We start from the raw sequence: 72,089 nt of genomic DNA on the forward strand, positions 1-72,089 counted from the left end.
AAAAAATGAAGATCAGAGCTTTCCATTGTGTTTGCAACTATGTGCACTTTGTGTGGCTACCAAACCTTGCCTCTTCAAAGTAAGTGCAAGCAAGTCAAATGTACGTAGGAATGGAAAAAAAGAGGTTGTTTCTTCGTTGTCTGGTGGGAACAACTGCTATAAGTGGGTACACCTTATCATGCATACACCCCTTGCAAGATTAGCTTGTCTTCCTAAAGGGGAAAATGTAGGGCATAAGTTTATGCATATGGTTAAGTACAATTTGGCATTAATCCTTTAATCCCCTATTCAATGGTTTTCAAATAAGAAGAGTTCTCTTTTTATAGGTGAAGGGAACCCCCAAGGGTTACAAAAGAAAGAGAGGAGACATTGTCACCAGGAGCTGGCAAAGTTTTAAATTATATATTCCTTCATTACATGGGTGGACTGGGGTCCACTGTTTTGAACATATCTACTCAATATAGCTCTAAAAAAAAGTGAAAGTAGGTTGAGAAAGCTAAGATCATGGGCTATGTCCTCCATGTATCATATTTGTTTCAAATTGGATGGGAACTATGTGTAAAGAGGTCATCAAAATAGGGTATCTTTTTGGAAAAAAAAGCCTACTTGTGGTTCCCTTAGCCTAAGCTTCCATTTGATTACAATGGATACCTCATACAATATAATAGCATGACATTGCTCCTTGACAAAGTTTTGAAAGAATCCTTTCAATATTGGATTAGAATAGGTTCATATATTTGAAAATCATGCAAGCTAGTGTCCCACTAGGATTTGATAGCTTCCTAGTAGATATCAAAAATGAATATGAGAAAGATATGGAAAACATAGAAAATATTATACTGGAAATCACACTAGCTATAGGATCTAGCTAGAGTATGAGATGATAATGGGATATTAGAAATAAAGCACCAATGCTTTTTGTCCCCCATTTGAAAGAGGCACAGTAGTTGATGCTTTTTCCCACAATACTAAATTTATAATGGTAAAGTAAAAATATGTTGCCCTTGAGATCAAATGCTTATCCTTATGCTTACATATGCATATTTTTATTTTTGGAAAATACACTCATGCATTTAAAATGTCACAAAATAAATCTCTTAGCATTCATTCCCACTATGTACATGCCACAGCATGACAATGCTCTCTAGCATTATAGAGAGTGACACAGGGAGATAGGTTACAGATTTCCATTCGTAGCAGTTCCATGCATTTTTTAGAGAAATTTTAGATTTCCATACGCATTTGTCCATGATGTAATTCACACAGACACTTGTGCTCATCTTGAAAATCCTTATGCATATTGAGTTATGTGAATTTGTAAGCTTTTCCCAATGAAACAAGCAACAATTCTGTCTGTCCTCCATAACATTGTTGGGCCCTCCATTAGATATCGTGCAAATTGCTTTCCAGTTTGTTCCTGTCCCATTGGACATGAATCCTCTAAAATTAGTTGGACGATGTTCGCTATCAAGCAAGATGCCATTCATCATTTTCCAAAACATGATTTGTGCTTGTGTTTTTTCTTCTTTCATCTCACATACAACAATGGTTTGCATTTATTAAAATCTATGTAGATACATGGTTGTTAAATGGATCTATTGAAAGAAAAAGATTAAAGGCTTACTCAGGATTACTTACAAAGGATTGTACACATGTACTACCATTGTTGTCCAGCTAACAACCTTGCATACGTGGTCAAAGCAAACCTAGCTCCTTTGTAAGTCTCCATTATCGTCTTGTCTCATATTATTGACTAGCTCAACACCTAACCCGATATAGCTAGTTGACATTTTGAACATGCAACCTCTTTTGTTTGGATCTGTGCACTATCCTGAAAACAACATACCATGAAAATACCTATATTTGCATGTGTTCTTCAACCAAAGCAACTACGACTCCAATCCAACTCCAATCCTTGTAGCAATGCTTCTTTCATCATATGCTTAAATCTGACAATGCAGACTGATTGAATGTCAGTTTGCATGAAAATTGACTCTTTTCTCATAGAAGAGTTGATACATTACCATTGTGTATAGATCAATGGTTGCATATCTTCCAAGATCAAGAGAAGATCATTGATATTGAGTTGTTCTTTGTTTTCATGCACAACTGCTCCCATTACCATTTTGTTTGCAAGATTCAATTGCAAATGCCTAGGACCAGTCGTAAGTGTTTTGGACCCCAAATGGGAAGCAAGATCTCTCATCCACTGTATTACTGATTGCAATACACCTTTTGCAATTGGGTGACTTTCAAGATGGATGAACAAATGGGTCTAGTTGCTCACAATGAGCATGTAATAAACAGTGCAAGGGAATTCCCAAAGTAGAACCAGACTTTGCCTGCAATGAAGCACTTTAGAGTTTTGTTTGTCCAGCTTAACATTTCCACAAACAAAATTGGCATCAACATATATTTGATCCATGATGTCTCATTCGGGCATCCATATTGCTCATATGGGGCATATAATGTTGTTGCAGATAAGATATTCACCACATTTACTTCATCGTGGATACTTCACTCTTGATTGTCCAAGCTTCATCTAGCAATGGGCATCATACTTTTATTTCATTCCAACCATTTTGGAAACACCATCTAGTACAACTACCATTATATTCTTGTGACACTTCAACCACCCTTTTCCTAATTGAGCACCTTGAAATGATTCTATTCAACTTGGGGTATTGGTGGCTATTTAGCATTATGTAATGTAGAGTACTCTGTATTTTCTAGCTCTTGTGGAAATTTGTAAGAATGTTACTATCTTTGTTTTCTTCTTTGCATTAGGAAAAATATGGACTTTGCATGGGCCTCGTAAGGAACCCTAATTTTTAAGGATTAAAGCTAATGTTGTGTAGGGTTAAGGAGACAAGGAAAAAATAGTCTTTTCTAGCCTTTTTTTAGGCACGTGTAGGATGTGGACTTAGAAGGTCCTTTTCTCTCTCTAGCTTTTTGAAATCGAAAGGAGTAGAGGAATGTGGCCACATCAGCAAAAACATGCATAACTAAGGGCCAAAAATTGACTTTTTCAAAAAAATCACTTTTACTTATTTTTTACTGAAAACTCCCCACGACATATATGCATATCCAAAAAATCATTTTTTGACCCACAAGCACTAAAAGTCCACTTTTTCAAAAATCTCTCCCTCCCGAAAAAAGAAAAATTCTCCTCCTCCTCCCTCCTCCTCCCTCCCTGTCCCCTTCTCTCCTCCTCCTCCCCTCTCCCTCCTTCTCCCTCTCTCCCTCTCTCTTTTCATCCTTTGCTTCCTCATGCATCATCTACTATGGTGCTCACAGACATCACAAATTGTGTTCCTTCACCACCACCTACTCCGCACACCAAAAGTGTATATATTTGCTTTCCCACAGAGTTTGCACCAAAGCCCATATAGGAGGGTGAGTCAAGGTCATCACAGGAACATTGTGTCGTTGGTGAGATGAATGTCTACATCTGGGTGGATGACCATTTTTACCCCTATGATCATATGAGCCGCTTACATCCATCATTTGATAGCCTCTTGTCAATATCTTGGGAAGGGAATTTCAAGCTCTTCAACTCAAGACATTGGCATTACAAGAAAGTATTACGTCTTTGAAGAGGGAGTTTGCAACTCTCCAGCAAGAAATGCAGGAAAAGGATCCTGTCATGATGAAACTTGGCAACACTATCACACATTTGAAAGAAACACCCCTTAGTACAAGAGAACTCAAGCGTGCATTTTCATCCATTGAAACACTTGCACATACGGGTGGAGCACGCAAACAACGAGTGACAGCCAGAAGGTGATTTGTTTTTCACTTTCAAGAAAATGCAGAAAAAGGATCCCCTCATGATGAAACTTGGCAACACTATCACATATTTGAAAGAAACACCCCTTGGTACAAGAGAACTCAAGCGTGCATTTTCATCCATTGAAACACTTGCAACAAATGCAGGAAAAGGATCCCCTCATGATGAAACTTGGCAACACTATCACACATTTGAAAGAAACACTCCTTGGTACAAGAGAACTCAAGCGTGCATATTCATCCATTGAAACACTTGCACATACGGGTGGAGCACGCAAACAATGAGTAACAGCCACAAGGTGATTTGTTGTTCACTTTCAAGAGACATTTCTACTTCACATATTCACTAACATTTATCTTGTTGGTTTTCAAAAACTTTATGCATGAGGCATGCGGTGGAACAAGCCAAGAAAACCAAGTCAACTTTCTCACTAGTTGTCTCAATACCCATGATGTTCTTTTTATCTTATATTCACTTGGAGGGAAGCACATTAGGGATGCAGTCACCAAGGAGCTTATGCACAAATTGGCAAATGTGGTTAATGAAGATGGCATACAACAAGCTTGTGATGAGGTTGGGATCAGCATTAAAGCCTACAAGGCTATTTTTCAACTCCTAAAGGATTCCTTGCAAGAGTGTGGCATCATGAAGAAATTGTTTCCCCTTTTACACAAGGTCAACCTTGCAAAGATGTCCCACAAAAAAAGATGTGTTCTTTTGCATTGGTGCATACCTACACATTGAGGACACAATGACATCTTCACTTTATGCTTCATGCACACCAAATGCAAGGGAAAAAGGTAGGTAAATCTCCATAAGATCTTTGGAACAATATTTTTGTCGACTTCAGAAGGCTTCAACAAGCTATGCTTAGATAGTACAAGTTACCTCAAGAAGGTGCCAATATACTTCTTACTTTTGGTTGTATTCTTCTTATCATAGACTTTGAAGTCTAAGGTCTTGCCTCTACTTGTTTTGCTATGCTTAGCACAAAGTTCTCTTTTGTGTTGAAACTTGATGAGTGTCAAATAGTAAAAGGTCAAAGGTTAGAGAGGTTTAGTGTCACTATACTAAATGAAGCCCTATTGAAAACCAATAGAAGGTATTGAATCGAGCCATCTCCCACCGTGTCTTTTAGTGTGCAATCAAAGAAAGTCATTTGGAGGCTAGGTGTTATTGTTTGGTGGCTAGGTGCTATTGAGGTACCCAAAGAGACCAATGGATTACTTTCATGGATTTTTGAGAGAACTCCATGGATTACAAAGTAGTACACTCCCAACTTTCAGATGAGAAGTTGCAGGTTGAGGGTTTTGGTAGCTTTGATGTGGAGTGGCACCTGGGCAAGGACTTAAAGACCATAAACTATTTGCTTGGCTGCAAACAAGGGGCTTCTTCAATCTATCCTTGTCCATTTTGCATTGAGGGGTACAAACCTAACAAGCAAAAAGCAAAAAGAACCTCTCAAAGGGTGGTTTAATGCTTCCATGGCAAGAGGATGGAGACAAAGCATTGAATAATTTTGATGTAGGAGATGAAGGTAGGGAATGGGAAGCCTCAATTTTGAGATGCCCCATGCTCAATGCCCTGGATTGTGCATTAAAGAACAAGCCTTGGAATAATATTTCCATTTTCTATATCTAATGTACATTTTTGTACATTACACGCATTCATGCGCATTTTTTATAGGCTATTGAAGCTCCACATTGTCTATATTTTCACAACAATGAAGCCATTGCAAAAGTCCCAAGAGGTAATTAAAAGGGTGGAGGCACTTCTCAATTCCATTGGCTATCACGATGGAAATGTGTCAATTGTTGCTACTACAAGGAAAACAGGGGAGGCCCATAATATCACCCAACAAGTTTCAAAAACCCATGTCGGCATGACACTCAAAATAGATCCAACCACAAGGCACGTAAACTTTGGGAACTCTGAAAGGAACTAAGCAAAGCCACTATTGACAATGACTCAAATGGCTAGCTTGCAAACAAGCATAAGAAATTTTGGGCAACCATTGATAGAATGGTCAAGCTTATGGGTCTTGCCACCACAACAAAGGAGCAATGCCAATCATTTCAAGAAGTGTTGGAGAATTTCACCACGGTCTTTACCCTTGCTTGAGGTGAAAACAACATCACACATTACATGGTAAGCCATGTCACATAATGAAATTATTAAAAGAGATTATTTTCATTTATAATTTGCATCATTTTCTTGCGTGAACAGCACATCTTCTTTGCACATGGAGCATTTTGAATGCACAAATATGGTTTGCCCTAGATTATTAGCAATCAAGGAATGCAGAAGTCTCATTATCAAGCTAGGGGGGTATTCTTTGAAAATACTTGACATGGTGGTGGTATGGTACAATCTAATTATTTGGAAGAGATGTTTAATTGGTTCTTTTGCATGACATTTTCTTGTAAGCTCACCATGGAGCGTGCACAACAATCTAAGATTGCAAGGGAAGTGCACAAATTGAGTTCTCAAGAACACAGCAACAAAAGTGGCAAATTTCACAAGGCCCCGCCAAGCATGGCACGGTGCACCAATGCAGGGTCTGACAAGGGTCGAGGTGGATTTAGTGCTAGTGACTACATCCCAACATAGGTTCCAACAAGGGTTGAGGTGGATTCAGTGCTAATAACTACTCTTCTTTACATTTGGAGCGAGTTTGGTGAAGGGAGCTTTGGAACAAGCTTGTTCCCCCCGCACCCTTGCTGCTCACTACCAAAGTTATATGGTGCTCATTGCCTCCTCCACCATTGGTGATAAGTGTCCCTTTCTTTGAACCATCACACCCCCTCTTGCTCCTACACATTGCACCACCAACTTCTAACCCACCTCCTTTCTCAACCTCCAACGCTCCCCCCCCCTCGGCCCCCTTCCATCTCTTACACAATCCCTATTTTCTTTTCCCTCTTTTTTCACAATGCCTCTCTCTCTCTCTCTCTCTCTCTCTCTCTCTCTCTCTCTCTCTCTCTCTCTCTCTCTCTCTCTCTCTCTCTCTCTCTCTCTCTCTCTCTCTCTCTCTCTCTCTCTCTCTCTCTCTCTCTCTCTCTCTCACACACACACACACACACACACACACATGCACGCACACACACTATCTCTCTTGATTTCTCTTCCCTCTCTCTTCTTTCTTGTTTCCTCTATCACCTCCTCTCTCTCTCATCCTCCCCCCCACACACACACTCTCAATCCACCTCCTCTCTCTTGTTGGGTCAAGCCCTCATTCAATTTTGGTATCAACCCGTGGGAAACCCCCTTGAAGCATGCAGATGAAGCTTCAGTTGCTTTTACGAGTTTGCATTGCATCTTTTGTTATATATATGTAAGGCTTCTTTTGGGTTAATACAAGGCAAAAAAATAGAATATCGTGTTTTTTTTTGTTTCTTGGTATTGGATTCTCTCTTCTCTCTCTCCGCCCCCATCTTGTTCATCTCTTTTGCACCTTCTTTCTCTCATCATGGTCTACCCAAGGTGGCACCCACCATAGCCTTGCCACCTAACACTAGTATCAGGGAATGTATGCGTTGTTGGGACAACCTCTCAAGACATTGTGGGCAGGGGCATCACCAACACAAGCGGACGTTGCAAGCAAAGGTGTCGGCAGGTGGGGAGCTTCAGTATTGCATCTCAAAACGCCACGGAACTTGGTGGCTTTCCATAGCACTGGAGAAAATCGGCTAGGGCGCAGTTGAGAAGACATGTGGGCCTTGTGCGGTGACTACCCTATCAACCTCTCAGACGTAGCATATCCAGCAACATCTCAAAACGCTATTATATGAGCATGCAATTGGCAGGGACTATACAAGCCTCTCAAAACCCTACCTTTGCTGCACAGAAGAGCCTATCAAAAGGGTACCTAAATTTGCACCTACAAACACTCCTTGGCAGAGTTGGGCAATTGTTCACATAACATAGCTTTTCAAAAAGCACTGTAAGGCAATTTTGTTGAGCTTGGCAATCTCACAGCTTTCTAAAATGCTATCTTGTATAAGACAAGGCATTGATGGTGCTAGCATATCAAAAGGCATCAATTGAGCTTGTTAATAGGGCAACTTTGCACAATACAGCATCTCAAAAATCAACAAGTAAAGGAGCAGTTTTTTGGCAATATTTGTAGCATCTCAAAAAGGCGGCAATACTCAGGAAGTGAAAGCATCTTGAAGCCGGTTCAAGAGCATCTTGTGGCACTTCCATCAGCTTGACAACGGTAATTGTGCCCGATAAAAGTGATGTCAAAGAAGAGCAACAAGGCTTACCCAAAAATCATAGCTCACATGATAAGCAAGTCACCTATGATTTTTTCATCACTTTGCTTCGAGTTTCGGTACATCAACAAGTGCTACACAGGAAGATCTGCTTCGAGATTGTAGTACAAGTTTTCACAAATTATTTTACAAGTTTAGTGTCATTTTTTTTTTTGTCATATACTTTTCAGTCAAAGCCTTCTTTTACCTTATCTGCTGCCAGTCATGCCATGAAAATTTGTACGGGTTATGACACTGCCACACATGAGTGGTAATACCTCCCAAATAATCAGGTTTTTTTCAAGTCCTATTTTTTTTGTACTTCTCATGAGGTTATTGGTACACCTTAAACCCAAGGTTTGGCAGTGAATCAAAAACTCCACTCATTGTATGGGTTATAGACACTGCCACACATGAATGGTAAGACCTCCCAAATAAGCAGTTTTTTTTCAAGTCCTATTTATGTTGCACTTCTCATCAGGTTATTGGTACACCTAAAACCTAAGGTTCTAGACACTACCACACATGAATGGTAAGACCTCCCAAATAATCAGGTTTTTATCAGGTCCTTTTTTTGTTACACTTCTCATGAGGTTATTGGTACACCTTAAACCCAAGGTTTGGCAGTGAACCAAAAACTCCACTCATTGGTGGTAGCTAATTTTTTGGCCTACACCCTATCTGCTCAAGTGGGGGTTTTATTATCATAGCACCAGGTTATGGATACACCAGAAATCCTTGGTTGTGAGAGAACATAAAACTCACGGTTGACGAGTACACCAAAAAATTGAGGTATCATGAGAGGGTCCCTCGTTCAATTTTGGTATCAACTCATAGGAAACCCCCTTGAAGCATGCAGATGAAGATTCAAATGCTTTTACCAGTTGCATGGCAACTTTTGTTATATATACGTAAGTCTTCTTTTGAATTAATACAAGGAAAAGAAATAGGATTGCGTGTTTTTTTGTTTCTTGGTATTGGATTCTCTCTACTCTCTCTCTCTCTCTCTCTCTCTCTCTCTCTCTCTCTCTCTCTCTCTCTCCATGTGTACCCTATCTCTCTCATCTTTGTGCATCAAAGGGGGTGGATATGGAATGAGCATGAGCATATGACATACTGTATCTTTCTTTGCAGCATTTCATATTCCATCAGGTTATGCATTCTAAACTAAACTAATAGTAATAATCATTGGCATTGTGTTCAAGGAATCACACATGACATTATATTTGTTAAATTCTATACTATCTCAATGCCCTAATTAGCTAAGAATTAATGCTCGCAACCCTGCTTGGTCGGTACCTTTGGATGCATTTGGAAGTATTGTAAGGATGAGAGAGAGAGAGAGAGGGTGTTACAAGCATTCCATGCGCATTGTTTATAGGCTATTGAAGCTCCACATTGTCTATACTTTCACAATGAAGCCATTGCAAAAGTCCCAAGAGGTAATTAAAAGGGTGGAGGCACTTCTCAATGCCATTGGCTATCACAATGGAAATGTGTCAATTATTGCTACAAGGAAAACAAGGGAGGCCCATAATATCGCCCAACAAGTTTCAAAACCCATACCGGAATGATGTGCAAAATAGCTCCAACCACAAGGCACGTAAACTTTGGGAACTCTGAAAGGACTTAAGAAAATCCACTATTGACAATGACTCAAATGGCTAGCTTGCAAACAAGCACAAGCAAGTTTGGGCAACTTTTGATAGAATGGTCAAGCTTATGGGTCTTGCCAACTCAATAGAGGAGCAATGCCAATCATTTCAAGAAGTGTTGGCAAATTTCACCAAGGTCTTCTTTACCCTTGCTTGAGATGAAAATAACATCACACATTACATGGTAATCCATGTCACATAATGAAATTATTAAAAGAGATTATTTTCATTTATAATTTGCATCATTTTCTCGTGTAAACAACATATCTTATTTGCACATGGAGCATTTTGTATGCACAAATATGGTTTGCCTTAAATTTTTAGCAATCAAGGCATGGAGAAGTCCCATTATTAAGCTAGGGGGGTATACTTTAAAAATACTTGACATGGTGGTGGTATGGTACAATCTAATTATTTGGAAGAGATATTTAATTGGTTCTTTTGCATGACATTTTCTTGTAAGCTCACCATGGAGCGTGCGCAACAGTCTAAGATTGCAAGGGAAGTGCACAAATTGAGTCGTCAAGAACACATCAACAAGTGGCAAATGTCACAAGGCCCCACCAAGCATTCCACATGGCACCAATGCAGGGTCTGGCAAGGGTCTAGGTGGATTTAGTGCCAGTAACTACATCCCAACATAGGTTCCAACAAGGGTTGAGGTGGATTTAGTGCTAATAACTACTCTTCTTTACATTTGGAGCGAGCTTGGTGAAGCGAGCTTTGGAGCAAGCTTGTTCCCCCCCACCCTTGTTGCTACTACCAAAGTTATATGTTGCTCATTTTTGCCTCCATCATTGGTGATAATTGTCCCTTGCTTTGAACCATCACAACCCCTCTTGCTCCTACACATCGCACCACCAACTTCTAACCCCATGTCCTTTCTCAGCCTCCAATGCCCCCGCCCTTTCCATCTCTTACACAATCTCTATTTTCTTTTCCCTCTCTCATTTATTTCTCTCTCTCTCTCTCTCTCTCTCTCTCTCTCTCTCTCTCTCTCTCTCTCTCTCTCTCTCTCTAAAAAAAAACGCAGCCGTTTTTTGACCTAGTAGACAGCAGTCCACTCTTTTGATCACAACTTCTTCATCGGAACTCCGATTTGGGTGATCTATAGCCTCAATCGAAGAGCACGAAGTCCTCTACGCATTGATGTAAAGACAAAAATTTTCAGAGTTATGGAAGGCGTTTCTGTAGCAGCATTTCCAAAGTGAACAGGTTCAACAAAATTGATTCTCATCTCCTATTTTACATACAATGTCTTCCGGCACTCGCAAGGGTTCTTCTTCTTCAACAAGGTCCACAACCATTGTGGAAAATGATCCAAAATCTCCTAAGTGTGGAGATAGCAACACAACCACCCAACCAACGACATCGAAAACCATAATCATGGCGTACTTGGTATCATTGCAAGAGACCGTAAACAAACAAGGCGAAGACTTACGAGCACTTGCAATGGAGAATGGCACACTAAGGGTACTTGTGGTTGAGAATGAGAATCTCAAGAGGACACTTGAGATGCAAACAACACGTTTGATGCAACTTGAAGAGGAAGTCAAGGAATGTAAACGCTCTCTTGTGGACTTGAATGCTTTGAAGGAGCGGATGAGCAAAGTAGAGCATGACCATGTATTGAAAGAGGAGAAATTTGACACTATGAGCCGGGATGTATGCGACATGAAAAATGTATGCACAAACAAGTCTTGGGCTGATGTATGTGGTAGCAATGTGGTTTCTAATTCCTCACTCATGCAAGCTATGGTTCAAACAAAGAATGTTGAGAATGTGGATGTGGAGGAGTTGAAGGAATGGGAGCGACGTTCCAAGAACATTGTTATTCGTGGAATTCCCGAAGAGAAGTTAGACACACCTCCTTCTCTTGCCATTGTTATTGAAGATTTCTTCAAAACCCACTTTGGCATGTCCGGAGTTATGGTCTATGGAGCACATAGAGTGGGGAAGCAAGGAGCTCCTCGCTCGGGAGAACGATCAATTGTATGCACCATGCCGGATGAGACCAAGCGAAAGATTATCCTAGATAATAGTTGGATCTATTTGAGGGATACAAAATGTTTTGTATGTGAATATTGCACTATTAAGCAACAAAATATGCGTCGCAAGGCATATGAGGAAAAGAATAATAAAAACAAGGAGATCTCTCATGAAGAAAATGTGCCCAAGGAGGAGGCAAGTCTCTCAAGCAAATAGGGATGCGTGACCTATGTGACCGAGTTACAATTGAAAATATGCTTTTGGAATTGTAATGGATACCCATGGAATGCGGGGGTTGGCATTGATGAACTAACAAGCAAAGCCGATGTTGTACTTCTTGTTGAAACTTGGGAGCATGATACACAAAGGATTAACGGCTTGGAGGATTACAATGTACATTCATTGATGTGGTCAAAGAATCTCAAGCAACGAAGAGGACAAGGAGGGTTAGCATGTATGGTTAAGAAAGGATTGGAAGATTTTGTATCAATTGTGAAAGATGACAAGTACAAACGTTATGTATGGCTGAAAATTATGACACCAAAAAGAGCACCCATTTTTGTAGCCGGTTGCTACATTCCTCATCATGATTCTCCCTTTTATGCTTGCATGGATAGAGATCAACCATTTTCTGATTTGGAAGAGGACATTTCTTATTTCAAAGGTGAAGGTGATGTTATTGTATTTGGGGATATGAATGCTCGCACAAAAACATTGCAACATGATACTCAACAATTTGATATGCCATACATTTCAAGGGAGTTGGAGGAAGTTCACTTGTATGATCATACTTCAATGGATGAGAAAGAGCCGGATCACTATGGAAAGTTACTTTTACACATGTGTAATAGCACGGGTATGCTCATTGCCAATGGTGTATCTTTGTGGAGTGGAACCAACGGATTTACATGTAGGAGACACAATGGGGATAGTGTGATTGACTATATGCTACTCTCTGAAGCCATAATGTATCGCATAAAGAGTTTTATGTTTGGTCAATGGACCCCGGAATCCGACCATCGCACCTTATGTATTGACCTTTCATGTGGAGAAGCAACTAAGCATGATAATCTCAGCCAAAGGAAAGAGAAGTTATCACTATGTATGGATTTCAAACGGGCACCAATGTACATTGAAATGGTTGAGCAAAAATTATGGATGACAAAGCTTCAATGTGATGCACCATTGGAAACTAAATGGGAAGCTTTCAAGAAAGCTATTTGTTCTTGTGCGGAAGAATGCTTTGCCATAAAGCATCTCCATGGTATCAACAAAGATAGATCACGCAAAAGGTGGTTTGATAAAGAATGTCAAGATGCTCGAAAGTCCTTGATAAAGCTTGATGCAACTATGGACAAAGACAACTATCAAAGTCATTTGCATACATACAAGGCATTGATTCAAAAGAAGAGAAGAAGATGGGAAGTAAAGCAACAAGAATTTCAAGTCCAAGAAAAGGCACATGCATGTGGAAGATTTTGGAGAAACTTGAGAGGCAAGTGGGTTGAGAATTTTGGTAACTTGAGTCTAGTGGATATGTGCACACATTGTAGGCAATTATATGAGCAAGAAAATACTGAAAAAATGCCATTATATGGTTCACTCCCATGTATGCCGTCTTTTTTTACTATTGAGGATGTATGCGGTGGGCTTGAAAAGTTGGCCACTCGCAAAGCGAGAGATCTTCAAGGTATCAAGCCGGAGATGATCAAATGGACGGGAGATTTTACCCATGAGTGGATGTATGATATGTTCAACCTTGCACTTCAACATGGTATGCCTTATGATTGGAGTACTAATTGGGTTAAGCCTTTGCATAAAGGAGGGGATGTAAAGAATGTAAGCAACTACCAGACTATCATGATTGGGTCTCTTATGGCAAAGTTCTTTGGGTGCATAATGGAGATGAAATTGAGTGATTGGGCTGAAGAGAATGACAAGCGTGCAAAGGGACAAGCGGGTTTTCGTCGATGCCATAGCACCATTGATCATCTTGTCACTCTTCGTGTTCTCATGGAGGAAAGTCGGTTGAAAGGCAAGCGATTGTATTGTTGTTTTGTGGACTTTAAGAAAGCCTTTGATATGATTCCACGTAACAATTTGTGGAGAAGGATGGAAGAACTCCAAGTGCCAAGTGAGTTTATGCTTGTGGTTTCTCGAATCTATGAGAAGGTGATTTGTCAATTGCGCATGGGAAGAGAAATTTCAAAAAAATTTGTAAGCACTATTGGGGTTAAACAAGGATGTCCATTGTCACCAACTCTCTTTGGTCTATGCATCGATCAATTGGAACAAATGGTACTTGACTTTATGCAAGAAGAAGGCATTGAAGAGGTCACTATTTGCAATGCGGTAATCATGCTTTTGTTGTATGCGGATGATGTAGTGCTTCTAGCACACACTTTAGAAGATGCACAAAAGCTTATGGTTGTCCTTGAGAACTTTTGCTTGCATAGTGGGTTGATTGTAAATGAATCCAAAACAAAGGTTATGCTTGTGAAAACCAACCATAAGGAGAAGCCATGCATTGTGTACAACAACGAGACACTTGAAGTTGTTGAGAGCTTTAAGTACCTTGGCCTTGAGGTTCCATCCAATCACAAGTGGCATGAATGTGCTATGCGTCGTTTGGAAGCGGGAAAGAGAGCATATTATGCATTTGAGAACATGTGTAATGCGGGAAACATCAAGTGTTGGGTTCTCAAGAAGTATCTTTTTGATGCACTGGTGACACCGGTTCTTCTTTATGGAGTTGAAGTGTGGGGCGGGAGCATCTCAAAGTCTACTTGGAAAGAGTTTGAGAATGTCCAAAAGCGTTTTCTTACAAACTTTCTCCAAGTTAAGACACAAACACCATATATGCTCCTACTTCTTGAGTCGAGATCTCTTCCAATTGAGGTTATGGGCATGGAAAGGGTTGTGGAGTACATGATAAAGATGCGTCAAAACCCCTCACATCGACTTCCTACAATTGCATGGGAAGCAAGCAAAAAAGTTCAAAAGATGCATAAAAGCAAGATCTTGAGCACGGGATGGATGCAAGACATAAAGAAGTGGTTTGGGAGATGGGATGCATTACACTTGCTACATGATGCTTCAATTGACTCTCAAGTGAATGAAGCTTTTCTACAACGCCAATGTATTACGGCTTGGGAGAAATCCGGTGGGTCACGCTTCATACATTACACCACCTATATTGCCCCCAACTACAAAACCATGTTCTTCGCTGAGAGAGGAAACCGTACTCACACTTACATGCTTGAGCCTATTCCCTTGTCCGCGATACGCACTATCGCAGCAATTCGGCTTAGCTCCCATTTCCTTCGATGTGAGATAGGGCATTGGGGCAATGGAGAAGAGTCAAATCGATTGTGCACATTATGCTCACTGCAAGTTTGAGAGTCTGAGTACCACACACTACTAGAGTGATCAGCTTTTGATCACATCCGAACTTGCTTCTCTCACATTTTCAGCCATAACTTAGACCTACACACTTTCCTCTCCCAGCCAAAGTGTGGGCTCTTCATTGCGACTCTCATCACTACAATTTTGGAGCATCGCGAATCACTCATCAGCCATACACATACTACATCACATGTAACTTTGGTCCCATAGGTCATATTTGACCTCCGAGGACGATAATAAAATCTATCTATCTCTCTCTCTCTCTCTCTCTCTCTCTCTCTCTCTCTCTCTCTCTCTCCATGTGTACCCTATCTCTCTCATCTCTGTGCATTAAAGGGGGTGGATATGGAATGAGCATGAGCATATGACATACTGCATCTTTCTTCATAGAGTTTCATATTCCATCAGGTGATGCATTCTAAACTAAACTAATAGCAATAATATTGGCATTGTGTTCAAGGAATCACACATGACATTACATTTGTTAGAGTTATGTACCATCTCAATGCCATAATTAGCTAAGAATCATTGCTTGCAACCCTGCTTGGTTGGTACCTTTGGGTGCATTTGGAAGTATTTTAAGGATGAGAGAGAGAGAGAGAGAGAGAGAGAGAGAGAGAGAGAGAGAGATGCATGCATGAGAGAGGGTGTTGCATAGCATGAGCAAACAAGACCAAGAGAAAGAAGTGGTGGTGTGAGCATCATTAAGAGAAAGGGGTGAGGCAAGAGAGATAGATAGATAGATAGAAAGGGTGAGGCAAGAGAGATAGATAGATTGTATTATCGTCGGTGGAGGTCAAATATGACATGTGGGACCAAAAATACATGTGATGTAGTATGTGTGTGGCAAATGAGTGATTCTTAATGCTTCAAAATTGTGGTGATGAGAGTCACAATGGAGAGCCCACATTGTGGTTGGGAGATAAAAGTGTATAAGTCTAAGTCATGGCTGAAAATGTGAGGGAAGCAAGTTCTGATGTGACCAAAAGCTGAGTAATCTGGTAGTGTGTGGTACTCAAACTCTTGAACTTGTAGTGAGCATAATGTGCACACTTGATTTGACAATTTTCCATTGCCCCAATGCCCTGTCTCACAGCAAAGAGAGTGGGAGCAGTCTAGTAGTGTGTGGTACTCAAACTCTTGAACTTGCAGTGATCATAATGTTCACACTTGATTTGACTATTTTCCATTGCCCCAATGCCCTGTCTCGCATCAAAGAGAGTGGGAGATGAGTCAAATGGCTGCGATAGTGCATATTGCTGACAAGGGGATAGGCTCAAGCATGTAAGGGTGAATATGATCTCCTCTTTCAACAAAGAACATGGTTTTGTAGTTGGGGGAAATATGGGTGGTGTAATCTATGAAGCGTGACCCGCATCTTTCTTCCAAGCCATAATACATTGGCATTGTAGAAAGGCTTCATTCACTTGGGAGTCTATTGAGGCATCATGTAGCAAGTGTAATGCATCTCATCTTCCAAACCGTTTCTTTGTACTTGGCATCCATCCTGTGCTCAAGATCTTGCTTTTATGCATCTTTTGCACTTATTTGCTTACTTCCCATGGAATTATAGGAATTTTATGTGAGGGATTTGGGTACATCTTTATCATGTACTCCACAACACTTTCCATGCCTATAACCTCAATTTGAAGAGATTCCACCTCAAGAAGTAGGAGCATATATGGTGTTTGTGTCTTAACTTGAAGAAAGTTGTAGTAAAATGCTTTTGGACATTCTCAAACTCTTACAAGTAGACTTTGAGATGCTCCCACTGTCAGGCCAATGGTAGGACCAAGCAACAAGCCAAGGGCTAGGGTTTGAATGGCTCAATGCGGCTAGAAGCCGAGGGCTAGGCATAAGTTAAGGGGTCCTACTTGCAATGGCCAAGGGCTATAAGTAGGGAGGTTGGGAGGAGAACAATATGCAAGTCCACCCTTTGGCCTTTCATTGGTATCAGAGCTCAAGGGAAGGGAGAGCTATGGAAGAGAGGGGAAAGACCTTGCATGCTTTTTGCATGGTGGTTGCATGATCTCTCTCTCTCTCTCTCTCTCTCTCTCTCTCTCTCTCTCTCTCTCTCTCTCTCTCTCTCTCTCTCTCTCTCTCTCTCTCTCTCTCTCTCTCTCTCTCTCTCTCTCTCTCTCTCTCTCTCTCTCTCTCTCTCTCTCTCTCTCTCTCTCGTTTCCAAGAGGGAGTGCATGGAGGGGCCAGCCAAGGGAGCCGTAGGAGAAACTCCTTATATGGGGAGTTTCATGGGGCAAGCTCAATAAACCGACAGAGCATGGACTAGTGGCTTGTTTAAGGAAGAAGTCGAAGTTGGAGAGGGTGTGCATGGTAGCTTGCAGGGAAGGGGAGGAGTTCCAACCTGCATCAATTGTCACAAGGTTGGGCTTGATCAGTTTACGCCGTCAAGCCAAGGCAATCTTGTCAAAGGAGTGCAGCCCAACGAGCTTCACACGCGGAGTTTCCTCGCTTGCGCAGTCGCCTGATGCAGCCTCCATCATTGCAAGGTCAAGGACTTTACGTTGGTGGCCACTTGAAAGTCGATTGTGACCCTTGAAATTATATACCACGCCGGCCACACACTCCATACAAGTCATCCACTATATCATGGCAAGGTGCAGTATCCCTGCAAGTATTTGGCAAGGGCTTCACAAGCTGTTGTTTTACTATAATTGCAAAATTTGGTGCAAAAATTTGGCACCAAAGGTTGTATCATTATCAAAGTCCTCCACTTACGATGCCATACAACGAGTAAGAGATGCTAGAGTAGGAGATGACATTGTTAAAGTCTAACAAAGGATTCATAAAGCATTGGTTTGGTGCCAAGACTCGAGTGAGTCTTTCAAGCATTGAAAGAAAGCAAGGTAAACAAAAAGGTATCCTCAGGTCTGGTGTAGCTACGAGCAACCATAGACAATTCACAAGCAAAAATGATATATTCATGCAAGCTTTTAACAACCTCAGTGGGTCAACAAGGTCATCGATATGCATATTTATTTAAAGCTAACTTGCTTTTGAGTTTGCTCCTAGCCAACAAACTGAGAAATTCAATCCCTAGCCCTTGGACTGCTTCCCATTCCTACCATTAGCCTGACATTACTCCCCCATTAGAGAAGCATTTTTGTCCTAAAAAACAAAAGTGGTGAGATATTCCTAAGAACATCAATGCTTTTCATAGTGGCACCCTTCAAGGATCCAACTGTCTATTGGACCAGAGTCGGTGTAGTAGGAGGATCAATGAAACCAAGAGTAGCATCTTGATTTTTCACTGAAGGGTCCAGTTGTCTGTTGGACCGGAGTATGGTGTGGTAGGAGGAGCAATGAAACCAAGAGTAGTATCTTTATTTTTCACATTGTTGTGCATTTGCAACCGTCTTGTGCTACCAGATCCCATTCAACATAATGTGTAGACTCCATTTAGAACACATATCAGCATGCTAAACAAGTTATTACAACAAAGATGTACCCAAAAGAGTACCTCTTTTCACTTGCCATGAAAGTAACCAGCTAACGTAACTTATCAACAAAATACAAGTCCTTGACTTGTTCTCAATTTTCCACAGTAAACAACCTTAACATAACCACTGGTCAAGGTTGAGAACCTGAATTATACTCGAAGAGATTAAACCTAGTCGCAAACTTGTTGTAATTTATAGTAAGCAAACTCCAACTAGATCAATACATGCTTACTAATTGGATTGCTTGGTGCTAACGTGCGCACTTTGCATATCCTTTAGCATAATATTACACTTTGTAGTTTTCCTAATTTGCCTATCCCCGTGGATATTGACAGTAGCATAACTTTTGTAATCTGCCTATCCCCTTAGAGACTAACAATATCATAACTTTTGTAATTTGCCTATTCCCTTGGATACTGGCAGTAGTGAGGTGTCTGGGATTCCCCACGGTTTATAGACAATCTTCCAAATGACTGGTAAATGGGGATCACTATGTCGTACAACATTGCTAAGAAAATGACAATGTCATGAATAACCATCTTGGTTAACTTGAAAGATCCACAAGCACCCAAACCAAGCCATGACCTCTGTTGGTGATTGGTAGATCCAAACATAATCTCATAGAGATACTGCACATAGAGTGCAAAATGCTTCATAGCACTAAGGTGATGAATATGCATGCCACTCCATATCAGAGTTTGCTAAACACTAGGGTCCATAACACCTAATGTGCATGTATTTAGCAAAAAATAGATCCAAACATACTTGCCAATAATTATGGTGAATGTGATGCTCCTAACACACATGAAAGAGGAGTGTAAAAAATTCTGAAAAGAAACTAAAAAATTTCTATTGCAATCATTTGCAAGTCTTTCTAAAATGTTTGAACCGTAATAGAAGGTGAAACATTAATCACTTCTAGATACAAACAATGAAACCTTTTCATTAACAACTCATAGCCTTGCTATATGCATAAACAACCATTCATTGAGGTTGTTTGGTGGTACTTGTACCTTAAGAAGTCGTTGTAAGTATCTGACAATTTTTGCCACTGAGATTGTTCCTAATACGACGTGCAGAAAATGGTCTAGAAAACGGATTTGACCAGTACCTAGGGACATTGTGGCAACACGTAATTGAAGTAGCGACTCCAGTGTCAGTCCCAGAGACTCATATTCTCCACATATGGAATATATCTTAGGTAAGTATTACTGAAAAAAGAACATACTTCAAGTACAAGATGTACTTGGGTGTGGAGGTAATTGTAAACACGCATGCGACGTGCATGAGAGAGACCCTCATTATCCATTATCCATGGTCCATAACTGCGTAATGCAAAAAACTTATTTTAGACACTACAACCCAAATTGCTTGGGTCTTACATGAATTGTCATTGCTCTTAAGATAAAAAATGGATGAAATTACAGAGAATGCATCCTACATGGAAAAGCGAACAAAAAGAAACAAAACCAAATCAGATGTGTACCTGGAGGTTGAACATAGTGTTCATTTATTGTAGTGAAAGCTACCTGTCCAAATTTCTCGAATGCAAAGGCCTAGGAACACTAATTGAAAATTAGTGAAATATTGCACATGTAACCATGGGTGTTGCCTTTGCAATCCAAACCCCTTGGTTAAAATTGACATTGTATAACCCCTTGGTTAAACCTTGTAGCAAAACTGCTCAACTAGCAACCAGCCCTTGGCCTATGTCCATGACCCCCCTTGGGTTTTCCTTTATTACTATGAAAGTTGAAATTGTTCACTACCCCTTGGCAATTTGTGGACTTCTTATCCTTGCAAGTGGAACTGGAGGTTCCAAGAATTGGCCATCAACACGTAATAGGGGATTTAGTAATCACGAGCTGGGTCTTACTCCAAAACTTTACTCATATAGACACTCTTAGTGTTATAAATAAAATAGGAGATCCAATGAAGCTGGAATTGTATTCACAACGAGGTCTTGTTTAGACCCAAAAATCCATAATCTTGGGTTTTTGTGAACATCTGTGCTATCTGAAATTCTTGCTTCATCTATACACCTTGGTAGAGATAAGAATTTACAAGTTTGAGACGTTTAGAAACTCAACTTGATATGCACACTAAAAGCGTGTAGTGCTAACATAACACCCAAAATATTAGTAATGGCAAGACTCTTGCCTACTCATTAAGATTGATGGGTGCTCAACTAAAATTGTTCGATCTTGAAAGCAATCACTGATGGATTACAAACAGATGGATCTTAGCCATTCCAAAATAGATGTAAATAGATGGCTCTTAGCCCTTTCTGTTATCGTATTAACATAGAATGATTTTAGCAAAATCATGCCTAGTTTCACCTTGTCTGCAGAGAATTTGGAAAGAGAGAGAAAGAGAATGGTGGATTGAGGAAAACCCCTTATTCTAATGTGTTGTATGCCCCTTGCATATGCTCCAACGTAGGCCATGTATGTGTCATAGCTTATCCTATAAGCATACAATAGTGTGCTTGGACAACTCACCCATAGAGAGAGGTAACATAAGTCACTTATTGACCCACCTACCTTTGATGTGTCACGACTGTATCAGGGTGACTATGTATGGCACTTTGCCTGTGAATAAAAATAAACAATTTTTTAAAAAATGTCAATAACTGAGCTCGTCCTTGACAAAGTAGCTAGTGTGATAGCGGAAGCGTAAATAGTAATGAGATGGCATTATGCCAATTTCAATAACATGCCATGGACGCAAAGGTGTAAGCCCTTGGAAACATTGACGGCCCTACAGATTGAGCCGATACCAAAAGTGGGTTGCACAATTGGTCAGGAATACTTCACAATTTACCATTGTCATATGTAAATTGTGTGCTTATATCCACACGGTGTCAAATGCCCAGAACTATGTGCCAATGTCGTTGATTTGAAGTCAACGCCAAGATCTTGGCACGGGTTAGAAGCCTTGCTTCTCATAAATGTTGTCAAAGCACTTTGCTTTGTACAATAGGCAATCTTTGCCAACTTAAAAATTAAAATGTAGGAAAACAAGAGAACTTGAAGTTGTCTAATGTGGTTGCCCTATTGTGACCAGTTGTCTTGAGTTTTTGAAATAAAAACTCGCTTAAATATGGCTTGTAGCCATATTTATTGCTTGAGTGAGCAATGTATGCATTATATACGCCCTCATGTGAGTTTAAAAACCTGTAGACATCTTGGCAAGTTTTCCCAATCTCGTATGATAATAGCATATTCCAAACTTTGAAAACCGCGATGCCAAATGCCAAAATGGAAGCTTTGCTTCACATAAGTAATTATGGAGGTCTAGTGCTCATAGCGAACAAATAATCTGGCCAATCTACAATGTCATAGCAAAAGAAAGTTGACCTTGTCAAGCATCCACAGATAATCGACTTTGTCAAATTGTAGGTAATGGTCGGCCTTGCTGAGGTACCTGTGCCTCCTTCATCAAGGCTAGCAACAGGCTGTGGAGATCTCCATGAGATTCTCAAGCACTACCATGCCTTGACCTTTTTTAGGCATGTGAAGAAGCATTGCTTTTAAACAAGAGCATTTCTCACTCAATCCTTGCGTGACTGTGAGTGGTTTTTTGCTCAGTGTGTGTTCAAAAAAGAACAAAAAAATCATGCTTTTGGTAATGTTCACAAGCCTTGCTTATGCCTTGGGTGTTGAAATTTCACAAGCATGGAAAATAAAATTTCATGGCAGCATACATACTACTGGCTTGGTTCAATTTGAGCATGCCTTGCAAGCTTTTATTGAAAGTCCTTTACTTGTCACAGGCATACTACTGCCTTGGTTCAATAAAAGCATGCCTTGCATGCTTTTATTGAAAGTCCTTTACTTGTCACAGTTTCGTAATAAAACAACAACGAGTTCGCCATGCCGAATAACCTTGGCCTTACATGATGAACTTTGCCTTACATGCCATAGGACTCCATGTACGGGTATGAAACAGGCCTTGCCTAACCATTATGAAATTTTCTCTTGACAAACATCCCTTGGAACAAACTCCCCTTCCACCATAAATCATGGTCTCGAAGCTCTCTTTTACTAATGAATTGTTTTTTGCTAAAGAAACTCAAAAGCAAGTTAGCTTTAAATAAATATGCATATCGATGACCTTGTTGACCCACTGAGGTTGTTAAAAGCTTGCATGAATATATCATTTTTGCTTGTGAATTGTCTATGGTTGCTCGTAGCTACACCAGACCTGAGGATACCTTTTTGTTTACCTTGCTTTCTTTCAATGCTTGAAAGACTCACTCGAGTCTTGGCACCAAACCAATGCTTTATGAATCCTTTGTTAGACTTTAAGAATGTCATCTCCTGCTCTAGCATCTCTTACTCGTTGTATGGCATCGTAAGTGGAGGACCTTGATAATGATACAACCTTTGGTGCCAAATTTTTGCACCAAATTTTGCAATTATAGTAAAACAACAGCTTGTGAAGCCCTTGCCAAATACTTGCAGGGATACTGCACCTTGCCATGATATAGTGGATGACTTGTATGGAGTGTGTGGCCGGCATGGTATATAATTTCAAGGGTCACAATCGACTTTCAAGTGGCCACCAACGTAAAGTCCTTGACCTTGCAACGATGGAGGCTGCATCAGGCGACTGCGCAAGCGAGGAAACTCCCCGTGTGAAGCTCGTTGGGCTGCACTCCTTTGACAAGATTGCCTTGGCTTGACGGCGTGAACTGATCAAGCCCAACCTTGTGACAATTGATGCAGGTTGGAACTCCTCCCCTTCCCTGCAAGCTACCATGCACACCCTCTCCAACTTCGACTTCTTCCTTAAACAAGCCACTAGTCCACGCTCTGTCGGTTTATTGAGCTTGCCCCATGAAACTCCCCATATAAGGAGTTTCTCCTACGGCTCCCTTGGCTGGCCCCTCCATGCACTCCCTCTTGGAAACGAGAGAGAGAGAGAGAGAGAGAGAGAGAGAGAGAGAGAGAGAGAGAGAGAGAGAGAGAGAGAGAGAGAGAGAGAGAGAGAGAGAGAGAGAGAGAGAGAGAGAGAGAGAGAGAGAGAGAGAGAGACAGAGAGAGAGAGAGAGAGAGATCATGCAACCACCATGCAAAAAGCATGCAAGGTCTTTCCCCTCTCTTCCATAGCTCTCCCTTCCCTTGAGCTCTGATACCAATGAAAGGCCAAAGGGTGGACTTGCATATTGTTCTCCTCCCAACCTCCCTACTTATAGCCCTTGGCCGTTGCAAGTAGGACCCCTTAACTTATGCCTAGCCCTCGGCTTCTAGCCGCATTGAGCCATTCAAACCCTAGCCCTTGGCTTGTTTCTTGGTCCTACCATTGGCCTGACAGTGGGAGCATCTCAAAGTCTACTTGTAAGAGTTTGAGAATGTCCAAAAGCATTTTACTACAACTTTCTTCAAGTTAAGACACAAACACCATATATGCTCCTACTTCTTGAGGTGGAATCTCTTCAAATTGAGGTTATAGGCATGGAAAGTGTTGTGGAGTACATGATAAAGATGCACCCAAATCCCTCACATAAAATTCCTATAATTCCATGGGAAGTAAGCAAATAAGTGCAAAAGATGCATAAAAGCAAGATCTTGAGCACAGGATGGATGCCAAGTACAAAGAAACGGTTTGGAAGATGAGATGCATTACACTTGCTACATGATGCCTCAATAGACTCCCAAGTGAATGAAGCCTTTCTACAATGCCAATGTATTATGGCTTGGAAGAAAGATGCGGGTCACGCTTCATAGATTACACCACCCATATTTCCCCCAACTACAAAACCATGTTCTTTGTTGAAAGAGGAGATCATATTCACCCTTACATGCTTGAGCCTATCCCCTTGTCAGCAATATGCACTATCGCAGCCATTTGACTCATCTCCCACTCTCTTTGATGCGAGACAGGGCATTGGGGCAATGGAAAATAGTCAAATCAAGTGTGAACATTATGATCACTGCAAGTTCAAGAGTTTGAGTACCACACACTACTAGACTGTTCCCACTCTCTTTGCTGTGAGACAGGGCATTGGGGCAATGGAAAATTGTCAAATCAAGTGTGCACATTATGCTCACTACAAGTTCAAGAGTTTGAGTACCACACACTACCAGATTACTCAGCTTTTGGTCACATCAGAACTTGCTTCCCTCACATTTTCAGCCATGACTTAGACTTATACACTTTTATCTCCCAACCACAATGTGGGCTCTCCATTGTGACTCTCATCACCACAATTTTGAAGCATTAAGAATCACTCATTTGCCACACACATACTACATCACATGTATTTTTGGTCCCACATGTCATATTTGACCTCCACCGACGATAATACAATCTATCTATCTCTCTTGCCTCACCCTTTCTATCTATCTATCTATCTCTCTTGCCTCACCCCTTTCTCTTAATGATGCTCACACCACCACTTCTTTCTCTTGGTCTTGTTTGCTCATGCTATGCAACACCCTCTCTCATGCATGCATCTCTCTCTCTCTCTCTCTCTCTCTCTCTCTCTCTCTCTCTCTCTCTCTCTCTCTCTCTCTCTCTCTCTCTCTCTCTCTCTCTCTCTCATCCTTAAAATACTTCCAAATGCACCCAAAGGTACCAACCAAGCAGGGTTGCAAGCAATGATTCTTAGCTAATTATGGCATTGAGATGGTACATAACTCTAACAAATGTAATGTCATGTGTGATTCCTTGAACACAATGCCAATATTATTGCTATTAGTTTAGTTTAGAATGCATCACCTGATGGAATATGAAACTCTATGAAGAAAGATGCAGTATGTCATATGCTCATGCTCATTCCATATCCACCCCCTTTAATGCACAGAGATGAGAGAGATAGGGTACACATGGAGAGAGAGAGAGAGAGAGAGAGAGAGAGAGAGAGAGATAGATAGATTTTATTATCGTCCTCGGAGGTCAAATATGACCTATGGGACCAAAGTTACATGTGATGTAGTATGTGTATGGCTGATGAGTGATTCGCGATGCTCCAAAATTGTAGTGATGAGAGTCGCAATGAAGAGCCCACACTTTGGCTGGGAGAGGAAAGTGTGTAGGTCTAAGTTATGGCTGAAAATGTGAGAGAAGCAAGTTCGGATGTGATCAAAAGCTGATCACTCTAGTAGTGTGTGGTACTCAGACTCTCAAACTTGCAGTGAGCATAATGTGCACAATCGATTTGACTCTTCTCCATTGCCCCAATGCCCTATCTCACATCGAAGGAAATGGGAGCTAAGCCGAATTGCTGCGATAGTGCGTATCGCGGACAAGGGAATAGGCTCAAGCATGTAAGTGTGAGTACGGTTTCCTCTCTCAGCGAAGAACATGGTTTTGTAGTTGGGGGCAATATAGGTGGTGTAATGTATGAAGCGTGACCCACCGGATTTCTCCCAAGCCGTAATACATTGGCGTTGTAGAAAAGCTTCATTCACTTGAGAGTCAATTGAAGCATCATGTAGCAAGTGTAATGCATCCCATCTCCCAAACCACTTCTTTATGTCTTGCATCCATCCCGTGCTCAAGATCTTGCTTTTATGCATCTTTTGAACTTTTTTGCTTGCTTCCCATGCAATTGTAGGAAGTCGATGTGAGGGGTTTTGACGCATCTTTATCATGTACTCCACAACCCTTTCCATGTCCATAACCTCAATTGGAAGAGATCTCGACTCAAGAAGTAGGAGCATATATGGTGTTTGTGTCTTAACTTGGAGAAAGTTTGTAAGAAAACGCTTTTGGACATTCTCAAACTCTTTCCAAGTAGACTTTGAGATGCTCCCGCCCCACACTTCAACTCCATAAAGAAGAACCGGTGTCACCAGTGCATCAAAAAGATACTTCTTGAGAACCCAACACTTGATGTTTCCCGCATTACACATGTTCTCAAATGCATAATATGCTCTCTTTCCCGCTTCCAAACGACGCATAGCACATTCATGCCACTTGTGATTGGATGGAACCTCAAGGCCAAGGTACTTAAAGCTCTCAACAACTTCAAGTGTCTCATTGTTGTACACAATGCATGGCTTCTCCTTATGGTTGGTTTTCACAAGCATAACCTTTGTTTTGGATTCATTTACAATCAACCCACTATGCAAGCAAAAGTTCTCAAGGACAACCATAAGCTTTTGTGCATCTTCTAAAGTGTGTGCTAGAAGCACTACATCATCCGCATACAACAAAAGCATGATTACCGCATTGCAAATAGTGACCTCTTCAATGCCTTCTTCTTGCATAAAGTCAAGTACCATTTGTTCCAATTGATCGATGCATAGACCAAAGAGAGTTGGTGACAATGGACATCCTTGTTTAACCCCAATAGTGCTTACAAAATTTTTTAAAATTTCTCTTCCCATGCGCAATTGACAAATCACCTTCTCATAGATTCGAGAAACCACAAGCATAAACTCACTTGGCACTTGGAGTTCTTCCATCCTTCTCCACAAATTGTTACGTGGAATCATATCAAAGGCTTTCTTAAAGTCCACAAAACAACAATACAATCGCTTGCCTTTCAACCGACTTTCCTCCATGAGAACACGAAGAGTGACAAGATGATCAATGGTGCTATGGCATCGACGAAAACCCACTTGTCCCTTTGCACGCTTGTCATTCTCTTCAGCCCAATCACTCAATTTCATCTCCATTATGCACCCAAAGAACTTTGCCATAAGAGACCCAATCATGATAGTCCGGTAGTTGCTTACATTCTTTACATCCCCTCCTTTATGCAAAGGCTTAACCCAATTAGTACTCCAATCATAAGGCATACCATGTTGAAGTGCAAGGTTGAACATATCACACATCCACTCATGGGTAAAATCTCCCGTCCATTTGATCATCTCCGGCTTGATACCTTGAAGATCTCTCGCTTTGCGAGTGGCCAACTTTTCAAGCCCACCGCATACATCCTCAATAGTAAAAAAAGACAGCATACATGGGAGTGAACCATAAAATGGCATTTTTTCAGTATTTTCTTGCTCATATAATTGCCTACAATGTGTGCACTTATCCACTAGACTCAAGTTACGAAAATTCTCAACCCACTTGCCTCTCAAGTTTCTCCAAAATCTTCCACATGCATGTGCCTTTTCTTGGACTTGAAATTCTTGTTGCTTTACTTCCCATCTTCTTCTCTTCTTTTGAATCAATGCCTTGTATGTATGCAAATGACTTTGATAGTTGTCTTTGTCCATAGTTGCATCAAGCTTTATCAAGGACTTTCGAGCATCTTGACATTCTTTATCAAACCACCTTTTGTGTGATCTATCTTTGTTGATACCATGGAGATGCTTTATGGCAAAGCATTCTTCCGCACAAGAACAAATAGCTTTCTTGAAAGCTTCCCATTTAGTTTCCAATGGTGCATCACATTAAAGCTTTGTCATCCATAATTTTTGCTCAACCATTTCAATGTACATTGGTGCCCGTTTGAAATCCATACATAGTGATAACTTCTCTTTCCTTTGGCTGAGATTATCATGCTTAGTTGCTTCTCCACATGAAAGGTCAATACATAAGGTGCGATGGTCGGATTCCGGGGTCCATTGACCAAACATAAAACTCTTTATGCGATACATTATGGCTTCAGAGAGTAGCATATAGTCAATCACACTATCCCCATTGTGTCTCCTACATGTAAATCCGTTGGTTCCACTCCACAAAGATACACCATTGGCAATGAGCATACCCGTGCTATTACACATGTGTAAAAGTAACTTTCCATAGTGATCCGGCTCTTTCTCATCCATTGAAGTACGATCATACAAGTGAACTTCCTCCAACTCCCTTGAAATGTATGGCATATCAAATTGTTGAGTATCATGTTGCAATGTTTTTGTGCGAGCATTCATATCCCCAAATACAATAACATCACCTTCACCTTTGAAATAAGCAATGTCCTCTTCCAAATCAGAAAATGGTTGATCTCTATCCATGCAAGCATAAAAGGGAGAATCATGATGAGGAATGTAGCAACCGGCTACAAAAATGGGTGCTCTTTTTGGTGTCATAATTTTCAGCCATACATAACGTTTGTACTTGTCATCTTTCACAATTGATACAAAATCTTCCAATCCTTTCTTAACCATACATGCTAACCCTCCTTGTCCTCTTCGTTGCTTGAGATTCTTTGACCACATCAATGAATGTACATTGTAATCCTCCAAGCCGTTAATCCTTTGTGTATCATGCTCCCAAGTTTCAACAAGAAGTACAACATCGGCTTTGCTTGTTAGTTCATCAATGCCAACCCCCGCATTCCATGGGTATCCATTACAATTCCAAAATCATATTTTCAATTGTAACTCGGTCACATAGGTCACGCATCCCTATTTGCTTGAGAGACTTGCCTCCTCCTTGGGCACATTTTCTTCATGAGAGATCTCCTTGTTTTTCTTATTTCTCTCTTCGTATTCCTTGCAGCGCATATTTTGTTTCTTAATAGTGCAATATTCACATACAAAACATTTTGCATCCCTCAATTATCAAGGCTAATCTTTCGTTTGGTTTCATCCAGCATGGCCTTGAGAGAGAGAGAGAGAGAGAGAGAGAGAGAGAGAGAGAGAGAGAGAGAGAAGAAATTGAATGTCCGGATGCAAGGCTTTAGGGTAACAGTTTTTGCCTTTGAATGAAATGAGGACACACTTAAAACTCTCAAGCATTTGTCGATAATTACACTAAAACTTGTGAAATTTTGTCAATTTTCTTTAAGGCAAGCACATAATCCAATCAAAACTTTGCAATTTTAATTGGATAAAATTTCATTAGACCTTGGGTTTTTCCAAACACTATGCAGATAGATGTGTGTGCACATCTATCTGCATAGTTGGATAAAATTGGATAAAATTTCATTAGACCTTGGGTTTTTCCAAACACTATAAAGATAGATGTGTGTGCACATGAGAGAGAGAGAGAGAGAGAGAGAGAGAGAGAGATTTTAAAGTAAATTCCATGCTCACTTTGCTTGAAGGGAAATTAAGCTCTTACTTTCCTTGCAAACTATTGACAAAGATATTGACACAAAGTAGGCAAGAATTTTGATTTCTCTATTGTCTATTGAGCACAAAAAATTTGTGCCCAAAAATAGACTCTTCTCATATCATCTTGCAAATTGAAAAATCTCCAACATTAAGAAAAAACCTCAGGAAAAAACATACTGTTTACCACCTCCCAAGACATATGAGATTCAAAAGATCACAAAACATTTAATGGCCAAGTCATCGATTAGAAGAAATGGCATGTATATGTAGATCTTGCATTGGTGTTACAATTGGAAGTCAATTTGCAATGCTTAGAATCACAATGTATCCTATTCCTCAAAGATGAAAGAATTGGGTGTGGCATGCACTTAGTTGCTAAGTTGAATTCTTGGAATTGAGTTTGCATCGTTCCCCTCCCCCTTATATTCCTCTCTTCAAGCCCCCCCCCCCCCCCCCCAACCCCTCTATCTCTCTCTTTTCAACCCCCTCCTTGCCTCTCTCTCTCTCTCTCTCTCTCTCTCTCTCTCTCTCTCTCTCTCTCTCTCTCTCTCTCTCTCTCTCTCTCTCTCTCTCTCTCTCTATATATATATATATATATATATATATATATATATATATATATATATATATCTTCCTAGTCTCTGTTTACAACACCTTGGTTCTCCATTTTTTGGATTCTTTTGCGGATTAGTACCTCCATTTCTGGAGCATCTAGAATGTGTGGTTCTATAAGAGCTTGGATCGCCTGGATGAGCTCCTTGTACATTTGCAACCTCTCTTTTTCATACCTTGGATGAGGATACGTCAACCATCTATGCTCTTGGGCTTGATTGGGTTTTAGCCTAGCTTCATAATCCTTCAAAATTGCATCTAAAGGTTCAAAGACGTTTTCCACCAAGAATGAACCTCTCGATGGCAATTCTAATGATTTTATTACAATAGTGTTTTCCTCATGGTTTTGTTCCAATCTCAATTGCTCTTTGGTTTGCTGTAATTTGGTTTCTAAGGCCAAATTTTCTTTTATCCTCTTGGCTTTCATCTTGTCCCTTTTTGCTGTTAACCTTCATGCACATTCCTATCACCTACGATAAACGATGTATTATTTATTTAGTAGAGTCAAGTACCGGGCTTGTCGGTCCAATAGGAATGGTTAAGAGTGATCACCGATGAGAGGCGCACTCTAAAACTGGAACCTATAGTGTTTGGGTAAGATTGGCTAAGTGTGGGCGCCCAATGGTGAATGGGCAAGCCCATATAAAAGTAAATCAAAACCTAAAATACCTTATTCTTTCATCTGTGCAATTGAAGAGTGCTCTTGCTCCATCTCCATCTTCTTCTTCTTCATCTCCTTGTGTGTGTGTGTGTGTGTGTGTGTGTGTGTGTGTGTGTGTATGGCTGAGAGAGAGAGAGAGTGTGTGATCGAGCATTGCAACGACGGCACGGCGGTGGTGAAGCGGTTGAGCGCGGCACAATGGCGGCTCCTTCTTCTTCATGGCAAAGAATCCTCCACAACAGCAAGCGTAGAGCGGTGAGTGACACACCGTCTCCATCTTTGAGCTTACTAGTTTAGGCTAGTTGCGTGCTTGGAGCCATCTGTGGCTCGCATACAGTGTATCAGCAAGTCCCTTTCATTGACACGTGCACACACGCGCACGTTTTTGGTGCCGTTTCCGGGGAAATGCCCTACACTAAGCTCAAGTGGGACTCTATGCTGCGGTGTGGTGCAATTTCAAATGTAGGAAAGGTAGAGAAGGAAGGTGTGTGTGTTGATAAGGAGTTTGTTTTTCTTCTGTGTATTGTTTTCTTAATAAGGTGTTGAAAGGTACTGTGTTTTTTTTGTTAATAAGGTGTTGAAAGGTACTGTGTTTTCTCTCTAATAAGGTGTTAGAATTAAGGTAGTAGATCCATAATGTTAGTTCTGTGTAAAGTACAGTAAGTAGATATGTTAGCTAATGAGTTATTGTAGTAGTGTGTTAGTGTGTTAGTGTGTAACAATAGCTGTATTAGTTGTCAGTAGGTAGGTTAGGGGTGTGTGTGCTCGCACGCACAACATGGCCAGGGCGACCTTATCCCAAAAATTAAAATTTTAAAATTTAAAATTTTTAAAATTTTAAAGGTAGGACCAAGATCGGGAATAACCCCCAGACCCAAGCCCAGACCTCAGTCCCCCTTTAAAATTACGTATTTGAGTCTCACGCATAGGTAAAAATTGACCTTTTTGAGGATCAACGGAGCTTTGGGTAACCCAACACTGTGCTGTAAAGCACACCACAACCCCCTGAGCGATACGCTTGTTTCGAGCTATCACATGCTCTAATCCAAAAATTGATCAATAAAAAACTTTAAAAAACATCAAAAAACGAGTGAAAACGGACGCCTAAAAAAGTAAGCAGTTAACCTTCGAGGTTATTCACCGACACTTGTAGGGTGCCAAAGGCACATGCATCTGTGCTTTGGTTGTGTGCTAGAGGCAAAGCAACTAGAGAGCATTTTGACTTAAGCGAGTTCTCAGTATCCACCTACCTTAGGTTCCAAGCACTCGGCGAGGACCCAAGGTAGTACAAACCAAGACCCAAACATAGCAGCTAGTGACACTTCCTCTGACTACGACATCATGGAGTCTTTCCTAATGCCTAATCCCGATAGCTCAAGCCAATACATGCATGCCATGGGTCCCGGTCCGGGCCAAACGTGCTTAGCCTCTTGAAGAAAACCTTTAGTAGAGCCACTCACTCCAAACATGGAGCTAATGATGTAAATGAGGGGGGTGGGCAAGTAAATTCGCCATTCATGACCAACATAGACCCCATGCTCTTAGAGAGTGTGCACGTGAATACTTCATTCACTGCACCCCCTGACTCTTTAGAGCTATTCCCCTCCAAGGTTATATTACCTGATGGTAGAAGCCTTGCCGAAGTACAAGAAGTTGAGCGGTATATCATCGCGGCTAGTAGGAACAAGGAAATTGAGAGCTTACGCAAGGTGGAGCAACTAACAGAGTTAAAAGCGAAAGCCCCTATGTCAATATCTTTTCTAGGGGAGCAATCCATTGCTCCTAAATTAGCGAGCACTAAGGGTCAACCCATAGAGAGCCACATTGTATCTAGTTCAAAGGACACCCATAGCACCTCAAGCCTAGATGGAGCATTCCTAAATGAGAACTGGGAGTACAAACTACAAATGAAAATTCTAACCGACCTATACACACGTCAAACCTATCATGTGGGTTGGTTAGGTGTCCTACAATCCACAACGGGTGCTACTAGCGTGAAGGATCAACAACAAAAAGTTTGTGAGGTCATGCATAGGGTTATTGAGCTAGAGAGACAGAACAAGGGACTCCGTATGCCCTCAACAGGTCTCATGAGATTCTTGGATACAGGGAAGGCTAAACAACCAACCTTATCGCAAATGGAGACTCCCTCGGTAAGTCCGATGGATCCTCCATATGCTGTTTCACCAGGGGTCTCAGTGCAATCTAAGCTCACAAGTGATAGCTTTACTTTTCCAAGTCTAGATCATCTTTCCCTTGATGACACCATGCCTACCATGCCTACCCCGATGATGTGCATGCCAAGAAACACGCCATGGACCTCATTTGTTAGTAAACCATCACTACATGGTAGCTCAATGCCGACAACGGCCCCTACACGTGTGTACCAATCGTATGAACCTATGGGTCATCGCACTCATGTAGTCCCTACCCCTCCCATTTTTTTAACAACCTATGCTCCACAACCACAACACCCAAGTTCTTATTTCCATGGGACCATACCAGCTAGCATTAGCATGTCACATCCGGCGTCTGCTATGCCTAGGGCCACACATATGAACTTTGGGCCGCCACATGGCACAACACCGTACCAAATGTGGAACCCAAGGGCTTCCTACGCGTCAAGAGGTCTCTGGAGTTCCTTCACCCACGGTGCCTACTCACTTAGCTGACTTGGCAATGTTTGCTCAAGCTATTGGTCTATCTATTGCTGAGAATATGCGTAATACACCTGATAGAGAGCATAGAAGTAAGGCATTATAAATAGCCAAGCTCACATAAAAATTTAGTGGGGATGGGGATGTGAGAAAGCATATCGAAGTGTTTGAATGACCTGCATAAGAGTAATGCTTTAAGCCCAGCCTTAAGTGGGAAGGCACGGGATTGGTATAGAACCCTAAGGGTGGAAGAAAAAACAATTTACCCTACTCTTAGGATACTGTTCTTAAAAGAATACATACAAGAGGGAGTGCTTTGGGGTGTAGCCTCTCAGCTCCAGAAAGCCCAACGAGAGAAAGGAGAGTCGGTGAGACACTTTATTAGTCGCTTGATGCATTTGAATTCTTATTGTAATCCAAATGAGCACTTCAATAATAATCAATTGCTTGATAGATTCATTAGGGGATTATGACATGAGGATATCTACAATGGCCTATTCATCAGAGGTATCACCACTTGGGAAGCAATCACCACCAATGCGATCCAATTGGAGGATAATTTAATGATTCAAGGAGAAAGATTGTTTGTTGAGCCTAAATCTATTAGCTCTCAAGCATCAGGGCGTCAAACAATGACCCTAAAGCCTATTGCTAAGGAGCCAAAGATATTTGAGATTACTTTAGCAAATCTCACCAAGGCCATTCAAGAGAGTCTTAGAGACAATCATGCTCCACAAAACAATCATATGTATCCAAGAAGGGAGCAACAATGGTACTCAGTATGCTATGGACCGCATAGTGCCAATGAATGCCCTAATTTTAGAGTAAAATTCAATGGGAATTGCAATGCCTGTGGGAGGTATGGTCATCAAGCTAAGGATTGCATAGTATTTAAGCGCGCGATGGCCAATAGACCAACCTTAGCATGGACAGATACACCTCGAGTGCCAAGAGGCCAAAATACCAATTACACTACTAAGAGACCACCTCTTCAATGCTATGAGTGTGGAGGTCCACATCGTGTGCTCGAGTGTCCTATTAGGCTACAAAAGAACACCACACTAATGCAAACCAATCAAGCGAGCATGTCTACAATGCCAATACTCATGTGTAGTTGATGTGGCATCGACCATTTGATTGCCCAATGTCCAAATAATCCAAATGCACCGAATATCATGCCATTAAACTTGATTGAGGTTACCGAGGAGCCATCACAAAGTACACATGTGGTACTAGTAGACGTACTCACACGAGCGATGCACGGAATTATATTCTTGAGGAAAGAGACACGGAATCAATTGCCTAACCTCATAAAAAGAAGAAAACACGAAGGAAGAGATCACAAAAAGCAGTGAAGTCAAACCCCAGTTCAAAGACCAACATAGAGACTGGTGACGACCCCGTATATATGAACGATGCTGAAGAGGATTCTGATTCAAGAGAAACCATGCAGACCAAAATGACCACTAAGATAGAAACCAACAAGGAAGATCTTCATGAGCCACAATGGCCAAGATCCAAAAAGAAGATAGGAACTTACCCAAACCCTACAGAGGAGATCGAGCGAGTCAAGCGATCAAGGAGTTTGGTAGAAGATACCCAAAGGGATCTAGAACCACCACCTAGGCAGATCCAGACTACAGACACACCTAGTGTCATCCAAAAAGAAAGTGACTTAAAGTCATGGGAAAGTGGGCGTACTCACTTCTTGATGGAAAGAATACAGAGGGAATACCTGATCCTATCAAAGAAATGGAGATCCCATCTTCCCCATGTCAAGGGACTGAAGCCCAAAAGGTGTCGTTAAACATTGCCAAATTGATGGATTTCATGTCTTCAGAAATTAGAACCACCATCATGTCCAAACTATATAAAGACCCTGAGCTAGTCTCAGCTCTTCGAGCCTTCCTCAATGGAGAACTGAAGTTTGGGCTACCACAATTTGCACAGATGGATGGAGCTGGGAAGATGCCAATAGAGGAGGAACACTTAGATCCACAACCCAACCTAGATGAGAACCTTGTGGTAGAAATACCTATTAACAAGTTGGGACAATACTTTGAGGGTGATGAATCCATTGCGACCATACCAATCACTATTAAGGAATTAATTGTGAAGGGAATCCTTGATGGTGGCGTTGGGGTTAGCATTGTGACTAAAAATTGCTGGGAAACTATGGGAAGACCTCACCTTGTGACCACAACCATAGTAGTGAAGATGGCCAATGGGTCTATTGTTAAACCTATTGGGATGCTAGAAGATCTCAAGATCAAGGTCTTTTGACATAAAATACAAATTACCTTCATTGTTATGGATTTCTCCAATCACACTATGGCATCTGAGATGATCTTAGGATGTCCTTTCATGAGGGAAGTGAAAATGGTGCATTGACTGGTCTAAAAACCATGTCTACTTGCAGTTCCAAGATTTTTTCATTCGAGTGGATCTTGTAACTGGTCAAGCACAACCTCTAGGACATAGGTTTATAATTGATCATAGATCTGCACCACAGTTCACTCGGTCACATTGCAGTATTGTTACACATGTAAAGCGAACACTAATGTTGGGGAAGATTCTCCTTATATGGATATACTACCTGGGATGACTGAGTCGGACAATGTGGATTGGGTCCACCTACTAGCATTTTCTTAGTATCAAACATTAACTTCAATGTAATTTTCTGTCATAATTACTTGTCTAGGTTTAAAAATCAAGCAGTCCGACTTAGCTAGTTTGACCAAGCTAGGCGTTACAGGTCTTCTCTTAATACCATGGGGAATGCATTCCTATTAATCAATGGTTACTTAGGTTCTTAATCCAATTTAGGCAGCATTATGTGAAATGTATTAGGGCTTTCTAGTGGGCTTAGTCCCTATTGACCTTTAGCTTAAGGATTATAAAGAGAGTTTACTAATTTGATGAGCCTGGGGAGGGTAACAATGTTATATGCCCCCCAAAGTTACAAAATTAAAATGTTGAAAACGAACAAACAATAAAAAATAAAAGTGCCACAATGTAAAATCTAAAGCGGAAAGAGAAATCTCAGCTTGATTTGGTACTTTAGTCACTTGTATCGCCTATGGTACTAGAGCCCTAGAGGTTCCCAGTGTAGGTGCTTTTCCTTGAAAAGCAAAAAATCCAAGGCATACAAAATAAGCACACACATCAAAATGGAATCACTATGAAAAGACTTTGGGGGGTCAAAGAAAAGAAAATAAGTCAGGTGATGATTTGATGAGCAATTCCTTTTATCATAGCTTAACTACAAGGTCTTCTAGGTATAGCCTCTAATCAGCCCTCGGACATGAAATACTTGGCTCTCACGATTAAACAACTTAATTGACTAGAGAAAATTGAGAAGCTTTCCCATGGTATTAATAGTTGATCTCCAGTGTCTTTCGATCGTTAAATTAGCGACCCCAGACTTGTTTAATTTTTTATCTTTACAATTGTTTATGTGTTTGGTTATATTGCAATTTAATGTTTATTGCTAACAAATGGTTTAAAATTTTGTTACCAATCAAATTGCCTGCCTACAATTGCATATGCTTTTTAAGTGTATATATGAATGCACTTACTGTGCCAATTTTGTTTGATTTTGCAGTGACTGAAGAAGGCTAAGGACACTCATCTCAAAGGCTCTTCCACCTCGATGAATGAGCTTCAACTCAATAGCTTCCAAGGACGGAATCTACATCAGGAAGGGGGGCATGTTAACCCTCATGCACATTCCTATCACCTACGATAAACACCATATTATTTATTTGGTAGAGTCAGGTACCGGGCTTGTCGATCCAATAGGAATGGTTAAGAATGATCATTGATGAGAGGCGTACTCTAAAACTGGAACCTATGATGTTTGGGTAAGATGGCTAAGTGTGGACGCCCAAATGTGAACGGACAAGCCCATATAAAAGTCAATCTAAACCTAAAATACCTCATTCTTTCATTTGTGCAATTGAAGAGTGCTCTTGCTCCATCTCCATCTTCTTCTTCTTCATCTCCTTGTGTGTGTATGTGTGTATGCGTGAGAGAGAGAGAGAGAGTGTGTGATCGAGCATTGCGACAACGGCACGGTGGTGGTGAAGCGGTTGAGTGCGTCATAGTGACGACGGTTCCTTCTTCTTCGTAGCAAGGAATCCTCCACGACAGCAAGCGTAGAGTGGTGAGTGACACACCATCGTCATCTTTGAGCTTACTAGTTTAGGCTAGTTGCGTGCTTAGAGACATCTGTGGCTCGCACACAGTGTATCAGCAAGTCCCTTGCATTGACACGTGCCACATACGCGCATATTTGCCTTCCAAGATTTTTTGGGGGTCCTAATCGACAAACTCTCTATTTCAGTCTGACTGGGTGGGGTGTTTTTGTCCTTATCAACATATTTCATGCAACTTCCTAGGCTTGTGCTCTCGCTACAATATTTATTGGAATTTTTGGTTTTGTTTCTAATCCACTTGATCTTGATACAACTTTGATTTTGTTTATGGTGGCTTTTTCATTGTTATCAAAATTTTTAGGACAATGTGGAATTAGATGGTTAATTGCACATCCCTCACGGTACCCAAATATTTTGATACGCTCTCCTTTGTGTGCACATCTTCTTGCCCAATGATCACCTCTACATTCATAGAATGGCCCTACTGGTGGTGGGGAAGCTTGTGGAGCTCCCATAGGTTGTCCTGCTCTAGGAGGGTATCTCCTAGGTTTGTAGTTTTGGTTTTCCATGAACATGAGTGTATTATCATCAATCAGATATTGGTTTTTTGTGGATTTGTTAAGCATGATGGTTCTGTCATCTCCTTAGAACCTATCCATGGGATATGTCCTTCAGGAGCATAAGCATTACTGTCTAACTCTCTCTCATAAATGTTGTCTAAATCTTCAAAGTATGAAGCTATCGGTATCATTCTTTGATCCATAGGTGCCTCCATGGGTTGTGAAATTCTCACCATGGCTCTATTTTCTTGGGTAAGGGAGGTTGTTGTCCCAACACAGGTTGAGGTCCCCCCCCCCCCCCCCCCCCCCCCCCCCCCAAACTGTGTTGTTTTGTCCTATTTGGTATCTTGGAGGTGGTGGCAAATCTTGTGCTCTAGGAGGCCCATATGGCCTTTTCCTTATTTGGTTTTTGTTGTAAAATATTTGTGGGTCTCATGGTTTATATATTTTTCGCAATAGCACACCACTTCAATACACATTGTACATTTTCTAATGGCCTCGAGTGCATGTTGCACCACTGAGTTGGATGGTCTCCTCCACAAGTGTCAAAGTTACAAGTGGACTATTGTCGTGTGTTTGGGTTCGTCCTGTTACCTTGGTTCATCCTTCTGATCACTTCTTCAATCATTTTTTTCGGCAGAACTGGGTATTTTCCTTCTATTTTCAATGTGGATTCACTAGTTATCAATGAGGTGCTACTTGTCCCTTGGTCAGTATCCTCACTCACACCTCCACATATACTTTGATGTTGTCTACTAGATACAATGGCTCTCTTGTGACTTGCTCAAAGTTAACACACGCCTTCAAGTGTAGATCCTTCTTGAGAGTCTCATTTTGCAAACCCTCTATGAAAAGAATTGATAGTCTCTCATCTTGAGGTAGCTCTCTAGCAAGACATCTTTCAATGTACTACTTGAATCGAAGTGAAGCTTCCTTCACCTTTTCTTTCTTCTTTTGTCTAAATGCATAGATTTGGGAGATTGTATTATGCTTGATTCCTCTCTTTGAAAATTCCTCTGTAAATTCTCATAGAAGTTGCTCTATGTTGGGAAAATCGCGGCTATTAATGGTTGGAACTAGGTCAAGGCTATTTCTTCTAGGGTCAATCCAAATCCTTCGTACTGAGTATGAAAATCCGTTACCTACTCCACCCTCAACACTTGTTTGAAGATTGCAACACGTGCATACATATCCCCCAACCCACTATACTTTTTGGGTACACACTTGGCTACTTGAGATGGTCACATGAGTCTAGTTTTGGCAACCATTTTGACCATTCATGGTCCTCTTGATAGGATCTCTCTAGCTTCATATTCGTGTCCTCTCCGCTACTCTTTCATGTGGTTGTTTGTTTGATCTCATGTAAAAATGAGAGGGATTCTTGTTGTGTAAGTCAAATCAAGTGCTTCACTACCCTTGTGCGTGCTCAAAGAAATTCTAGACCCCAAGGATCCCATGGGTCTTACATTCGAGAATCATTGGTGACCAACTAAATCTTCCACTCTCGTTCTTACTGGACTTACATATCCAATTTTTGGTCTAGTTTGGGTTGTTGTGGGTCTAACTTGCTCGGGGGTTACATAATATTGATGGGGCCTTCCACCAAGATATGTATGCCGTTCTAACTCCTTACAGTCTATAGGAGCGTATTTACAGCCATGTTTATCCATCATGACCACATGGATATTTCTTCCCTCCGTGTATGTGAACACATACAGTTTCTTGTGGTCATTCAACTCCTCAACGTAGGGTTCATCACATCTATTATAGAGTGTTTGTTATTCATTATTGTATTTATATTGCCCCACGTAAGTGTTCTTCGTATTGATCCGCTCCATCTTGTTAACGCACTTGAGCATAGCATTTCGCTTGTCTAGCTCATGGTGGTTTATCTACTAATTCCTCATCTACTTTGTCCTTGGTGCTAGTCAATCCCCATTTGTCCACAATGAAGGGGTTGTGCACGACTAGATACATCATTCCTTCATGGTCAAAGTATCTATCTCCATTATAGTCCACATCCACAAGGTCCTTGAACTTGCTTGGTTTGTTCTCCAACTTAACATAGTAGCGGTCCATACCATTCTTATAGATTTTAGCTTGTTCTTGAATTGAGATATTAGATACAATAGCTTGACATCCGATGCTGGACAGGAAGGACCTGTCCCCGTGGAATTTCCCTCCTTAAAGCTCACCATGTTGAATCCCTAGGCCATTATGGTGTATGATCTTTTTGATAATGTATCAGATAGACCTTCCTCTATAAAGGTCTCTAGTGGATGCATCGGTCCTTGATTCACACTCTCTTCAGTTGGAATGTTTCTCACTTGGTCTCTTGGGCTTAGGTTTCTATTCTGGTACAATCATCATAATTGTAAATACATGAAGAAATGACTTTGCAAAACCCCAACCTTGTTAGCTCATTGGCTGCTTTATGTTCTCTACAGGTTGACTTACTTGTTGAGCCACACCCTCTAGCTCCTGCATCTTGTACAAAATGCTTGATGGCTATGAGTTTATAGCCACTCAGTTACTCAAAGCTTACAATAGACAAAATTGTATCCCTCACTTTCACCAAAATTACTTGTAACACCCACAACTTAATTCCAATTTCAATTTTTAAAAGAGCACCAGGGTCTTGGAGACTATCTCTGGTTGTGGTGCAATTATGGTTTCAGTATGTCTCAAAGGAACATGGATCGCGATCCATGTACCTCAGTGGAAAAATGGAATGATTTTGTTCCCACACCTATCCCTTGATATAATGATCTCAAGTCTATGATTTTTGTAAAATTTGGGTATGTTTAGGGTGGAAAAAAGTCAAAACCCTAATTCTGTTTTGCACTTTTGATATGAACTAATTTTGCCCCTTTTGACCCCTTTTTTGAACTTCTTTTCACTTCCTTGCTTTATGAAATTTTATTCAAATGGTTTAGGCTCCTCGCTGGTCTAGTACTTCTGCAAAATTTCCAAAACGATATATGGATCGTGATCCATGTTTGGAAGCCAAATTGAATTTTTTTGGTACCATTAGGATCATCATGTTTATTGGATGCTAAGGTGTCAAATTTTTTGGATTTGGACTAGTTTTTGTCAACCGAAAGTGAATTCTCAAGTCTGTTCTGGTGGTTTTGATTATCTGTTATTTTTTGCCTTTTACACCTCTTATGTAAGCTTTTTTGACAATGGTTCTTTTGCGAAATGTGTCTCAACTTGTATCAGTTACCCACTTGTCAATTTCCAGCCAAAGATCATGATGAGCTACATGGATCGCGCTCCATGTTTGACCTCATTTTGACATGAAACTTGGTCAACTTATAGTCCATGTTATGGTGACACTCTTCCCCAAATCTTTTTGAATTTGAGCCACTTTTGCCCAACTAAAAGCAAAATTGTATCTACTTTGCGGTTTTTGGCTGTTAGACAAAATTTTGGTGTTTTGATCAACTTTTTGCAATTTTTTGTTATAGTCCTTTCTGGAAAAGTTGTTCCACTAGTTATTAAGGATGTATTGGTCAAATATCAGTCCCAAATGTCAAAAAGGTACATGGATCGTGATCCATGTTTGGAAGCATTTTGTCATGAATTTTGTTCTGTTGGTTCTCTATTCCCTGCACAAGCCAAATCTTACCCGTTTTTGAATTGGGAACACCAAAAGTTTAATTCCCCCAAATTTTACTCGAATTTCAAGTTTTTTTGTGTATTTGTCCAATTTCCTGATTTTGGATGTACTTTACCAGTCTATTTATGTTCACACTTAGGATTCTAATGTTTGAGAGCAAGCTTTGAGTAACAACTTCCAATCAGCTGGTCACAAAGGTACATGGATCACGATCCATGTTTCTCAGCAAAATTGGAAGAAAGTTGTTCAAATTGTTTCCTGTGAGCTTTTTATCCCTTTTTGCAAGCTATTTTCGAGTTTGAATCATCTTTGCTGCTCTGACCATCAAATTTTCAAATTTTCAAAGTTATGGTCTTTTGTGCTAAAATATGGTTTCGGATAGTTTTTACCCTGATTTTTTTAGCCTCATTTGATGGTTGAAGTTGTTATTTAACCTACTCCTATGAACTCAAATGAATCTATGAACGAAAATGAATAAAACAGTGCAAAAATAATAATGAAATGGATGGTGAAACGGTCCTTTCCAAGCATAAAAAAAATCAAAGAATGAAATGACTTTTGTATCTCACTCACAGCTCTCTTTTCTCATAAAGAGTAGAACTAGCCAGTCCTTGCGAGTCTCTACCAAGCTCTAAACCCTTGTCTAGCTACTTTCCTGCCTAAGTGTAAATGGAATGGTTATCAAAATCTCTGGAAAGGAGGCTTTTTTGTACGACTAGGTCACACACCACCCAAGGGTCAAATCCCCGACAACGGTGCCAATGTTAGCAGGTCATCACAACGGACATCTGTAGCATAGTTAGCAGGCACTAACATAATGTCAATACTCAGGGAGGCGACTCAGATGGGGTACGGAGACTCTTTGAGGTTGTCAATCTCAATAATGAACCAACAAAACTACTCAATTGACTACTATAGAAAATATATCACTCTCTAGTCCGAATATCTACATATGTCCGATCTCAACACTCTAGGTCGTTACGCCTTTTTGGCATTCAAACAAAGTCAGAATGTAACGAAACTTCGGGGAAGAGTACTACAACACCTAAGGGCACAATCCTACCAAGTCCTATGGTCATTTGAGGAGGTACCAAAATCACAATCCATCACAAAAAAATGTGAAAAAACTACAGAAAAACTATTCAAAAAGTTTTCTCTATGGCGTAGTAACACTCTTCCATGGTCAAAACATCAAAAATTAACCATTTTAGCACTCAAATCTATGCATTTTAGCTCACAAACAAGTTATCGAAAACCACAGCAAAATTGAGAATGATTACACTTAGGTTCAAGAGCAAGAGACAACAAACACAATGCACTAATTGACATTGATTTTGATTACCAGATAAAGGGAAAGATTGATTACAAGTTGTAGCCGAATTGCAGCTCACAGTTCAGGTCCAAAAGAACTCCTTACAGATAATGATAATGCTACTCTAAAAAATTAGGGTTTGACTTAAAGGTCTGGGACCCTTTCCCACGGCCATTGGCCACTTTATATGGCTTGTAGGTTTTTGAGCCGAAGATAGAGAATAATAGGCTTTGTGAGTACCCTTCAAGAATCATTACTCTCTAATTACAAGGTCTCTTTGGAAAAAAGATAGAGCACAATGAAATGTGACTTGTAGCCAGATCTTTGGGTGCACGTTTGCTACATCCTCCAAAAATTTCACCCTTTTGCATTACAAAATTATTGAAACTACAAACACTTGATCAAAAGTAGGAAAAAGGGAAAGATTGATTACAAGTTGTAGCCGAATTGCAGCTCACAGTTCACGTCCAAAAGAACTCCTTACAGATAATGATAATGCTACTCTAAAAAATTAGGGTTTGACTTAAAGGTCTGGGACCCTTTCCCACGGCCATTGGCCACTTTATATGGCTTGTAGGTTTTTGAGCCGAAGATAGAGAATAATAGGCTTTGTGAGTACACTTCAAGAATCATTACTCTCTAATTACAAGGTCTCTTTGGAAAAAAGATAGAGCACAATGAAATGTGACTTGTAGCCGGATCTTTGGGTGCACGTTTGCTACATCCTCCAAAAATTTCACCCTTTTGCATTACAAAATTATTGAAACTACAAACACTTGATCAAAAGTAGGAAAACTACTAAGTTTGGCTTAAACACTAGGCACATCCCGTGGTGAAAAGTTTTTTTTTCAACAATAAAAACTTTTGGCCCGAACTCACAAAATCCCTTGTTCAAAACTAAGTGATCACAAGCTATCATAGTGCAAAGTGCAGTGCCTGGTACTTAAATCAAGATACACAAGCTATACCATAATCAAATATGACACACTTCCCATTTCCCCTTTTTAGTGTTTAACAACACTCTTTCGTTCTATCATATCAAAGGATGACTTTGGCCCCCCCTAAGGGCACCTCCAAAGTATCCACAAATTCTAACATTTCCGCATCCATCTGCCACGCTTTTCCTTTGCCTTCAAGTTGATCCTTGCTCAAAACTTCTTCCTTTGGAGTAGGTATATCTTCAACCTGCACTTTTCTTGCATGTTCTTCAAACACCTCCTGCTCTACTTCTGCTATTATACTTCTTGCTTGAGTCTCTTCTTCAGCCCTCTTCTTGGAATCACCTTTAATCTCCTGCTCCTTTGTATCATTTTCCATGTGTTCTTCTTTCTCTATAGCTTGAACCAAACTGAAGAAATCTTCTTTTGTTGTAGTCCCCTACATCTTCCCTGCAGCTGCTTCCTCACCCTGAACCTGTTTTTGAACATGTTGTGAAGGTAACTTTGTCTTTAGCTCATCCACTTCAAGTTCCAACTCTTCAAACCTTTTTTCAAGTAAGGAATAGTCAACAGTCTTCTCTTCCTTAGTAAATGCTTGATAAGGTATATTGACCAAAGAAAATGGTTTTTTCCTAAGCTCAATCCACACCTGTTCCCCTTGCTTTCTCACTTCTGATTTTAGTACATCTACATCTTGGGTTGTCATGTACCACCCATCCAAGTCCAGGTCCTCCTCAGACACGTCCTTGAGTTTGCTCTCCAACTCCTTACAAGCTTGAACTCTACTCAACAAAATATTTTTTTCTGATTGTATCTTTGAGTAGTCAACCTGCAACACTTCTACTTGCTCATTTAGACGTGCAAACCATTGCTCTTTCCAATCTGCAATTCTATGTGCAGTGCTTTTCCTTCTATACAAGGGAGACTTATAAAACAGGGTAGAGCCTTTAGCTTTCTTGAGTTCCATCTTCGGGTCCTCAATAGAATCTTCCGAACCTTTAATCAACTTGGAATCCTCCTTTGACCTCTTGGATACCTTCTACAATTCATATGTCCCTGCAGCTGAAATTTTTCTCTTTGCAGAACATTGCAATTGAGTTGTGATTGATCCACAAAAATTTTAACCAAATCCAAGGCTTTGTAAGCATCTGAAATATTGATCTGATTTTCAAATTTATCAAGCAATTGCTCTCCTTTCTCAAATGTAGATACCAACTCCTTCTTCTCAACAATCTCCTAAGTGTCAAACTTCTTTCTTTTCAATTTCAGTGAAGACTTTGTAGAGAAAATAGTACTTGGCTTCTGCTTAGGGGTTGCTTTGCCATGTGTCTAGCAATGTGCCCATGTTGCAACCCAAAGATCTCCAAAGCTCATCCTAGTCTTGACCACTTATGGAAGACAATGGTTAACTCTATTGTTTTTCCTGCCCATTCTTCTTCCTCATTTCTTTTTGTATCTTCTCCATTTCTCTAGACACTCCTTATGCTTTGCCACCTTGAAATAAAGCTCTTGGGGCATGTCAATGAATTTATAATCAACAAGGTCCATCTCCATTTCTAGGGGATATTCCTCTATGGGTGTTGACAGTTCTTCATCTATGAGTACCTCCATTGACACGGACAAAGGTTGGGCAACTACTTTGGCTTTGTGTGTTGACAACCTCATGATCATGGTATCTGAATCCTCTACCTTGGTTGGTGTTATCAATCGGGCCAACTTTGATTGTAAGGGGCTTCTTTGACATGGCTAGAGAGAAATAGGGCATGCAGAGAAAGAGGTGGTACAGGCAAATGTGTAAAATCAATGAAAATATTAGAAGGAAGAGTACGTTTAAATTTGATTTCTTTTCAAATTTTGAAACACCTGGAAGTAGCCTCCACCCACTTATTATACAAATCTCTCCAAGAGATTTTCCTATATTTAAGTTGGTTGTCTCTTCTTCCTTATAATGAGTACCATCACTAAGGAAGGGCTTTAATGAAAATTATTTATTGCCTTTGGAAAAATTTGTCCCTTAGTACCAGCTAATAGGTAAGTGGAAGGACCAATTTCTTCAGCCATGTGAAAAGGACTCAAATATATCTACTTCAGTTTCCTTGGTCTCTTCCCTAACTTGATAATATACATTAGTACCCAATCTCCTTTTGAAAAAAATGCATGCTTCAAGTTCCTATCCGCCCATGCTTGCAGTACACCATTTTGAATGGTGTCATTCCTATACTAACCTTGAATGATTTCCTAAAAGACCACAATGCAGAATCCAATTTTATATCCCAATCTTTCTTGGTTTTTGAAACCATCCTTCTCAGGATCTTGATCAAAGTTTTATTACAGGACTACACTTGAGCATTGGCCTGAGGGTAATAGATTGTGGACTTCTTGTGGATTATCAAGTAATATTCAATCAATTTCTTGATCACCTTATTGATGAAATGAACTCCTTAATTAGACACCAACTCCACTTGACACCCAAACCTTGTCATTATATTCTTGTACAAAAGCTTTGCCACATTATCTGCTTTATTGACCTTCATTGAATTTGTCTCCACCCATTTAGTGCAACAATCTACTGCCACTAAAATATACTTGTTACCTATAAACTTTGTAATTGGTTTAACAAGACCCACAAATTTAGACCCCACTTTTGAAAAGGCTCAAGTGGAAGAACTAGCTGCAAGGGAATCTTGTTTGCATTCAATGGTATGTCATCTCTTTGACAAGTTAGACAAGTCTTAACGTATTGATAAGAATCTTTAAAGATTGAAGGCCACCATAAACAATCCTGAAAAATATTCTTTGTAGTAATTTCCCTTGAAAAATGACCACATGTATCTCCTGCATGTGTTTCAGCCAATATAGCTTTTTGTTCAAACTTTTGATCACATCTCCTCAAAATGTAATCAATTCCTCTCTTTTATAAAGAACTCCCATAATTATTGTAAAAGATCTACTTCTCGATGCCAGCTTTTTCCTCTACACCACTATCATTTCTTTTGGAAGAACTCCTTCAAGTAAGGAGTATAGCATATCTTCGTACCATGAATCATTGTCATCCACCAGTTGCACTGGAAACAAGCTTTCATCAGGAAACTCATCAATCTCCTTAGGGGGATCCCTAGTGGCCACAACTTGCTCAAGTAATTTGAAATGAACTAATCTTGTCATGGTCTATGTATCAATGAATAGTCAAACTCTTGCATCAATAGTACCCATCTAGCCAACCTTCCTAAAAGATGAGTCTTATTGACTAAGTACTCCACCAAAACTTGATGCACATGGATCACCCTTTATTTGCCAACAAGTAGTGTCTAAATTTTTGCAATCCAAAAATCATCCCTAGACATCCGCTACTGTATATTTCCTTTCTATAGGTGTAAACACCCTACAACATAATAAATGGATTTGAAGCACCCTTTTTCTAGTTCTTGCATCAAAACTCCTCCCACTGTTGCATGGGATTGATCCACAAACAAATGAAATGGTAATTTCAATCAGGAGGAATCAATATGGGTACAATCACTAGCATCTTTTTTAGCAGGTTGAAAGCAGTTTCCTGCTCTTCTTTCCATACAAAATATACATCCTTTTTTGTCAAATGTGTGAGTGGAAGACATACATGTGCCAGATACCTCAAAAAGCTTCTACGCCATGTCAATTATCCAATAAACCTCATTAATTGTTTCATTATCTTTGGTGGTGAGGCTTTCAGGATGGCTTCCACTTTCCTTGAGTCAATTGCTATCCCTTCGTTCACTGATGATATGCCCAAGCAAAATACCCCTTTTTACAAAAAAAGCACATTTTGCAAGGTTTAGTGGCAATTTAGATTCTCTCCACTGCTCAAGACATAATCTCAAATGGTTGAGATGATCCTCCTTTTTTCCTTGAAATGCTAAAATCATCCAAAAATACCTTTATGAAGGTAGTCAGGTAAGGACCAAAAATCTCCATGACCCACTTCTGAAAGGTAGGTGGTGCATTCTTTAATCCAAAATTCATCATTGTGGAAGCATACACTCCCCATTCAATTATGAAAGTTTTTTTTCCATTTCCTTCAAGGCCATCTTGGTATGATTATAACCACTAAAACCATCCAAAAAACTATACATCTCCTCCCCATCTATGCATCCAACATTGTGTCACAGTAGGGTAAAGGAAAAGAATTAATGATTGTGGCACCATTCAGTTTCTTATAATCCACACATACATTGATTTTCCTATTCTTCTTTGGTATTGCACAATTTGTGATAACCAATCTTATCCACTGGGTAAATAAATCCAAATTCCAATAAATTATCAATTTCTTCTTTCACATGTTTAACATAATTGGGGTTCATCATGTACCTTTGTTGCTTCACTGGCACTACATTTGTTGAATAGTTGATGCATTTCTCTGAAGAAACTCTTCTTTGTCATCTTCCTCAATGGCTTCACCCATCTTAATTCCTTCTGCATATAAAGTTCTAAATCCAGGTGGAATAGTCTTCTTTGGAATCATCTGCATCCTTACCTTCTTCTTCCTTTGCTTAATCACAATTGTGTTTGCTCCCCATATTTGCTTCTCTTTAGCTGCCCTTAGCCATGGCCTCCCTAGAATCATTGGGTAAGAGCATGTTGACTCTTCCAACTTCAAGACCACAAAAGTTATCCATGCCACACTTATTGTCTGATTCCTGAGAATACCCAAAGGTTGTAGTCTTTTTTTATCAGCCATTTTAACTTGAAACGTATTGGTTCCCATTTCATGAGATTCAATTTCTTATAAACTAATCTAGGAAGGATGTTCACCCCTAAACCACCATCTACCAGTATATTTGAGCTTCCCAATAAATAGCACCTTCTTGGCTATTTCCTTGTTCGACCTATTTTTCCTTTAGCGTCCCTTTTGGCCTCGTTATTGTTGGGCTTTCCACTTCCAAAGGTTTCTTATGGACCTTTTCAATCTTGATACATACAAGGAAATCACACCGAAAATAGTGCAGGGTGTCACTTCCTGCTTTTATCATTTGTGCATGGAAAAGTTGTGTCCTTCTCTACTGATTGATTTGCTAGTTGCTCAACTATAAGGGATATCTCCTCCAAAAGAACTGCATTCACCTGAGTAGGTGCCTTGTGGAGGAATTACATCCTGTGTTTGTAGGTGTATAATTAAAAATTGGAATTCCCCTCTCATTCCTATGTTTACACCACAGTTCACAAGCAGGTCCATACATGTGTCCTAGAGTCTCACAATAAGTACACAATTGCATTGGATTATCTTGTTGTTAATATCTTTGCACGTTCTACCAATTCCCTTGCTGAATATAGGTCCTTTGTGGACCTATATTTTGAAATCTGGTCCTGAAAGGTTGTGGTGCCACCACATTTTCCCTTGATTCCATTTTTGCAAGAATATGTGTTGGTCTCCTTCCTCTAAAATTAGGACTATAATAAAAACTATCATAATCATGCCCAAGTCTCTAACATACATGGAAAAATGGTGATTTGTAGGAACCTGCAAATGCTAAAGGTTGGATCTCTTTTAGATTTTCCAAAGTCAATCTATTGATGTTAGAAGTCTCTTTAGAATTTGGTTTACCATTGCTTTTCTTCCCTTTACTCTTCTGCTTCTTTGGCTTAGCATCCTTCTTTTTCTTTGATCTCTTTTCCTTCTTTGCACTCCATGTATCCTCCTCATCCTCATTAGTGTCTGACTCCTGATCTAAATTTGATTCTGAGTCTTCATCTTGATCCTCATCTAAATATTCCTCTTTTGAATCTAAATCTTGCTTGGATTTCTTCCTCCTACTCTTCTTTTGTTCACTTGTTTCATACCTTCTCTCAACTCTCATGATTGCATCCACTAAGTTTCCAAGGTCTTAGGGTCAGGTAAGAGGTGCATGCCATGTAAAGAACTCTTATGTTGCTTTCTTAAACCTCCACAAAATTAATCACCCAACCACTCGCAGGATGGTCTCTGGTTTTCTTGCAGCCTATTCATCAGGTTCCTAAACTATTGTGCATTATCTTCCACCAACAAATCTTTTTGTTTGAATTTTGTGAGCTTCTTCAAGACATCTTCAGGGGTCTTTTTTGCCCTTAATCTTGTCAAAAATTTGGTCTTCAAATCATCATAATCTAGAAAATTTGCAATTCCATACTACATGAACCATGCCATGGCCTTCCTCTACAGTGTGGCTACAAATTGTTCCTTCTTGATGGCATCATTGTATAACACATCATACCCACTTGTAGACCACCTAATCTCAAACTTCCCCACATGGCTGTCAACATCATGAGAATCCCACCCACTAAATTTTGTTGCCCCTACTTTAGGATTAGGGGGTGGAAGTTGAGCCATTATTGGTGGTTGAGGAGGTGGTTGACCCTTAATGTGTTAAATGTGACTGGTGGTAATAGGAGTAAGTGAAATTGGGGTGGTTGAAACCTCAACTGCCTCCTTGCTCTCAAAAATTGATGGACTTCTTGAACTCCAACCAATTGGTGGATAACCCTGTCAAGAGCTTCTGTGGTCCTTCTTTGCTCTTCTAGCTTAGGTGAAGAGCTCTCCCTTGCTTCTTGTTCTTGCTTTCCCCTTGTATGGCTGGAATCTCAAATTATGATTGGTGGCAACCCTGTGATCACTCCAACTTCGGGGATATCGTCCCTTGGATCTCCCCTTGATCTCTAAATTTGGGCATCAATCCAAGCATCCTATTTCTCCTCTAAAATCTAGTGCCATAGGTGGTAATTGGTGATTGGTCCCCTGAACCACTTATGCATTTCTTCTTCTTCTTTTATTATGGAATATCAAATATTCAATCACCTACATTTTGCAGTAAAAGGATAGGCACTCAGGGGCTTTATAGACCCCAAAGGCACAGAATTATTCACTCTGTATTGATGAATTCTCATGTCTATGTCTAGTCTCAAGTCATTTGGGATTAAATTAAAGTATACATCCAAGAACAAATTGTTGTAATCCTCTCTTTCTTGCTTTGTCGGTCACCCATTTAGAAAAATGCCTCAAGAATTCTTCAAGTTCAATCCCCATCATACCCCAGTAAGCCCATTGCCCAATTGGTTGATTGAATACTCTCCACAATCAGCGAGATCGCCAAGTAATATTGGGGCTTAGGGAGGTTAAGCAAACACATTTAAACACCCTCCACAGGTATTCAATTCACAAAACTTAACAATAGGCATATTTCAGGTGCAAAACAAATTTAGGTTAACCACAAAAGACTACATGATAACTGAAAGTAGAAAACACTATGAACAGACATAACACAGGGTGCAATCCTCTTCCGTCTTCATTCATGTTTGCGAAATGCTTCATCCCCCCGGATAAGTTCGCACACCTGATTTGAAGAGGTTTCACCCTCTTGCATTACAAAATTACTGAATAATGCCTGAAACTACAAACATTTGACTAAAAGTAGGAAAAATACTAAGTTTGGCTTCAACTTATTGATTTCTTTAGCTATGGATGCCTTGGCCTCTTTTGCCTCTCTAATCCAAGCTCTAGTCATGCTTTTATGATAGTTGAACTGAAGTTCAAGCATGTAAAGGGTCTCTTGGAGATCAAACTTCTCAAGTATTCTCATTGCCACTTTTTCATCTTTGGGTTGCAGTGGAGGAATATTCAATCCTCTGTATCTAAGGAAGACAAAACTTGCTGGCTCTCAACAGTCTTCTTTTGCTCTTTATCCCTGTTAGCTAGACTTCCTACTCTAAGCCTTTGAGCTTCTTCCATATCTCAGTGGATTTTCACTTTAAGGTGTTGTGAAATCATCCTCAAGGGGAACTCTATTTTTGCATAAATCATATCTTTGTATGTGAGTTTGTGGCCTTGCTCCTTGATAAATGCTTTATCATTGTCTATTGCCTTCGTCTTCAGAAGTAGGTTGTGGTGGCTAGTAGGTAAGAGAAGGGCCTAGCATATAATCTCACTGGTAATCTTCACCTTCACTATAGCTCCATCTTTGTCAGTAGGGGTCACCTCACCGTTGTATTGTATGGTGGACATTAGCTCGTGTTCCCTTTCAAAATCCGTGCCCCATGGTGCCAAGCAAAAGAAGTTATCCATTTGAAGACATTTGGCACCATGAAGTACTTTAGACTTTTGGCTAAGAGTCCATAATTCCTTGCGGAATATGGTAGCCTTGAGCTTTGCTCTATCATCAGCCTGAAACTTGCCAATAAAAATATTGGCTAGTATTTGCTCTCGGTCTTCGTCTTTGATATGTGTCTTTTCATTTGATGAGATGTCTACAATCTCATAAGGGGAAGCTCCCCACTCCTTTGGCATGCATCTTCAAGGCATCTTGCTAACAAATAAATCACTTTAGTGCCAAAATTTTGGTCGCAAGCTTGTCAAAAAATCCACCTTATTGCAAAATTGACCATAAACTGAAAACTAAACATAACTTAAGCAAATGTGATCCAAATTTGACCTAACTTCACCGGTGTCTCTAAGATAACTAGAGGCACTATGAAAAATTTGTTCAGGTCAATGATGAGCTAGGGGTACGTGGATCATGATCCATGTTTGGAAGCCAAATTTAGTTTTCTTGATACCATCAAGTTCACCATGATCAGTAGATGCTATGGTAGCATACCTTTTAGGTTTGAATCTCTAGTTTGCAAATTAAGTCAATTTTTATAATTTTTTCCATAGGCTTGGACAAATTTGGGATTTCACAAGGATTTTAGTATCTAGATGACCTAAAAGCTTGGGGTTGGGCTATAAATAGTATGTAGGCCAAGATGGCTAGGTTTTGGCTCAAAAATATAGGAAGGGGACATGGATCGTGATCCATGTTTGGTCATAGAATGAGCTAACATTTGGGAAATGTGACCTAATAGCTAATCCTAGCATAGTGATGAGATCTTTTCAAATTTTGATCAAAATTCACTAAGTTAGCACAAATTTCTAGCTTATGGCCATATATCTCCGACATTGATCTAAGCTGATTTTTGAAGCCTTCTTTGTTGCGATTTTGTGGTTAATAGTTGTTCGTATTTTGTGATCGATGCCTTGATAAGAGCACTTATATATACTCATGTTTATCAATTTTAACCACAATATGATTTTGATTGGACCTTCTACTGATGATGCCAAAATTAATATTTATCAAACATTTCCTAGACACTTTGGCTCCATGGGTGTGTAAAAACTTCCAAGGTCCGAACTCAAGGTTTTTCTCAAGAAACCCAAATTTATGATACTTGGAGACTCTCAAGGTACATTTTCTTGAATGTTAGCCAAACATGTAGATTTCTTTGACACTCTTGATGCCCTTAGCCTATAGGTACACTATGGTACCTACGAATCAAATCTTGGCTAAAATGGCATCTACAAACATGGATCGTGATCCATGTTCTAGAGACAAATGACATGGAATTTGTAGGGTAGATTCTTTTTTAGTTTTGCACCATATTTGTCTTCTTTGGGTCAAATGACCATTTGAACTCTGATCAATAAAAAATTTGGGGTTTCTAGGCCAAACGATGTCAAAATTCCACCAAATTTTAGGAGAAGGCTTCCCCAGTTGTGCTCTAGCTCTTGGAAATTTTTTGATCAAAACCTAAGCAAGTAGGAGCATGGATCACGATCCATGTTTGAACACCATTTTTTAGTGTTTTTGGCAAAGTAATCATAGGGTCATGGGGAGTCTTCTGTGGAAACCTTTTGGAGTTTGGGTGCAAGGGGACATAAATCACTATCCATGTTTCCTCACTAATCTTGAAATTGATCATATGGATTTGAAATACACACCATGGTGATTTCTTTCCCCAAATCTTTTTGAGTTTGGATCACTTGAGCCCTCCTATCAAGCCTTTGAAACTTGTAGAAATTGGATTTTTATTTTTGATGTTGTGATCATTTTAGTGTTTTTTATGATGTACATACCATATGGTGTTAACCACTGGTATCCACTTCTAGTAGTCATGGGCCGGGTTTGTCGGTCCAATAGGAAAAGGGTAAGAGTGATCGCCAATGAGAGGTGCACTCTAACAGGAACATTCAAGGGTTAGTTGGTTAAGTATGGGCGCCCAAGTGTGAATGGGGCGAGCTCATATAAAAGTCACCTAAACCTAGAAATCATTCATTCTCTCATTTGTGCAATTGAAGAGTGCTCTTGCTCCATCTCCATCTTCTTCTTCTTCATCTCCTTGTGTGTGTGTATGCGTGAGAGAGAAAGAGAAAGAGAGAGAGTGTGTGCAATCGAGCATTGCGACATGGCATGGCGGTGATGAGGTGGTTGAGCACGACACGGCGGTAGCTCCTTCTTCTTCGCGGCAAGGAATCCTCCACGAAGGCAAGCGTAGGGCGGTGAGTGACACACCCTTGCTCTCTTGAGCTTGCTAGATTAGTCTGGTTGTGTGCTTGCAGCCATTTGTGGCTTGCACACAATGTATCGGCAAGTCCCTTGCATTGACACGTGCGACAGACATGCACATTTTTGGTGTCGTTGGCGAGAAAATGCCTTACACTAAGCTCGATTAGCACTCTATGCTGCGTTGTGGTGCAATTTCAAATGTAGGAAAGGTAGAGAAGGAAGGTGTGTGTGTTGAGAAGGAGTTTGTTTTGCTGTTGTGTATTGTTTTGTTAATAAGGTGTTGAAAGGTACTGTGTTTTTTTTGTTAATAAGGTGTTGAAAGGTACTGTGTTTTCTCTCTGATAAGGTGTTAGAATTAAGGTAGTAGATCCATAATGTTAGTTATGTGTAAAGTACAGTAAGTACATCTATTAGCTAATGAGTTACTGTAGTAGTGTGTTAGTGTGTAACAATAGTTGTATTAGTTGTAAGTAGGTAGGTTAGGTGTGTGTGTGTGCTCGAGCGCACAGCACGGCTGCAGCTACCTTATCTCGAAAAAAAAACAACAAAAAAAAAATTAAAGGTAGGATCGAGATCAAGAATATCCCCTAGACCCAAGCCCAAGCCAAAGCCCAAGCCCACGCTCAAGCTCAGGCCTTAGTCCCCCTTTAAAATTACGTAATTTAGTCTCACACGTAGGTAAAAATCGACCTTTTTAAGGACCAACGGAGCTTCGGGTAACTGAACGCTATGTTGTAAAGCACACCACAACCCCCTGAGAGATATGCTTGTTTTGAGCTATCACACGCTCTAATCCAAAAACCGATCATTAAGAAACATTAAAAAACATCAAAAAACGAGTGAAAATGGACGCCTAAAAAAGTAAGCGGTTAACCTTCGAAGTTATTCACCGACGCTTGTAGGGTGCCAAAGGCACATGCATCTGCGCTCTAGTCGTGTGCTAAAGGCCAAGCAACTAGAGATCGTGTTGACTTATGCGAGTTCTCAATATCCACCTACCTTAGGTTTCGAGCCCTCAGCGGGAACCTAAGGTAGTACCACTCAGGACCTGCATATAGCATCTACTCTCTTCCTCTGACTACAACGTCATGGAGGGTTACCCAATGCCTAATCCTGATAGCTCAAGCCAAGACATGCATGCCATGGGTGCACGGTCAGGCCAAGCATGCTTAGCCACTTGAAGGAAACCTTTAGTAGAGCCACTCACTCCGAACACGGAGCTACTGATGTACATGAGGGGGGTGGGGAAGTAAATTCGCCATTGTGACCAACGTAGACCCCATGCTCTTAGAAAGTGTGCACGTGAATGCTCCATTCACTGCACACCGTGACTCTTCAAAGCTATTCCCCTCCGAGGTCATATTACCTGATGGTAGAAGCCTTGCCGAAGCGCAAGAGGTTAAGCGATATATCCTTGCATCTAGGGAAAAGAAAATTGAGAGCTTACGCAAGGCGGAGCAACAAAGAGAGTTAAAAGCAAAAGTCCCTATGTCAATATCTTTGCTAGGAGAGAAATTGAGTGCTCCTGACTTAGCGACCACTAAGGGTCAACCCATAGAGAGCCACATTGCATCTAGTTCAAAGGACACCCCTAGCACCTCAAGCCTAGATGGAGCGTTCCTAAATGAGAACTGGGAGTACGAACTACAAACAGAGACACTGACCAACCTATACACAGGTCACACCTATCACGTGGGTTGGTTAGATGTCCTACAATCCACAACTGGTGCTACTAGCATGGAGGATCAACAACAAAGAGTTTGTGAGGTTATCCATAGGGTTATTGAGCTAGAGAGACAAAACAAGGGGATCCATATGCCTTCAATAGGTCTCATGAGATTCTTGGATATAGGGAAGGCTAAACAACCAACCTTATCGCAATTGGAGACTCCCTCGGTAAGTCCGATGGATCCCGCATATGTTGTTTTACTAGGGGTCTCAGTGCAATCTGAGCCTACAAGTGATAGCTTTACGTTTCCAAGCCTAGCTCATCTTTCCCTTGATGACACCATGGCTACCATGCCTACCCCAATGATGGGCATGCCAAGAAACACACCATGCACCTCATTTGTTAGTAAAGCACCGTTACATGGTAGCTCAATGCCGACAACGGCCCCTACAAGTGTGTACCAATTGTATGCACCTATGGGTTATTGTACTCATGTAGCCCCTACCCCTCCCATTGTTTCAACAACCTATGCTTCACAACCACAATACCCAAGTTCTTATTTCCATGGGACCATACCAGCTAGCATTAGCATGTCACATCTGACGTCTGCTATGCCTAGGGCCACACATATGAACTTTGGGCTGCCACATGGCACAACACTGTACCAAACGTGGAACCCAAGGGCTTTCTACGCACCAAGCGCAATGCCAATACCTACTCCACATGTAGCCTCTAGAGCACCTTCATCCACGGTGCCTGCTCACTTAGGTGACTTGGCAACATTTTCTCAAGCTATCGATCAATCTATTGCTGAGAATATGTGTAACGTATCTAATAGAGAACCTAGAAGTAAGGCAGTACAAATAGCCAAGCTCACACAAAAATTTAGTGGAGACGGGGATTTGAGAAGGCATATCAAAGTGTTTGAACAAATATGCAATTCTCTAGGAGAACACAATGACCTGCATAAGAGTAATGCTTTAAGCCTAACCTTAAGTGGAAAGGTAGGGGATTGGTATAGAACCCTAAGGAAGGAAAAAAAAATGATTTACGCTACTCTTAGGAGACTGTTCTTGAAAGAATACATACAAGAGGGAGTGTTTTGGGGTGTAGCCTCTCAACTCCAAAAAGCACAACGAGAGGAAGGAGAGGTGGTGAAAGACTTTATTAGTCGCTTAAAGCATTTGATTCTCGTTGTAATCCAAATGAGCACTTCAGTAATAATCAATTGCTTGATAGATTCATTAGGGGGTTACGACATGAGGATATCTAGAATGGCCTAGTCATTAGAGGTATCACCACTTGGAAAGCTGTCACCACCAATGCGATCCAATTGGAGGATAATTTAATGATTCAAGGAGACAGAGTGTCTACTGAGCCTAAATCTATTAGCTTGCAAGCATCGGGGCATAGGTCAATGACCCTAAAGCCTATTGCTAAGGAGCCAAAGATATTTGAGATGACTTTAAAAAATCTCACCAAGGCCATTCAAGAGAGTCTTAGAGACAATCATATGTATCCAAGAAGGGAGCAACAATGGTGCTCAGTATGCTATGGACCGCATAGTACCAGTGAATGCCCTACTAATAGAGTAAAATTTAATGGGAACTGCAATGCCTGTGGGAGGTATGGTCATCAAGCTAAGGATTGCATAGTATTTAAGCACGCGATAGCCAATAGACCAACCTTAGTATGGACAGACACACCTTGAGTGCCTACATTGATGCCGGCCCCACCTCTTGAACAAACAATTAATAGTTCTAAAGTCCAATTTTTTATCCGATCGTTCCATTAGAATGCTCTTTGACTTAATAAAATGCAAACCTCAAATATTTGCAAAGTAAATGAAATACTTTTATTGAAAAATATTGGGTACATTACAATTTGGGGTCAGAATCATCAATTGAAATTGACTCTAAGGACAAAGAATCTGAGTTAAATCTTAGTGCAAATGTGGGGACAAACCATTCAGGGTCCAGTGGTACCCTAGATAATCTAGCCAAGGGAGCAAAAGACACAAATAGCGATTCATCTAGTGACTCTTCACTAGAGATCGGCCGTAATCGAAAATTAGACAAGAAGAGTAAGAGATATAAGAGGCGACAATATCGAGTAAATGTGCATGCTAGAATAAATGAAAGAAATCTACCACAAAATGGCTTAATTATATAGGGGCATGTGATGCTCATTGGAAGCTGGTAGATGACTGGGGTGAATACCTTCAAAGTGTTATGTGGTGTAATCCACAACCCATTGACATCGCACAACTAGAGGCTACAGAGAAGCTAAAGTTGATCCGTACTGTAAGGAGACAACAAAATCAAGAGTTAGCTCAACAACAAGAGGAATTGGAAGTGAAATCACAGTCCACAGAACAACAGGATCCCACAGACTTACACCCTACACCTGAACATTTCAAATCTTATACACAGAGGAACATAAGGTTGCGTATACAAAGGCTCAAAGAAAACCTATTGATGCGAGCAATGGAGTCTATGAGGGTCCAGTGATAGTTAAGGAAATAGAGTTAGTAGACCCAGGAGAGGAGTCCAAACCTGTTTTCATTGCCCAAGATCTGACAGAGACTGAGGAGTGTGTACTTAAACAACTTCTCAAGTAATTCAGGGATATATTTGCATGGACATATCATGATATGAAAGGTGTTCCACCTTCCGTGGTGCAACACACAATCCCCATGAATAGCATAGCTAAACCAGTTCAGCAATGACCCTACCCAATTAATCCTAAATATGCAAAAATCGTTCAAGGAGAGATTGAAAAGCTTGTGAAATGCGGATTCATATATTCTATTAAGCACTCAGAATGGGTGTCTCCAATATTGATTGTGCCAAAAAAGAATGGGAAAGTCAGAGTGTGCGTGGATCTCAAGAAGGTCATGCCGCCATTAGGAGGGACCATTACCCCTTGCCATATTCAGAACATGTGCTTGAAAGAGTTGCAGGGAAGGAAGCTTATAGCTTTTTAGATGGGTACTATGGCTACAATCAAATCACAATTACTCTAGAGAACCAAGCTAAAACAACCTTTATAACTGAATTTGGAGTATTCACATTTCGTGTTATGGCTTTTGGCTTAACCAATGCCCTTGCTACCTTTCAAAGATTAATAAACACTGCTTTTAGAGAATATTTGAGGGAGTTTTGTGAAGCTTTCTTAGATGACCTTTGTGCTTATTCCTCTTGGAAAGAACATCTATCATTCTTACAAAAAGTGTTTGAGAAGTGCAAGTTGTATCGCATCTCCTTAAACCCTTTCAAATGCCAATTTTGGGTTAAACATGGAGTCATTTTAGGGCTAGAGTGTCCAAAAATGGGATTTCCACAGATGAGAGCAAAATTAAAGCCATTGTTGAATTGCCACCACCTACAAACTATAAAGGAGTTCAAACGTTCATGGGCCATGTTGGTTATTATCGACGGTTTATTTTAAACTTTGCCGAGATAGCTCGTCCTTTGTACAAGCTTCTTATTGAGTTCCATTGGACCACGGAGTGTGACCATGCTTATGAGTCATTGAAAAAGACCTTGACTAGCACTCCTATTCTACGAGTTCCCGATTGGAATGTAATTTTTCATGTGCATATTGAAAAACTTTGCTATTGGGTGTGTTCTAGCCCAACCAGGAGAACATAAACTGGACTACCCCATTAGCTTTGCAAGTCGTCAATTGAATGATGCTGAGAGAAACTACACCACTACAGAGCAACAAGGTTTAGGTATGATTTATGCAATGAAGAAGTTTTGCTACTACCTTTTGGCCAACAAGTTTGTTTTCTATGTTGATCATCAAGCCTTGTTGTATCTAGTAAATAAACCTTGTTCCACGAGAAGAATTAAACGATGGTTGTTAATTCTCCTTGAGACATGTCATGGCGGATCATTTGTCTCCCATACTCAATGGTGAAGCCCCTACTGGAGTTGATGATGAGTTGTCCGATACTTCTCTATTCCTACTCCAAACCATACCTGAATGGAGTGAGAAGATTATGAACTTTCTAGTTAATGGTTTTCCACCCAAACAGTTTCGTAAGGACATAGCTCGAAAACTGTTAAAAGAATGTGAACCTTACCCTCTCATTGCAGGAACTCTCTACAGGCTAGGAAAGGATGATATTCTTAGACGTTGTGCCTGTGAGGATGAGTATTTATATATACTGCAAGAAGCCCACATGGGTATAGCCGGAGGACGTGTCTCAGGGGAACTAACAGCTAGAAAGGTGTTGCAATCAGGCTATTGGTGGCCTACCTTATTCAAGGATGCATCACTTTTTGCAAAAGAATGTGATGAATGCCAACATTACAAGATCACACAACGAAAGGATAAGATGCCCTTACATCCTGTTAAAGTGACTCAACCATTTGAAAAACGGGGTTTGGACTTTGTAGGCCCAATTAGTCCGGCAGGTCGTAGCACTCAATCTCGATATATTATCGTTGCCACTGACTATGTGACAAAGTGGGCAAAAGCCAGGGTGACACGTAAGGCTGATGCAAGGTCAACTGCCAAGTTTCTCTTTGAGAACATTATTACAAGATTTGGTCGTCCCTTTGAGATTGTGAGTGACAATGGTACTCATTTTATAAATGAAGTAATAAAAGAACTCACTACCAACTTTATGATAGCTCACCATAAGTCCACACCTTATTATCCACAAGCCAATGGCCAAGCTGAGAGCACCAACAAGACCTTAATTCTCTATCTTGACCAAAACGGGGGAAGCTCATTACATAGATTGGGATTTAAAGCTGACTTTAGCTTTATGGGCTTATCGTACTGTGTACAAAGTTGCCATTAACTGCATACCATTTAAGATGGTGTATGGCCAAGAAGCGGTTATGCCATGGGAGTTTGTCGTTCCTAGTCTTCAAGTAGCTTCTCAACAAGGTTGGGATGGTGACCTCTTAGTTGAGTGATTATATATCCTTGAAAGGTTAGATGAAGAGAGGCAATTAGCTGTGCAAAATGAACTTCTGGAGAAAGATAGGAGGAAGAAATGGTTTGACCGTCATCTACAGAACAAAGATATCAATGTTGGTGATAAAGTCCTTATGTATGGAGTGCGTAACAAAAAGAAAAAGTTGAAATATACAGTAAAAGGACCATATAGAGTATGTGAGATCACCACACAAGGAACCATTCATGTGGAGACTCTTGATGGAGTTGAAACCATTGGATTCCTCAATGGGAGCAAAGTTAAAAAATTCTATGATCCTTTAAGCCAAGAGGAGCTACGTGCCATCCATCAAAAAAAGGCAGTCAAGGCACAAACAGAATTGAAGAAGATACAAGCTCAAGCTGAGGAGTGACAATAATGCATAAGATGCCAACGAGAGGCTAACCTTGGAGTTACACATGCATTCAAACCGACGAGGATTGTTGGACTCTGACACGCCTCTACGATACCCTATTGAGCTAAACATCACCTATGGAAAAGTGCTATATAACACCTTATTGGACACGGGTGCTAAATATAATCTGCTATCATATGGGGTGTGGTGTCAGTTAGGGGAATCCACCTCTATCTGAAAGTATTATCCAAGTCAAGGGTGTCAACAAGAAAAAAACTGCGGTTTTTGGAATCTGGCACACTTCTGTCAGTTATGACAATGGGGGTTGTAGCTCAAGACTTTTTGGTCATGCCTGTTGGAACTATGGAGGGTAATATAAACCTAGGATGCACGTGGATGATATCCACCATATGCACTATTGATTGGCGGACAGGGGGTGTCACAACACAAAAACAAACTCTTAGCCCTACCACTCAAGCCATAGTCCCTGAGATATTGTCTCTTAAGGAAATAAAACTCAAAACATTGCATGTCCAAGAGGTTGACCATATGTCCCCATGTCCCAACTCTCTAGAGCTTAAACTAATGTAATTGAAATAAAGCTTGAGACACACAAGACCCATCCCAATATAACAAAGAAAACATATAAGTGGGTCCCTAAAGCTTCTTTAGCGACCATAGCTAGTGCTAAAAGAGAGGAGCCTGGTAAGAGACGTCCCACTCGCCCCAAGAAATGTAAAGAAATGTTGCATTGGATTCCTAAAAATTTATTGGAAGCCCAAGGCTACTATGAAGAAAATGATCAAATCTGGGTGCCAAAATGTAAATTGTGCTCTTACTTGTCACATGGCCCACGTGAGCCCAATCCTGTGGCTCCAAAACGAACTGAAGATCGCAAAAAGGAAAAAATCATGGAATGCTACACACCCACTCTAGAGTTAGTTTGGATACCGAAGAAAGAACAATTTGTTCCACCTAGCTCAGGAACAAGGAAGTCAAATGAAGCTTCTTGCTCTTCATGTAGTTCCTATATGGAAATAGAAGTCTTGACACAACCTCCACCTATCATTGTACATATCCATACAAACAAGGAAGAGTTTGCACCTCCCGTTGTAAGTTCGCCACTTACAACAACGTTGCAAATAAAATCATGGGAGAGTCACCTTACCACCCTTGCAACTAGATGAAACGCATAGGGTGGTCGAAAACTATTGGTTAAAGCCTTCACCCATAACAACTTGGAACAATTGGTTTCAAAAGGTGATGACATCATTTCAAAAGGTATGATCTACCCAAGGAAGGGGGGAGTGTTTGCTGACATCCATCATTCACTTGCTTCCCTCTCAACCTTCCTCCCTAACCTCTCAATCTCCAATCCTAGGGAATGTATATATAAAGCCTTATACTCACAAAAACAAGATAAAAAAGTAATAGAGCAAGAGCCACCAAACAATAATGTGGAAACTTACCAGTTCTATACACAACACAAAATTATGAAAACACATTATGCATAAGAACACGACCCTTGTAATATTTGCACTCTGACCATCATCTATCTGTGTGTACAGATATGGCTAGTATGCTAGAGTCATCCACTCCTGCCTTGGGTGAGAGGTACCCTCGTTACTTTTCATAATGTTTCACATGGTCTTTCCGGTACTTGCCTGTGAATGGGATTTGGTAGGTACGCTAGCATGTGAGAGGAATTTTGAGGAGTTAGAATGGCTGCTACGTCTCTTGACCATGATTGATCCATACATAGTAGAGAGTGTTTCTCCCATTGCACAAGCCTACCCATTTGACCAAGATGAGTATAGGCGTCTAGTGACCTTCTTAGTAAACATTGGTGCCTCTGATGAAGAAGAAGATTTACATGATTACATGGATGGCACATATGGTCTCATGGATGATGACTTTGTTTTTGTCGACGACGAGGATAGGGGTTTAGCCTTAGGGTTCCCCCCCAATCTCTACAATATCCTATTCCCTTGACTCTCTAGGGGGAGTGCAAATAATTAGGTTAGGGTTCCTTATGTTTTTTTAATTGTGTTCAATAAGTGTTGGTACCTTTTCCCACTGATGTGCCTCTAGAAGGTGGATGTTTGGTGGTGACTATTGTGCAGTTTGTGACTACATAAGGATGCCTTTGAAGGACAACGACAATGGATGTTTACATGTTACAAGTGATGTTCTCCATTATATCAGGTGTACTACTTCCTTTATCTATGCTTCCACATTTACATGTTTGCATCTTGTCATTTGAATTCTAACAATGCATAAAATTTATGAAGTTGTGACATTGCCAATTTAGATGCTATAATTTTTTCAAACTTCTAGTACCTTGTTCTTCTCTTTGAGTTTGGTCTATTAGTTGGATTTAAGTAGGTATCAAGACCTTCAACTAAACTAGGCCACTTAATTGTTGTTGACTTTAATTCCTAAATAGTCTATTAAATGTAGTAACTTTAGTCATGTTTTAGGCTATGAGGATATAGTTCTCTCTAGTTTATTCCACCTAAGTGTGACTTGTGTTATGGAAGCCCATGTGTTAAGCTGGTATTTTGAGACCTCGAGTCTCTTGCTAGTTTATGCTCAAGCTGGTATTTGAGACCTTGAGTCTCCTAGATGTTGGTATTTGAGACCTCGAGTCCCCCAGCTACTTGTAGCAACTATGACAACAAAAAAGAAAACAAAAAAAAGAGAAAAAGAAAAGAGAAATCATATAGCACAAACTTCCTTGTATTGTATGTGGATCACACTTAAGTGGTATAAGTGACAAGACCACTAGTCCTTAGACCCCGACAAGCATTCCTAGGGTTAACTACTCTTTAGTCGACATTTTTTAATTAACATTGGTCAATCTAGTACTTACTTTAGCCCTAGCTCTTGTGTGTACCTCAATTGCATTTAATTCAGGTACTACACTTGTTCTAGTTGGCAATGTTACAATTCATGAATTTGTTTTTGCATTTCCTAGAATATCATGTATGCATCTCACTTATTGCACACCTAAACATGTTGCGTTTGAGCTTTCACAATGTTGTTTTTCTTCTGACACAGGTACTTCTATCGTGGATCCCAATGCTGCATTGTTATATTTTCAAGGACGGAATCTACATCAGGAAGGGGGGCATGTTAACCACTGGCGTCCACTTCTAGTAGTCATGGGTCGGGCTTGTCGGTCCAATAGGAAAAGGGTAAGAGTGATCACCGATGAGAGGTGCACTCTAACAAGAACATTCAAGGGTTATAAGTTGGCTAAGTATGGGTGCTCAAGTGTGAATGGGGCGAGCTCATATAAAAGTCACCTAAACCTAAAGATCATTCATTCTCTCATTTGTGCAATTGAAGAGTGCTCTTTCTCCATCTCCATCTTCTTCTTCTTCATCTCCTTGTGTGTGTGTGTGTGTGTGTGTGTGTGTGTGTGTGTGTGTGTGTGTGTGTGTGTGTGTGTGTGTGTGTGTGTGTGTGTGTGTGTGTGTGTGTGTGTGTGTGCGTGAGAGAGAGTGTGTGTGTGTGTGTCATTGAGCATTGCAACGAGCGTGGCACGGCGGTAGCTCCTTCTTCTTCGCAGCAAGGAATCCTCCACGAAGGCGAGCGTAGGGCGGTGAGTAACACACCCTTGCTCTCTTTAGCTTGCTAGATTAGTCTGGTTGTGTGCTTGCAGCCATTTGTGGCTCACATACAGTGTATCGGCAAGTCTCTTGCATTGACACGTGCGACAGACACGCACATATGGAAACGTTCAATAAGGTATACAGGCAGTACCTATAGAATCTAGTGTAGAGAATGGTGGCCCTAATGGGACGTAGTAGGTGAAAATGTGGTGCGTGCTATAGGTTGTTGAATGCTCTCTCTCTCTCTCTCTCTCTCTCTCTCTCTCTCTCTCTCTCTCTCTCTCTCTCTCTCTCTCTCTCTCTCACACACACACACACACACAATGACAAATGAGGTCTAAATTGACCTACCTTGGGTATAAGTATTTGGTTTACCTGGAATCCCAAGTGTACTTTTATCTTCTTTTCTTAAATTACTCATGTCATATCACCGATAGATCAAATGGTTCATGAATTGGATATCATGTCACTGTTTTTTTTTATTCTGCAAATTTGACCATTCATAAATTAGCCAAGAAAATTGATTTGCATCAAATCTTTCAAACCTCGCAATGCTTGAAGTTTTTGCTTTTCTAATACGAACTTTGCTCTGTCTTGGGTAATTTTATTAAATTTTAATCCTCATTAACTAAAATTTAAAGAAAAATATTGGAATTTATTGTTATTCAACCAAAAATTAGCCAAAATTATTCCTCACACTCATAGAAATATGCTCTTACTCTAGGCATCATGATTGCCAAAATTATTCCTCACACTCATGGAAATATGCTCTTACTCTAGGCATCATGATTGCCAAAATTATGGCAGTTTGTGAAACCCAATCTATGTGCTCAATCTCATAGTTTAACTCTGATTCTTTAAGCTTGTCTATCTTCTCCTTGATCTTCTTTGCAAAGGTTTCATTATATATATAGGGATGTTGCTTACGAGGTTTTACATCACTCCATAAGGGGTGTTGTGTGTTGATAGATTTTTGGATCTACACCGTTAAGATCTTTGTAAGACCATGCAAACACATTTGTATATTCCTTGAGTGTTGCTATCAAGAGTTGCTCTTCCTCCTCAGTGAGGTCAGTGGAAATATATGTAGGTTTTGATTCTTCTATTGGCTCAACTAAATCAATTTATGTGGCTTTCTTAGGACCATCGTAAGATGTCTCTAGCTCTTTAAGTTGCCATATGGGTTGCTCAACTAGTAACTTTTGATCTTGTATGGTGTATCTCTAGTAGTGAGAGAACACGTCAAATTGATCAATTTTTGAGTCCTCTTCACTCGCTATCTCTTCACTCTCTATCTCAATTCCTGTCATGCTAGATGACATCTTAATTGTGCATTTGGTTTTGACTTGCTTCATTTCTTAGGATTTTTATCTTTGTTGAAGCAGGTCTCATAAATCTCCCCTTTGTGCCTCAAGTAGATGTGGGCATACCCCCAATCTTGTACCATTTTAAGTTGATGCATAAATGGTCTAAAATGCTATCAAAGTTGTTGCCCTTGAAAAAATATATTATTGTGAAGGTATGTTCATACTCTATCCCACAAGATGTTACTATAAGTTGTTCCAATATACTTACAGGTCTCTCAACATAACCATCTGCAAGTTGTAATTTCATTATCGCTTTCCTAAAAGCTGGTCTTCTCCATTTCTCCCATATCTCTTTGGTGGAAATGGCCACTCCAGCCCCACTATCAAGTACAACAATCATTTTTATCCCTTTATTTTCCACTGGCAAGGTGGTATTCCCTTCTTCTCCTTCACAATAGTCACCCACCTCATTTACAAGTACTAGTTTTTCCTTTTGTCTATCTTGTGTCATTTTAACCATTTGATCATCTAAGGGGATGTCTCAAAGAGGAGTTTTCAATCCCATATTCTCTAAGTTTTTTCCCACCTCTCCCCATAGATTTTTTCTAATCTTTAGCAACTTAAAAAAAGTTATCATGCATTGAATAGGAGTATACATTAGTTCATGAAGGCTCTTACTTTCCATCATCTTTGGAATTTACTTTCATTGTGAGGGCACTATCCTAGCCTCTGATTTTGTTTTGTGTTCTCCTACAAAATATGGCATAGTTTTCAATGTTTCACATTTACTCTCCATATATTCTTTTGTTCCTCATCTTCACCATATAAAGATTCTATATCTCCGGGGTAAAAATCATGATCCGTGTTAATCTCAATGATAGGTGCTGACTTGAAAGTTGCACTACCATCCTTCTTATTCATTATTGTTTCTCATAAGATTTGTGATCATGGATCTTCCACTTTAGGAATTGGTATCATCATTTGTGACTTTGAGTCATATGTGGTATTAGCAACTACCCTATTTTCTAGTGGTGTTTCTGTTTCTAATTTCATTTGATCCTTTGTTTCATTTTCCTTGTGCTCAATTTCCTTGTCCCCTTTGTGGATAAATACTTCTTGTTTAGTTTTTTTTTTTCTTTGGCTCCATTAGAGCTTGAGCTGCATTTATGAGCCTTCTGCACATTTCAAGTCTTTGTTTCTCAATCTCTGAATGCAGATATGTCAACCATCTATGTTCTAATGTTTGATTGGTTTTTAGTCTAGACTCATATAAACTTGAAATAGAGCCTCTAGAGGTTCTATAATTTTATCAACTCAGACTGAACATCTCTCTTGTTTTCCTTTTCTTATTTTAGCTACTCTTTAGTTTATTACAGCTCAGTTTCTAAGCACTTTTCTTTTTTAACCTTTTTGCTTTTGTTTTGTCTTGTTTATCTTTCCATGATTTACTTTGAGTCCTCAAGTGTTGATATACTCTCAATTTTTGTTTGGATAGGCACTTCATGTTCCTCCTTGTTGACAGGTTTATTTTTGGTAGCTTCTTGAGCTTGAGCTCTAGTCATTGCATTTACTAGAACTGTAGGCTCAATTTTAGATCCACTTGAGCATGGAAAAATCCCAATAATATTCATTGTTTCTTTTCCTCTCTTAGAGCTCTCTTATCAAGGCTTTTTGGTCACTCCTAAAGAACATAATTGATTGCACATTCATCACAATATCCAAAAATCTTTACACGTTCACCCTTGTGTGGACAACTCCTTACCCAATGATCACCTCCACATTCATAGCATTGGCCTACCTGTTGGGTTGCATGTGAAGCCTCCATTGAATGTCATACCCTAGGAGGATAACCCCTAGGTTTATAGTTCTAGTTATCTATGAACAGGAGCATGTTCTTGTCCATCATATAATGATTTTTTGTTGGTTGTGTAACATATGATGGTTGTGCATCATCATCTATACTAATCCAAGAAGGATGAACTTTGTCAACATAAGCGTTACTCTTGGGTTCCTTCTCATCACATTTGATAGGCTCTTCATAGTATGAAGTTGGTGGTAGCATTCTTTGACTTACAATTTTTTCTATAGGTTGTGTGTACGTTACAGTCGCTCAGTTCTCTTGAGGTAAAGGAAGTTGTTGACCCAACACTGATTGAGGTTTGTCTCCCCCTAGGCTACATTGTTTAAGCCAATTTGGTATCTTGGTGGTGGTAGCAATGGTTGCCCCCCTAGAGATCCATAAGGCCTTTCCCAACATAATTCTTGCTATAAAAACACTCACTCATTTTGTGGTTGGTCCATTTTTGTTCAGTAGCATACCACTTCAAAATACCTTGTGCATTTACAATTGCTAGTCTTGGTTGAGTGTTACACCATGGGGTGGGATGATCCCCTCCACAAGTGTCACATCTCCTCATTGGTTGTTGTTGTATATTTGGATTTTGATCAGAGTTTGGTCCGTCCATCCTCCTTTCCACTTCTTTGGCCAATTGATCAATGTTTGGCATGGTAGGAGTTTGAACATTCTGCTTTGTCATGGATTCACTCGTCATAAAAGAGGTGGTACTAGTCACATTCTCTACATCTTCTGTCACATCTCCATATGCCTTACAATTGAACATCATCCTTTCCACTTCTTTAGCCAATTTTATGTTTGGCATGATAAGAGTTTAAAGATTTCACTTTGTTGTGGATTCACTTGTCATAGAAGAGGTGCTACTAGTCACATTCTCTGCGGCTTTTATCACCTCTCCATATGCCTTACAACTATCAACTAGATATACAGCCTCTCAGTGACTTGCTCCAATGTCATGCATGCCTTAAATGCAGGTCCTTATTGAGAACTTTATTCCTCAAACCCTCTATAGAGAGAAATGATAGCCTCTCATCTTGTGGTAACTCTCTCACAGGACACCTCTCTATATACTGTTTGAAGCGAGGTCAAGCTTCCTTCACTTTCTCATTCTCTTTTTGGCTAAAAGCATAGATTTGGGTTATGGTCTTATGTTTGATTCCCCTTTTAGATAATTCCTTAGCAAATACATAAAAACGTTGCTATATGTTTGGAAAATCACCTTTGTTCAAAGGTTGGAACCACGTCATATTGTGTGTGGAAATCCACAATCTATTCAGCTTTCAAAACTTGTTTGAAGATTGAGACATGAGCATACAAATCTCTTGATCCATTATAATTTCTAGAAACACATTTAGCTACCCACGATAGTCGCATACGTTCTATTTTTGCAACCATTCTCACTACTCTTGGCTCTCTTGCTAGGATGTCTTTAGCCTCATAACTCCTACTAGGAGCTCTAGTTGGAGTTCTTTATACTTCCCTCTCCTCAGGAAGCACATCTCTCGCTTTTGTCATAGTAGCCAGATCTATCATTGTGTATATCATTCTAGGAGCTTCATTGCCCCTATGTGTAGTCATCAGAACCCTACAATTTAAGGATCCTACCGGTCTAATCACTAAAAACTATTATTGGCTCAGTGAATCAATAGTTATTGATCTTTTTGGAGTCAATCTTCTTATCTTTGGTCTGGTATCCAATACATTAGGTCTAATTTCACTAGGAGTGATATAATATTGATGGAGTGGGCCTACAAAATATGTATATCTTGTAATAGTGGTAGTTTCCATCCTAGACCATGGTATTCCTAGTAGAGTGTTAGCTACATTTATCAGCCTGGTAGCTACCAGTTTCATAGGGATAGATCTCCCAGGTGTGTCTTAATAAAGGTAGCTACCAAGTTGATAGTGGTAGATATCAGCCTGTGATGGTTAACCTAGTAGAGTGGTAGCAACCGCTACTAACCTGCTAGCCACCTTTACAAAATTAGCTAGTATGCTACTCCTTGGAAAGGTTACTACTAGGCTCTGATTATGTTAACTATCACTATCATCCTGGTAAAACTAGCATTGGTAGCTACCTTGCCCTAGTAGAGTGATAGCTATCACTATTAGCCTGGCAGCCACCTTTCCATAGTATTAGCTGTCATGCTAGTCCTGGAAAAGGTTGTTGTTAGCCTTTCATTCTATTAACCACCATTGTTAGCCTGCTTGCTACTAGGCTAGCACTAGTAACTACTAGTGTCATCTTGGTAGCTCTTAGTCAGTCAGCTACCAACATAGCATTGGTAGCTACCAGGATATGATGGGTAGCTTCCAAGATGGATTTGGTAGCTACCTACATGGACTGGTAGCTTTCAATGCTTTCTTCGTAGCTGCCACTATCATGTTGTAGCCACGTGTAACTTGAAGCAGTGTCCTTAAGTCCTTAATTCTTGTCATGACTACAGAGGTTGAGCCTTTCAAAAAGGTGGAGATTGTAGGAGGTAACAATTGTGAAGAAAAAAATTTGGAGGCACACATACATGTTGAGAAGGAAGGTGTGTTAGACAAAGATGGTCTTGAGAAGGGAGATCAAGCAGAAGATCCTTTACCAATGAAGACCAATGCAATTGAAGACATAGACACCAGTCCTTCCATCTTGTAGATCGTATAGATGATGCAAAGGGAAGCAAAGAAAAACGTGACAAGTGGTAGTTTTGATTCTCTTTTGTCCTTAAGGCAAATAATATTGGTTGAAATTCTTACTATTTGTTTCTTTTTTCTTGTAGATGAGGCTGCCAAAAAACCTACAGAAGATGGAGAAGGGCCAACAAAGACATCAAAGGACCATGCAGAGAAAGATGCAAGAGAAAATATTTCCAAAGATGAAGGAAAAAAATGTGCTATAGCAACTAGAGTCTATTCCTATTTTTGGCCTTTTTCATGAAGCCTGTCATCTTTTTTGTCTTTGTAATAGTTCTCCATTTCCTATGTACTATGAAAGCCAAAGTTCAATTTTTGTCATGACTATCATTGTTTGTTATCTCATTATTGTTTTTTATGCTTAGATGTTCCCACTAGCCTCAATGATTATCTAGATCACATAATAAATGTGGTAGTAAAGGATGCAATAAAAGACTATAATAATTGTGAAGAAGAATTCCAGAGGCATACGTACATGTTGAGAAGGAACGTGTGTTAGATAAGGATGGCCTTGAGAAGGAAGATCAAGCAAAATATGATCCTTCACCATTGGACACCAATGCAATTGAATCCATAAACACTAATCCTTTCATCTTGCAGACCATACGGATGATGCAAAGGGAAAGAAAGAGAAAGATGATAGGTGGTAGTTTTGGTTCTATTTGTCCTTAAGGGAGATAATACTATTTAAAGTTCAATCCTACTCATTGTTGCTTCTTCCCTGCATATGAGTCTACTAGAAAGCCTATAGAGAATGCAAAAGGGCCAACAAAGGCATCAAAGGACCTAGCGGAGACATATGCAAGAGAAAATATTTCCAAAAATGCTGGAAAAAAGGTGCTACAGCAACCAGAGTTAGAAAAACACTACAAAATTAGTCTCAATATTGTTGCTTTGCGGCCTATCTCCATTTTTAGCATTTTTCCTAAATCCTCATTTTGTAACAATTCTTGATTTCCTATGTATTAAGAAAGCCCAAATTGATAATTTTTTTGTCTTATTAATTATATTTGTTTATCTTAGCATTGTTTTTTTTTATCAAATGCTACCAGTAGCCTCATTGATTATGTAAATCACATAATAGATGTGGTAGTAAAGTCTACAATGAAAGCCCTCCTGATGTAGATACTTCATTTAGAGTTGAGGGCAAAGCTCCATGTGCTAGCACTCTTGAGAAGAAAGAGGATAAGGACACAGGTTTTGCTCTAAGTTGGGATTGTTGGAAGGATTTTCATCACTGCATAAAGCACTAAGTGAGTTGGGTTATGGGTTAAATGTCATCAGTAAAG

This window comes from Adiantum capillus-veneris, chromosome 23 (assembly GCF_014529385.1).
Source record: "Adiantum capillus-veneris isolate H3 chromosome 23, ASM1452938v2, whole genome shotgun sequence".
NCBI classification, from domain to species: domain Eukaryota; kingdom Viridiplantae; phylum Streptophyta; class Polypodiopsida; order Polypodiales; family Pteridaceae; genus Adiantum; species Adiantum capillus-veneris.